The following is a 72089-nucleotide window of genomic DNA, read 5'->3' as shown; positions in this document are numbered from 1 at the left end:
CCACAGAGTTCTTTTTTGTTTGTCTTATTTCAAGTGAAATATTAGACAGCCAGTCCTCTCCTCTTGCATGAACCACAAGGGCTTTAACCAGGCACTCACAACCCATCTTCCAAATGGGGTTTTCCACAAGCTTGCCAGCTTGTCCTGTTCCAGACCCAGCTGCTTCTGCTGACTGTAGCACTACAAAACCGATCTCTTTCTGTATCTCTCTCTCTCTACCCCACCCCCCAGAGAGAAAAAGCCTGTTTTACTCTCTCTGCTTGCAAAGCCACATGACCTTCCTAGATCAGCAAGCTCCACTCCAGACAGTCTGCGGCTCCGACAAGTTCTTTCATCTGTTTCCTTTTTGTAAACAGCAATCGATTAGTGAAGTCTCTTGGACACTCTCTAAAGCCTCTGCAAAGGTTCTGGGGCCAATATGTCCAGCATTAGCAGATCTCCAGTATTTTAAATAAGATCTATTTTAAAGTGTTTGTATGTGACCTACACTAAAAAAACCTGTTCCAACATATCTCCCAAAAAACACATCTATATACCGTCACACTTAACAACTTTTACACATGATTCATCGAAAGCATACTTGCTGGATATATCACAACATGATATGGGAGGTGTTCTGCTCAAGCTCAGAAGGTACAGTAGATAGCGAATGCAGCTCAGAACATATCACAAACTTCCCTTGCCTCTATGAACTCCACCTACAACTCCTGCTGCCTAGGAAAGGCAGCCATCATACTGAAGGACCCACTGCAGAGATCAGGCTCCTGAATGAACCTCGTAACCATGTTCTCAGGTTGCCCTTGCTTGATACTGACTGATCTTCTTTTTCCTTGTAATCCTATGCTCTGTAAATGTATGATCTTTATGTGGCTGTATGAATATTAGAGATAACCTGTTAATCTGCTCGGAGAAGAACACTTCTCACTTAATAGGTATATTGTTACAAATAAAATTTAAGCTTAGTTTGTATGGTTAGTAAGTTTGAAGAAGACATCTAACTCAGGGAATTAAGTAATCTGAGATCACAACAGGATTTCAGTGACCTGGGAAAGCGGGTCAAGGAATGGCAGATGGAATTTAACTTGTAAAAATACAAAGTGTTGCACTTTGGTAGTTGCAACCTGGCCATGGCATATTGTAAAGAAGAGAAACAGGCACATCATTTCCTGAAAGTGATGTAGAAGACATTTTGGAATCTTTGCCCTCATTGCTCAGGGCAGTGAGTACAGGAGTTGCAACATCATACTATAATTGTGTGAGGCATGAGACCACATTTGGAGCCTTACCTGCATTTGTGATCTCCCAGCCACAGGATGGATATTATTCAACTAGCAAGAGTGCAGAAAAGACTTGCAAGCATGTTAGTAACACTAGCAGGCTTAAGTAATAAGGAAAGGTTGGACAGGATGGTATTTTACTCTCTGACATGCAGGAGGCCTAGGACTCATCTTATAGGTGTATATAAAATAATTAGGGTCATAGATAAGGTAAATGGTCACTGTCCTTTTCCCAGAGTAGGGAAATCTAAAATTAGAAGCCATAGATTTAAGGTGAGGGAAGAAAATTTTAAAAGGGATCTGGGGTTACCTTTACATCCACAGTATAGTGGGTATATGAAATGAGCTGTCAGTGGTTGAAACAGGTACAAGTTCAATACTTTAAAGACAAATTCAGACAAGGACATGGGTAGAAAAAGTTTATAACAGTGCTTCTCAATCTTTTTCTTTCCCCTCACATAGGAATAAGTAATCCCTTGTGCCATAGGTGCTCTGTGACTAGTAAGGGATTATTTAAGGTGGTATGTGAGAGGAGGGGAAAAAATGGTTGAGGACCACTGGGTTAAATGCAGGCAAGTGGGATAAGCAGAAGCGGACAACTTGGTCAGCATGGATGAGTTGGGCCGAAGGGCCCTTTTCTGAATGAAAAACCCCAATGAGTCTATGACTGAATATTTGCTGAATTTACACACATTGGAATCAAACCCCTCAATTGCCAGCAATTTTTCATAACCATCCAATAAGCTGAGTGAAATCTGTGAGTGCATCTATAATATTAAAAAGGTTGAAATTTCACTGAGTTGAGTGAATAGCAACCCTTCACCTAATCCCTCCAACTATCATGACTATTGGTTTTGGTCCCTGCCAGCACCCTGACACTCTCACATTTTTTATCATTTTCAATGCCCATGTTAAATTATCTTCAAAATTCTTTTTTTTTCCCCCTCTGTGGCTTAAGGAAAAAGTATTTAACAGGTTTGACAAATCTGCAGGGGGTTGCTACTGGTAAAGGAACTGTGACAGGGAATGCTTTCTCTGACCCAATCTGCTTACTTTGCAATAGCCCCAGAGTTTAGAAAGCATCCACTTAACTTAAGATTAATTCAATAAAGCTGAGATTGGTTCATTAGGAATTTTACTTACCAGCAATCCAATGAGTCAATTGCCTAAAACTTCAGTTCATGCATTAATGAATATTCGGATGGATCAACAGAGTTCAGTAAACAGGTTTATTAAAATGGATATGGATTTCAGACTTCAGAATTCAGATTTATTGTCAGAGTACATACATGACATCAAATACAACCCTAAGACTCTTTTTCCTGTGGGCGAGGCAGAATTACCATTAATTGGAAGTACAAAAGAAAATTGTTCTCAACGTACACATGTCAACAAAAACAAATGTAAACAGACCGTGCAATACAGATGATAAAGAAAATCAATAAACTGCACAAGTACGAGTCCTTAAGTGAGTCCCTGGTTGAGTTTGTTGTTGAGGAGTCTGATGGAGGAGGGGTAGCAGCTGTTCCCGAACCTGGTGGTGTGAGTCTTGTGGCACCTAGACCTCTTTCCTGATGGTAGCAGTGAGAATGCAGCTTGTGCTGGGTGATGTGGATCCTTGGTGATTGCTGCTGCTCTGTGACAGTAGTGTTTCCCTGTTGATGTTCTCGATGGTGGAGAGGGTTTCACCTGTGATGTTATGAGCTGTGTTTATTACCTTTTGGAAGGCTTTCTGCTTAAGGGTATTGGTGTCCCCATACCAAACCATGATGCAGCCAATCAGAACACTTTCCACCACACATATGTAGAAATTTGCAAGGGTTTCCGATGTCATACCAAACCTCTGGAAACTCCTGAGGAAGGAGAGGTGCTGACTTTCTTTCTCTACGATTTGAGCATGATGTTGCCAGCAATTTCTTGTGTGACTTCCACAAAATGGGGCAGTAGTTGGTACTGCAGTTAGCACTGTTGAAGACTTGGCTCAATCCCGACCTTTAGAGAGGCCCTGTCTGTGTCGAAGCTGCACTTCCTTCCTGTAACTATGTAGGTGTCTGAGTAAGACAGAGGGAAATAAGGAAAAAAAGGAAACAGGGCTTATGGGATTGTTGTGCTGGGACCCAGCACAGACCTGATGGGCAAAAATATCTCCTTCTCTAACATAACAATTAAGACTGCTCTCTCTCTCTCCAACATTTTACAGTCCTCCAAGCATTGCCTTCTTCATGCGCCGTGAAGTGCAGAAAGGGCATCCCTTGCATCAAAGCTTGATCTGGCCATTCACTGCCACAGAACTTCTCCCAGCCCTCTTAGACCTCACCATGCTGTTGGATCCGGTAGGGGATGTTGAGAGGGTAGATCTGGACCTGTGCAAACCCCTAATCACCTAAACTCCATTCACGCACATGCTGTTCCTATTTTTTTTTCACACTGTGAACCATATCAATCAAAATACATACAAACATTTCCCTCTTAACTATACACGGAAGCATTTTCTCCCCCTTTTTGCCACCTCCCTTCCCTCCTCCCTTCCCAACCCTTCCAAACCCATTAAACGTTCAACGTATACAATACAATAAACCCATTAAACAATGTCATCACACAATGAAAATAAACAAGAAGATTGTGTCATCTACTTTTACACACTGGGTCAAGTCATTTTGTCTTCTTCTCATTTTATCATTTTAGGGGGTGGAGGTCCGAGGCAAGTCCTCTCTGTTGTGTTCCATGTACGGATCCCAAATTTGTTCAAATAATGTGACTTTATTTTTTAAATTAAATGTTATTTTTTCCAATGGAATACATTTATTCATTTCCATGAACCATTGCTGTATTCTCAGGCTCTCTTCTGATTTCCAAGTTGACATTATACATTTTTTTGCTACAGCTAAGGCTATCATAATAAATCTTTTTTGCAGATCATCCAGTTTGAGGCCAAATTCTTTACTTCTTATATTACTTAGAAGAAAGATCTCTGGATTTTTTGATATGGTGCTTTTGGTGATTTTATTTAATACCTGATTTAGATCTTCCCAAAACTTTTTCACTTTCTCACATGCCCAAACTGCATGTACTGTTGTTCCCGTTTCCTTCTTACAGTGAAAACATCTATCTGATACTGTTGGATCTGATTTTTTTTTAACTTTTGGGGTGTGATATATAACCTGTGTATCCAATTATAGTGTACCATATGTAACCTTGTGTTTATTTCTGAGGAGTGGGGTATTGTCAAGGATCAGCCTGTACAGCCACTCCAGGACACACATATCAAACCCCAGAAGCTGACTGTTGGTGCCAGGATGTCACTGCAGTGACCTTCTGGGAGGAGCTCATCCATGACAGGCTAATTGCGGGCTTCCATTTGCACCACATATGGGAGTGGTTCCTGGAAAAGGGCATCCGGACCCTTCAGGAAAACGTGCAGATGGCCCGATCGCTGGAGGCAGCCCAAAAGAACGCAGAGATCTACTCAGCGGGCCACGTGGTCACCAGATGGGGAGAACAGATGATGCTATCTTGGGTCTTGGGGTTCCTGACTGCCACCACCGAGCACAATTGCAGCCAGGGCAGACTCATGAGGAAGTATTGCCTGGCCTGTAGCACGACCTGATAAAACTGTCGGAGGAAGGGGCACTATGTAAAGGTATGATGCTCTAAACCCCCTCATGCAAAGCCCGCATACAAACCGCGACCCGTGTCGCCATCTTGGGCTGACCCACTTCTGACGTCATTTCCGGTAGCCGTAAACAGAACATCGGACACATGGAGTAATGTCACAGCTGGCTTCTCTTCCGGACTCCACCACAGCGGTGGTCAGCTTCATGAGGTTCTGAGCGATCATCTTGGCAGCAGCAAGTGACTCAGACAGTGAGCTGATGGTGGCCTTCATCGTGCTGGACTAGACCAGGCCACACTAGCTGGGGCAATCAATGATGGACATTGAGGTAACTAACCACACCTCGGACTGCCTGTTTGACACAGGGGGCATAGAGATTTTCATACACCCAGGCAAGGCCCAACATTATTCCCTGATGGTGTCCCTGGTGAAGTGCAAGGTAGCACTAGCCCCTAAATTTATGTCCATGGAAATCCATGGGAGATGCACCATGACTCTAACAACGAGGGGCACAAAATATAAGAACTTCAAACTGCTGGTGATGCCCCACCTCTGCACACCCGCCATACTGGGGCTGGATTTCCAGTGCCAGTTTAAAGGTGCACTGATGCAGTTTGACAGACTCCATCCCCCCTCACGGTCAGTAATAACCAATTCCTGGAGGGCCCATTTGTCCTCTTGAATGTGCTCAATCACACACTTGAAACACCATGCAGGGCACCTGACCTGTGGCCATCCTCCGGATCCCTCCACTCTGCACCCACCACCCCCACCCCCCTCCCCCACCACCTCCGCTCAAGAACCTCACCCTGGACTGTAACCAAGTAACTGCCCCTGGAGGGCGCAAGTGGTGGTGGTGAAGTGAGGGGAGAATTACCGGATGGTCATTGATTACAGCCAGACCATCAATAGGTTCATTTATTAGATGCCTACCATCTTCCCTGCATAACTGACATGGTGAATGAGATCACCCAGTTCAGGGTCTTCTCCACCATAGACCTCAAATCAGCATACAGCCAAATTCCGATTCACCCAGAAGACTGCCTGTGCAAGACTTGAGGCAAATGGCTGTCTCATCCTGGTGGTCCCATTTGGCATCACAAACAGGGTGTCAGTGTTCCAAAGGGAGATGGATCGCATGGTGGATGACAATAAACTAAAAACTACCTATCTATATTTGAATAATGCCGCCATCTGCGACTGGAACCAGGAGGAACTCGACAAGAACCTGCAGAGGTTCCTGGCCACCGCCAAATCCCTCAACTTCATGTACAATAAGAAGAAGTGCGTGTTTAGCACCAAGCAGTTAGCTGTGGTACATGGTGGAGCACGGTGATATCACCCCTGACCCCGTGTGCATGCGCCCCCTTCTGGAACTTCCTCTGCCCCAGAACCCCAAGGCTTTAAAAGTGCCTTGGATTCTTCTCACACTATGCCCAGTGGATCCCTAATTATACAGACAAGGACAAACCGCTGGTGAAAACCGCCACCTTTTCCCCATCGGTGAAGGCTCATAAGGCTTTTGAGGGCATTAAAAATTAGATTGCAAAGGTGGTGATGCAAGCCATTGATGAATCTGTCCCATTCCAAGTGAAGAGCATTGCCTCTGACTTCGCCCTGGATGCCACACAGACGCAAGCAGGCAGGCCAAACCCTCCAAAGCCTTGAACTCAGGCATTCTGCCATTGAGAAGGAGGCACAGATTATAGGGGAGGCCGTGCATCAGACTGGCTGGCAGACAGTACACTCTGTTGATGGACCAGAGAGCAGTCGCTTTTATGTTTAATAATAAACAGCGGGGAAAATAAAAAAATGACAGGATCATGAGGTGGAGAATTGAGCTGTCCATCTATAATTATGAGATCAATGAGCCACTCGAAGCCCTGTCCAAGGGAACCTGCGCCAGGGCGCAAGTAGATCGCCTCCAAGCCATCCACAATGGCCTCTGCCACCCTGGGGTCACAGGGATCTACCATTTTGTGAGGGCCCGTAACCTCCCCTATTCAGTAGAGGAGGTCCGGGAGCTGACTTGTAATTGCTCAGTCTGCGCAGAATGCAGCCGCATTTTTACAGAGCAGAGAGAGCTCAATTCATCGCAGCCACTTGTCTCTTCGAAATTCTTAGTATGGACTTTAAGGGGCCCTTTCCGTCCATGAGTTGAAACGTCTACTTCCTGAATATAGTGAACGAGTACCCATGTTTTCCATTCCCCGTCCCCTGCACTGACATGACCACATCCATAGACATTACAGCCCTCTGCACCATCTTCCACCCTGTTCGGATACCCCAGTTATGCTCACAGTGACCAGGGATCCTCATTCATTCATGAGGACTTGGAGCAATACTTCTTTTCCAGGGCATAGCGATGAGTAGAACCAACAGCTACAACCCGTGCGGGAACTGGCAAGTGGAGAGAAAGAATGGTATGATCTGGAGGGTAGTTCTTTTGGCCCTCAAGTCAAAAGGGATGCCCGCCTCCCAGTGGCAAGAGGTCCTTCCTGAAATGTTGCTCGGCACCTTGTGCCTACTCTGCCCTAGGAGATCAATGTCGGGAACCATGCTGGCAGTCTGGTTGATGACCCCAGGGCTAGTGCATCTCTGTCAGCATGTTAAGACCCCAAGGTTACCCGCTGGTCAAGGAAATGCACCTCCTGCATGCTAACCCACTGTATGCTCTGGTACTAAACCCAGATAGACGGGATGAAACAACGTCCATCCAGGACCTGGCTTGAGCCAGAGCTCTGGCATGGGAGGTGCACTAAGTAGCCCCCATCAGCGACCAGTCAATCCCAGGGACCACCACAACAAGCCACAAAGTGAACCCACCACCATGGCCCTCAGGCTGCTGGCCCCTGCACCCCTACAAACAAGTCCCTCCCCCCCCCACCACAGAACTGGTACACACAGACACAGTTCAGCCTCTAACATCTAGCCCTGATGAATCCAACAACACAGTCAGTGCTCTGGCGAATGCAGTGCCGGATAAAACCACTGGATTGGCTGAACCTATGAACTGTTATGGAGAACACGACTAGTGATGGACATTGCCCCACTTCACCCACTGGATGTCATCCAAAAAAGAAGGGGTAAATGTGGTGGCACGCAGTACTGCAGACATGGCCTCGCTGCTCACTGTTCTGGGCAGCCTGGCCCGCCTTCCGTCCTTGTAGCTCCTCTCTGTAAGACCCCTAACAAAGGCTGAGAGCCCTAATCTCCTCCCTCCATACTTAACTTGGACGTGAGCCAGCAGCATGTAGCATGCCGAGGTTTTCTGATCAATAAAGCCTTTGGCGACTTGCTTCGTATCTGCGGGTGGTCATTAATCGGGCCACAGTAACCTTCTTCCCAAGAAAAAATATTGACTAGGGCGATGAGGATCCATCCTGTTGTTGGTTTCCTTCTAGAGGCAGTACTTTATATTACTTTTAACCTTTTAACCACTTCAACATTGCCAATAACCTCAGTTCTCAGATTCCCTCTTAAAATCTTTCCCCCTTCCACCTTAAGATGCTCGCCAAAACCTTCTCTGTTTACAGATGCGGGCTAATCTGCTGAATATTTCTGGCCTTTTTTGTTGTTAATTGCTGATATCCAACATGGTCCACAGAATTCTGTGTTTTTCTTCCAGCATTGATAGTTTTTTTGGCTTTTCCTTTTTACACTTGATCTTAGCCAAAAGGTCGAGAAGTGATAGCTTTTCCTTTTTGATCAAAATTTACTCATCAATTCTAACATATGTTCCTGCCCGTTTTGCTCCTCTCAGCTCAAAGTCTTTTGAAAAATACTTTGGTATGTTTCACAGTCTACACCATTAAAAACACGTTGCTGTAAGCGGCCGTGTAGTGTGGTGTCGTGAACTGTCACCGGCACAGTTCTGCGGGCCGTGGAACAACTATACAAACAGGTGAATACTCACCTAACGAAGCAGTACTGCATGCTGGAGAACGGCATGTTGTCCAACTGAGTATCCTGCCAGAAGGCGCGGGACACTCACAAGGATCAATTTAAATCTGCAGGTCCCGTGGATCGGAAGCACTCCAGTAGCAATGTCCCGCCTTGTCCCGTGGAGCCTGGGACATGCGGGGTATAAAAGAAGATTGTAAAATCTGAATGAAGTGTGTCTTGAGTTGACTAATCTGGCATGTGTATGTGTATTACTTTAGTAGCTCTACCGCAGTAGCTGCTACATTGGTGCCATTTGCAAAAATTTGGATGATCAATTAATAAAAAAACAAGGCTGTTATTCACTCCACCACAACCATTAGCTCAAATTAGAAATGCGTGGGATTGGGAAGATTGTCTTGATGTTTTGGGCATTAAAAAACTGCAAATGCTGGAAATCAAAAAGCACTGGAAATAATCTCAGGCAAGGAAGCATATTTGGAAAGAGTAAGAAAATGCACTAAAACCCCTTGTATCCGGAATTCAAGCAACTAGCAGCCTCAACCAATCAGTTAGAAGAAAATCAAAGAAAGTAAATTTTAAATAAATAACACTAAAATACAGTAAAATCTCATTTACCCAAAACTCAAGCAACCAGCAGCCTTAAGCAACTGGCAAAAAAAATTGCAGAAAATAATTAGGTTAAAAAGTACACAAGTTTAGAATGGCACCCATTAGCGGTCAGTTCATCTTTCACGCAATGTCCAATTTCAAAGAACCGGCAATCCCCGTTGGTGCTGGATACTGGGGTCTTTTACAAAATATGTATGTTTAAAATTGTTCTCTAAAGTAAGAGTGAAGATGGGAGCAGATATTCAGCCAGCAGAATTGCCTTGGTCGCGCTTTGCTCATAGCAGCTGTTTGAATAAAGTTGGGTGAAACAGCAATGGTGTCATCCAGGATGTAGAGCTGATTTATGCCACTCACCATTGGGGCGAATCTCTTAAAATATCTCCTTATCCCTGGTTAGTAAGAGTCGCCCCTGTCAGAGACTTTATCTGTAAACTTGGGGGAATATGAGGGTTAATTATCGATAATGTTATTGTTCTTTTTTTGGGCAGCTACATGGAGGGGAGGAACCTGCAGATGCAGCGACAGTTAAATGTTCTCAAAGAATGTGACTGAAAATAAATCAAAATTTTTTCATATTTATATATTCATGCAAGTGAAGTCGACTCAGTGTAAATATTGTAGTATTTTTGTCTTTTAAACTATTTATTTTTAATGCAGGTGTATTAGTTAGGCATTTTAAGATAAGTCTCAAGCAACCAGAATATACACTTATCCGACATCTACCAATCCCCAGAAGTGCAGAATACCAGGGGTTTTACTGTTAAAGTTTTAAGACAGAGACACTTCACCAGAACCTCGGAGTGAAATACAAAAGTCTGCAGATGCTGTGACAGCAGTAAAAAACTGAATGAACTCAGCAGGTCTCACAGCATCCATAGCCTTTTCCCTTGTAGTCTGTGCTCCTACATCTGACTTTCCTTCCCTCCTACCCCATCCCTTTTTATTCAGGTGCCTGCCTGACTTTTGCTCTTACCTTGACGAAGGGCTCGGGCCCGAAACATTAGTAATGAATCTTTACCTCCTTTGGATGATGAAGACCTGTTGAGTTCCTCCAGAATTTTTGTGCTTTTACATTCACCAGTACTTCTTGATGCCTTCTTAGGTTTTTTTTTTCTGGGAAAAGAAATAAGGAAATGTGCACAGAAAGCTTCCACAAACAGCAATGATATAGAAGTCCAAAGTAGCCCACTTTTGGTTGGAGAGGATCCATCAATCACATTGAGGGACTTGTTATTTCCACCCCATGGATTTTGTATCCAGGATTCAGTCTTTCCAATGAATTGCTAACTTAAGGCTAGTTGAGGTGTTGTTGAACACACATCAACTGAGTCATCGACGAGAGTCATCACCAAGTCAGCCCAGTTGCACAAAGTTAGAAAAGAATTGCAGACAGATCTTGATAGCGATGACATCTTCACTGGCCAGGGTGCATAAAGTCAGGCGTCAGTCATTCAAAATATTGCAACAGCCATTTATTGCAAAGTCAGTTTGTTTACATTTCTTTATTTGTTGACATGCGCACGTTGACAACAGTTTTTTTGCACTGAAAATAAGTGGTAATTCTACCTCACTCGCAGGAAGAAGAATCTCAGGATTGTATGTGAATAAATCAATAAATCTTCTTTTTCAATCTTTTTATTGATTTTAACATTTGCAAAATACATGGGTACATATAGTAATAATAATAATAATAAAGTAAATTAATATCAAACTACAAATATCAAATAACAATGAACAATGCTCTGGAAGAAGATGAAGGGCAATTGTCAGGAAAAGTAAATAATGTTGTTCTTAAAGATGAGGGAAAACAGGGATTAAAAAATGGGAAATCACTGAAATTCATATATTTTAATGCCAGGAGTATTGTAAAAAAGGTGGATGAGCTGAAGGTGTGGATTGATACTTGGAAGTATGATGTGGTAGCGATTAGTGAGACATGGTTGCAGGAGGGATGTGATTGGCAACTGAATATCCCTGGGTTTCGTTGTTTTAGGTGTGATAGAGTCGGAGGGGCAAGAGGAGGTGGGGTTGCATTGCTTGTCAGGGAAAATATTACAGCGGTGCCTAGGAAGGATAGATTAGAGGGCACATCCACGGAGGCTATTTGGGTGGAACTGAGGAGTAGGAAAGGAGAGGTTACACTTGTAGGGGTGTATTATAGACCACCCGGAGGGGACCGAGGCCTAGAGGAGCAAATCTGTAGGGAGATAGTAGATATTTGTGATAAGCACAGGGTTGTAATTATGGGAGATTTTAATTTTCCACATATAGATTGGGAAACACATTCTGTGAAAGGAATGGATGGGTTAGAGTTTGTGAAATGTGTGCAAGATAGTTTTTTACAACAATATGTAGAGGTGCCGACCAGAGAAGGAGCAGTGTTAGATCTACTGTTGGCAAATGGGATGGGTCAAGTGACGGAGGTTAGTGTTGGCGAGCACTTCGGGTCCAGTGATCATAATGCCATCAGCTTCAATGTCATTATGGAAAGAGAGAAATCAGGGCCAAGGATTGAGGTTTTTGATTGGGGAAAAGCTAGATTTGAGGAGATGCGAAAGGACTTGCAGGGTGTGCATTGGGACAATTTGTTTTATGGGCAGGATGTAGTAGAGAGATGGAAGTCTTTTAAAGATCAGATTTTGAGAGTGCAAAAGCTTTATGTTCCTGTTAGGTTAAAAGGAGGGGCAAAAGGTTTGAGAGAGCCGTGGTTTTCTAGGAATATTGGAAACTTGGTTCGAAGAAAAAGGGAGGCGTACATTAGATATAAGAGGCATGGAGTTAAGGAGATGTTTGAAAGATACATTGAATGTAAGAGGAATCTTAAGAGAGGAATTAGGAAAGCTAAAAGAAGGTACGAGAAAACTATGGCAAGCAGGGTGAAAACAAATCCAAAAGAGTTCTACAAATATGTTAATGGTAAGAGGAAAGCTAGAGACAAAATTGGTCCCTTAGAAAATCAGAGTGGAAAACTGTGTGTGGAACCTAGAGAAATGGGGGAGATATTGAACAGTTTCTTTTCTTCGGTATTCACTAAGGAGAAGGATATTGGGAGATGTGGGATAAAAAAAGCAAATTGGGTAAATATGGGGAATATAGAGATTACAAAAGGTGTAGTTTTAAGGCTTTTGAAGAATATAAAGGTGGATAAGTCTCCAGGACCAGACGGGATCTTCCCCAGGACATTGAGAGAAGTGAAGGAGGAAATAGCAGAGGCTCTGGCGGTAATTTTTCGAATGTCATTAGATATGGGGATAGTGCCGGAGGATTGGCGCATTGCGCATGTGGTTCCGTTATTTAAAAAGGGTTCAAGGAGGAAGCCTGGCAACTATCGGCCTGTAAGTTTGACGTCTGTGGTAGGTAAATTAATGGAGAAAATTCTTAGAGATAGTACTTATAAACATCTGGATAGACAGGGTCTGATCAGGAGTACTCAACATGGATTTGTGGGAGGAAGGTCATGTTTGACCAATCTGATTGAATTTTTTGAAGAGGTGACTAGGAATGTGGATGAGGGTAGCGCAGTGGATGTTGTCTATATGGACTTCAGTAAGGCCTTCGATAAGGTACCACATGGAAGGTTAGTTAGGAAGGTGCAGTCTTTAGGTATAAATTTTGAGATAGTCAAATGGATTGAACATTGGCTGAAAGGGAGAGGCCAGAGAGTGGTAGTGGATAATTGTCTGTCAGGTTGGAGGCCGGTGACCAGTGGTGTGCCTCAAGGATCTGTATTGGGCCCATTGTTGTTCGTTATATACATTAATGATCTAGATGATGGGGTGGTGAATTGGATTAGTAAATATGCAGACGATACTAAGATAGGTGGAATAGTGGATAATGAAGAAGGTTTTCTAGGATTGCAGAGGGATTTGGACTGCTTAGAAAAGTGGGCTGAAAAATGGCAGATGGAATTTAATGCTGATAAGTGTGAGGTGCTTCATTTTGGTAAGAAGAATCAGAATAGGACATATGTGGTAAATGGGAGAGCATTGAGGAATACAGAGGAGCAGAAAGATTTAGGAGTGACGGTACATCGTTCCCTGAAGGTAGAAACTCACGTGAATAGGGTGGTGAAGAAGGCTTTTAGTATGCTGGCCTTTATCAATCATTGCATGGAATATAGGAGTTGGGAGGTGATGTTGAGATTGTATAAGACGTTGGTGCGGCCTAATTTGGAGTTCTGTGTGCAGTTCTGGTCGCCTAATTATAGGAAGGATATAAACAGAGTGGAGAGAGTGCAGAGAAGGTTTACCAGAATGTTGCCTGGGTTTAAGCATCTGGAGTATGGGGAGAGATTGGACAGATTGGGTCTTTATTCTTTGGAGCGTAGAAGGTTGAGAGGGGATTTGATAGAAGTATTTAAGATTATGAAAGGGATAGACAGAGTGGATGTGGATAGACTATTTCCGTTAAGAGGAGGAAAGATTAAAACAAGAGGACATGAGTTAAGAATTAAGGGGCAGAGGTTTAGAGGTAACATGAGGGGGAACTTCTTTACTCAGAGAGTGGTAGCTGTGTGGAATGATCTTCCGGGAGAAATAGTGGCGGCGGAGTCAATTGTATTATTTAAGAAAAGGTTGGACAGGTATATGGATGAGAGGAAGATGGAGGGTTATGGGCATTGTGCAGGGAGGTGGGATTAGAAAGGGGTGTTTGGTTCGGTGCGGACTAGAAGGGCCTAATGGCCTGTTTCCGTGCTGTAATTGTTATTATATTATTATAACAATGCATATGAATAAAAAAGAGATTTTAAAAAATCAAAATCTGAAACTAAGAATCAAACCCCACCCTGTGAGGGTTTCCGGCCAAGTTGAGGAGTTCACAACTAATAATTATAACTATGGGGTCATTAGAAAAACAAAGAGAATTAATCCACAAGTTTTAAAAGTAATCGAGAAAAGGACCCCAAAGTTAAGATCCATTGCGGTAGTCGAACACCTAATTATTTTCAGAGACAGACATGTCATCACATCCGACCACAATTGAGTGGGACGGACAGCATCTTTCCATCAAGGCAACATTTCCCTTCTCGCAATGAGGGAAGCAAAAGCCACGACATGGGATTGTGAGGAAGTCAGTATTAAATCCATTGGCCCCACTCACTCCAAAAATGAAAGGGCTAGGAGTCAAGTTAATATTAAGAACTAACGATAAGGTGCAAAATAACCCTCACCAGAAATTAAAGAGGGAAGGACATAGCCAATAAATCTGAAATCTGGCTTGAGGAGTTGAATGACACACTCCTGCTTTGGTTTCATATGTCTTTATACATTAGCTGGGGAAGTAGGTGGCACCTGTGGAGACATGGGGTCATAGGTTCATGCAGCAGACTGGATGTATTCATACAGACTTTACTCCTTTGAGCAGAGAAAGCTGAGAGGTGACTTAATAGAGGTAGATAGAATTCTGAGGAGCTAAGATAGGGTGGACAACCAGAATCTTTTACCTGGGGTGACAATAGCAAATACCAGAGCATATCTATCTAAAGCAAGTGGAGTAAAGTTTTGAGGAGATATCAAAGGCAAATTTTTTTACAAAGAGATATAGGCAGGTACCTGGAATCCATTGCCAGGGGTGGAGGATGGCACAATAGGGACAATAAAAATACTCTTGAGATAGGCACATGGATGGAAGAAAAATAGAGGTTAAGGGCTTAAGATTTTGAAGGATTGGTTGTGGAGTAGGTTTATATTGGTCATCATGGGCTGAAGGGCCTGTACTATGCCATAATCTTCTATGTTCTAGTGCAAATAGCCCTTCATCCACACTTGACAAAGCCAACCAAATTGGCATTCTTGTCTGGTTCCATTAGCCTGTGTTGGATCCATTTCCTTCCATTCCTCTTCCTGATCCATATCTCTGCCCAAATACCTTTTGAATGTCAAAATTTTACCTGCTTCTATGGTTTCCTCTGGTTGCTCATTGCACATACAGACCACCATCTATGTGAAAGACTTGCTCCTCACACCCTCTTTAATCTTTCCCCTCTCTCCTTCGATCATCTACCCTGGGGGAAAAGACTGTAAGCATTCACTTCACCCATGTCTCTCTATCGTGTGGAGGGTCATGAGACCTCTCCAGCAGGAATCTGGTCAGAAGCCACCACATCTATCAACCAAGGTCAAGTCCACCCATACTGAGTGCTCACCTTGCCATTGTCCCCTTTAACAAAAATGCACACTTCTCCCCTGCCCTAGTTTGGGGCCTACATAAGCCAGCTCCACTGGCCAGTAGAGGATATAAAGCCAAATGCATGGAGCAACTGGGTCTCTTTTCCCTGAGGAATGAGCCCAAGCTCCATTTCAAGTTACAAACCAGAGATGACATTGGCTCCAGTGATAGGTCTGGGGCTTATTTTGGTGCACACTAACAAACTATTGTTGTAACATATCTCTTCTCCTCCAATGAACCACCATGCCATACCCACAGTTGGTCTAAGGGTGACAAGGACTGTTTGTTTTATCTGCACATTTAATGTGGGAACTGCAATTAGCAGTTATCTGTGCGTTTAACCGTAGGAACAGCAAGTAATAACGTTCTGCCTGATGTAGCAATTGGTTTAGTTGTGTTAGATGTACTTGTGTTGATTGTGGGGTGTGTGTGTGTGTGTGTGTGTGTATGTGTGTGTGTGTGTATGTGTGTGTGTGTGTGTGTGTGTGTGTGTGTGTGTGTGTGTGTGTGTGTGTGTGTGTGTGTGTGTGTGTGTGTGTGTGTGTGTGTGTGATATCCCTGTGGCAACTCGTGGACATATAAAGATCTCTTGTTATGATCAATTCGTGTCCAGACTCATTGCTTCTTGAATTCACTCAACGTGTTCCTCACATCACACTCTCTTGATTTAAAATACCTCCATAAAGTCTCCCTAGTGAAGAGCGTCTGAGGAGTTTCTCTTTCCTCCACTGTTGCTTCCTCTAGAGTCAACTCCCTATGGGAGCATGTGGGGTCTTATACTGAGGGAGATTTGGAGCCATCGTCAGCTAGTCTTGCTAAATCAGGCAAGGGGTGTGCAATTCTGAAGTAATCATGTTCTGTTTTCATTAATCTGCACGTCTCTGACTCCTTGCTGCGATGACTTGATCTGTGCCAGAAGCTGAGACAGTTGGGCTCCAGACTGACATTACCAAAACATAATGCACTTCCAAAGCTTGACAGGAATCACAGAGTGAGGTGCTCCATCTCTGAAATACAACCTTCGATTTTGCAGATGTAGCGTGCATCAACTTGAGACTTCTAGCACAGGCAGACAGCCACTTCATTAAAGCCAGCCACCATTTCTTATGATACTGATGTGTGCACATGAATGCTGGCCAACTGATGAGCTACTGTCTTGTCAGGCTGTTCTTGACAATGAGTTTTATGACTCTAGCTGTTACATAACCAAACACAAAGCCTTAATACAGCAGGAGGATTGCAGAGGCAGCTTGAAATATCTGAGCAGAGTTTGGACACAGGCAAGTACTTTGTCATTTATAAAAGAAATTGAGTTTATACATCTTCGACTTCAAAAGCAATTGCACCTTTGAAGCCAGAAATATTGATTCCATGCATGAAACTGACCAAAGGAAATTTGAGGCATTTGTCACATGTTTAACCAAAGTCACCAAGGATATCATTTTCCTTTTAAAGATCATTGTGTCTCTCAAAAAAAAACATCTCAGGGCATTTTGACTCAGGTGAATTACTCTGCAATGCTTTGGAGAAAAAAAAACCCGCAGAAAATTGTGCTGGAACAGCTTGGAAAATGCTCAACTCATTTCTTCATTTGGTCTTTAGCAACGAAAGCAGAGTAAAGATAAAAGGACATCTTGGAGTCACTCCTGAGTTCAATTTCGATCGTGTTATTGCTCCGCATGTTTGTGGATAAAACTCGTTGTCTTCACTCGACCTCTGACTACAGTAGAATCCCGGCTATCTGGCACCTATGGAGATCAGTGATGCCAGAAAAGGGAATTTTCCAGTTGACTGAGACACTCTCTTCCAATGCCTAACTAATACACCTGCATTAAGAATACCCAGTTTGAAAGACAGAAGTCAGAGCAAAATTTAAAGTGATTTGAAAAGAAAAATCTGTATTGTAGTCCTTAATTATGTAAAGTTCACTTTAATCAGCTATTTTCCCCTAACTTACAAAATGTAAATTTAAATTTCAACCCCGGTCGCTGGTGCCATTACAGTGTTGCACTAGCCATGACACTAATGACGCCGCCATCATAATTAACACTCACGCCCCTCAAAATTACAGAAAAAGGTGTACTAATGTCCTTAATACCAATAAAGACTCTTACTAGGCAGGGAATGGGAAACACTTTGGGAGCGTCGCCCTAGTGGTGAGCAGTATCGGCCGGCTCTTCATCCCCGGTACCACCATTTTATTCAAACGCAACTTTATTCAAACAGCTGCTGTGAGCAGGGCCCAACTAGGGAGCTCTGCTGGCTGAATGAATTCTTCCATCTTCACCAAGGGGTGGTGCGTTGCTTCAAAGAACATTTACGTTTACAATTTTAAACTTTTATTTACATTTGTGTTTACTCTTATTGATTTTAAATTTATTTATTTCCTCTGGGGTTTTTTTTGACAGTCGGTTGGGTTGCCGTTTGCTTGAATTCCGGATACCGGGGATTTTGTTATAATTTGGTTCTGTCACCTTATCATTGCTCACTTTGCCATTTACTGTCCTCTGCCTTCCACCTATTACTGGCCCGCCATATCCTTCTTTCTTCTCCTTCCAGCCCTCCCCGCCTCCACTCTCATGTGAGACCTGATACCGTGAACAGAGGAATCTGTTTCCCACTTGAAGGTAGTTCAGAGGCCAGGAAGAATAAGTGAACAAAAATTAATCGAAAGATACAAGGGGCTGTGAAGGATGGGGAGTAAATAAATAGAGAATAGTTTATGAAGTAGAACTCGCTACCTGGAGAGATAAAAGCAACAGAATCAATCAGGAACTCCAATAACGAATTAGATAGGATAGAGAGAAAGCAATTTGCAGACATTGTGAATGAGACAGATTGGAGAGCTCTATTAAAAGCCTGTTGAGACTCAGTGGGCAATATTTTCTGTATCGCACAGTTTGTTTGCACTTCATTCTTGTTTACATTTCTCTCTTTCGTATACACATCTTTTCTTGAGTACAGTTTGTGATTTTTTTGCACAATTGCAATTCTGCCTCTGGCTTGCAGGAAAAAGAGCCTTGGGGTTATATGTAATGTCATGTGCGTACTCTGACGATAAATCTGAACTTTGAACTTTGGGCATTACTCCCTCCTGTGCAACAATGATTATATTCTATGACTTACTCCATTTTGAATTCCAATAAAGAGTGATCAATATGAAAAGTTAACTGTTTTTCTCTCTGGTGTTGACAAACCAGGCGAGCATTTCCAGCATTTTCTGTTACATTTGAAATATTACATACCTGGTTTAAACTTTGAAATAAAATGAAATATAGGTAGAGCACTAGAATGCTACAGAACAGAAAACCTTTGGCCATTTGGCCCTTCTAGTCTGTGCTGACCATCACTTCGCTAGTCTCACTGACCTGCCCCAATTCCATAACCCTCCAGACCCCTCCCACCCATGTTTCGATCCAATCTATTCTTAAAACTCAAGATCGAGCCTGCATTCACCAAATCAGGGCAGCTCATTCCACACTCCCATCACTCTCTGAGTGGAGAACTTTCCTCTAATATTTCCCCTAAACCTTTCCCATTTCAGCTTAAAACTATGTCCTCTCATATTGATCTCCCCCAATCTAAGTGGAAAAAGACTACTCACATCCACTCTGTTTACAGCTCTCATAATCTTGTAAACCTCTATAAAATCTCCCCTCATTCTTCTTCACTCCAAGGAATAAAGTCCTAACCTGCTTAATCTTTCCCTGTAACTGAACTCCTGAAGACCCAGCAACATCCTAATAAATCTTCTCTGCACTCTTTCAAACTTATTGATATCTTTCCTGTAGTTAGGCGACCAGAACTTCACACAAAATTCCAAATTTGGCCTCATCAATGTCTTATATAACTTCAACATAACATCCCAACTCCTATACTCAATACTTTGATTTATAAAGGCAAAAATGACAAAAGCTTTCTTTACAACCCTGTCCACTTGTAACACCACCTTCACTGTGTATGTCCCACCTTGGTTTGTCCTTCACCTCACACTTGTCTGCATTAAACTCCATCTATCATTTTTTGGCCCATTCTCCCAATTGGTCCAGATCCCTCTGCAAGCTTTGAAAATATTCTTTACTTTCCGCAATGCCTCCTATCTTTGTGTAACCAGTAAACTTGCTGATCTAATTTAGTTCATTATCATCCAGATCATTGATATATACAACCAATAACACAGATCTCTTAGGCACATGACTAGTCACAGGCTTCCAGTCCGAGAAGCAACCATCCACCACCACTCTCTATTTTCTCCCACACAGCCAATCACCAATCCAGTTTGCAACCTTTCCATGAATACCTGATGTTATAACCTTCTGAACTAACCTCCCATGTGGGATGTTGTCAAAAGCTTCACTAAAGTCCATGAAGGCAACATCTATAGCCTTTACTTCCTCTCTTCTTCTTTGGCTTGGCTTCACGGACGAAGATTTATGGAGGGGATAAAAGTCCACGTCAGCTGCAGGCTCAATTGTGGCTGACAAGTCCGATGCGGGACAGGCAGACACGGTTGCAGCGGTTGCAGGGGAAAATTGGTTGGTTGGGGTTGGGTGTTGGGTTTTTCCTCCTTTGTCTTTTGTCAGTGAGGTGGGCTCTGCGGTCTTCTTCAAAGGAGGTTGCTGCCCGCCGAACTGTGAGGTGCCAAGATGCATGGTTTGAGGCAATATCAGCCCACTGGCGGTGGTCAATGTGGCAGGCACCAAGAGCTTTCTTTAGGCAGTCCTTGTACCTCTTCTTTGGTACCTCTTGGTAAACTCCTCAAAAGACACTATAAGATTCATTAAACATGACCTACCATGCACAAAACCATCTTTAATCAACCCATGACTGTCCAAATACCTATATATTCTATATCTCAGAACTCATTCCAACAATTTACCTACTACTGACATCAGAGTCACTGGCCTATAATTACCTGGTTCATGTTTGGAGCCTTTTTTAAACAGTGGGACACATAGGTACATGTAGATCCACAGAACCTATCAATTTATATTCATCTACCAACATTGATGACTTCAAGGTTTAAGCTAAAACAGCTGTAATTATGAAATATTAACTGAAAATGGTGGTAATGCTCATCGAGTCAGTCAGCATTTGTTGAGAGCTTAAGAAAATAAGAGAAATCAACTTCTCAAACCCGACCTATCATATCTCATCTGACCTGAGCCTCATCTTGCTTTCTGGGCCAATTCCCCATGATTCTCAATCCCTGATCTTCCAAAAAATATATCTTGATCCTCTTTAAATGCCTGCAGTAATCATGTCTCCAGAACCCTCTGGGCCAGACCTTTCCAGATATTAAACCAGCTTCTGCAAGAGGAAATTTTCATGTCGCTCTGCTTTGAACGGTCTATGTAATTGTGTCCCTTGTTCAAGATTCTCCCACCACTGAATGCATCTCAACATCTACCCTTTCATGCCTCTTCCATACCTTAAATCTTCCACCACTTCTTATTCTTCTAAACACCAAACATATGTATCTAATTTCTTTAGCTGCTCATGGCACGAAATTGGCTTGTCCGAGGAATTAACCTTGATCGTCAACATCAAATCAAGTTTATTGTACAACTTCGACCTGAGAAAATCACGTTCTCTGGTTCTCGGTGCAAACTACGCAGACATACAACCAGGCACAACACACATACAGGCAAACAATACATATCCAGGACAAGTATTCGCATATACCTATAACTAAATATTTTTATGTAAATATCAGAGAATTGGATGGTTAATGTGAGCAGTTCCCTGAGTGCTCTCAATGCCCATGGGAAGAAGCTGTTTCTCAATCTGGTGGAGCTGGCTCTGATAATTCTGTATCTCTTTCCCGACGGGAGCATCTGAAAGATTCTGTGCATGGGTGGAATGATTTTGCACACCCTCTTCTGATAAAGATCCCAGTAGATCACACTGCTGGGGTGGGGGGGGGGGAAAGGAGACCTCAGCTATCTTCTTCACCACTCATGTCTTGTGGATTGACCTCCAATCCATTTCTCTGCAGCAACTCTACAACATTGTGATGCAGCTGGCCAGGACATACCTGAGAGAGCTCCTGTAGAAGGTTGACATGATGGTGGACAGTTCATTCTTCTTATGATATGCAGTGGCTGTAGTGCCTTCCTGACAAATGAGGAGATATTGTATGTCCATGATAGGTCATTCGTTAAGTGACCTCCAAGGAACTTGGTGTTCTCCACTTTTTCCACTACAGAGTTATTGATGTATAGTGGAGGGTGGTCATTCCTGGTCCTCCTGAAGTCCACAATTATCTTCATTGTGTCCATGTTGAGACAAAGGCTGTTATTTTCGCACCATACCATGAAATCTTCCACCTCTTCTCTGTAGTGTGACTCTTCGTTGTTACTAATGAGGCCGACGACTGTGGTGTCATCTGCAAACTTTACACTGTTGGAGCTGGAAATGGCACTGCAGTCATGGGTCAATAGGATGAACAGGAGCGGGCTGAGCACACAGCCCTGCAGTGCATTACTGCTCAATGTGACAGTGTTCAACGTTCTACTCCTGATCTGGAAGGACTGTCTTCTTTCTGTTGGGAAGTCAAGAATCCAGTTACTGAGAGGGATGTGGAGTCCCAATGAAGACAGCTTCTCCACCAGCCACTGGACAAATGATTGTATTAAATGTTGTGAGCACTGCTAGGCAAAGAATTCAGAGACAAAGTTTGCATAATGTACAACAGGCTTTAATCAGCTTAAATCTGGACACACACAAGGTCTTTGTATCTTCCTGGCTCCATGTGCCCGACTGACTTGAGTCTTTATACGGGCCGGTGATTAACACCAGCCAGGTGGGGCAGCCTCCCAGGTACAGTAGTTTCCCCCTGCAGTAGGCTGGTAGAAGTGTGGCCAGTGTAATGGTTGTATCACCACAAATGTTGATGAACAGCAGCTTGGCATATGAGGTGCCATTCTTAAGGTGGGTCAGGACAGAGTGAAGGGACAAGGCTATAGCTATGAAATGCTGCTTCAGGGAGGCTGCCACCTACGGTGTCTCCGGGATGTGTGCTTTGATAAGTTCCATCACCGGACACTCAAAGCATTTCATTATGGTGGAGGTTAGTGCCACTGTAAGCCTGTTACTGTCACCCTCTTGGGTACAGGATGATGGTGGCTGTCTTGAATCCTGCGGGAATGATGGGCTGCTGCAGTGAGGTGTTGAGGCTGTTCTTGAAGAACTCCATCAATTGGTCTATACAGTCCTTCAGTACCCAAGCAAATATGTTGTCTGGTCCCATTGCCTTGTGCGGGTTCACCTTGGATAGGGTCTCCACACATCAGATATGACTATGCAGGGGGGACATGGAGATTTTTTGCCATCAACTCATTTTTCTAATCAAACAGTGCATAGAAGATGTTTAGTCTGTCTGGAAGGGAGGTCTCATCTTTAACTCACAAAGTTGACTTGTGATCTGTAATAACCTTGATCCCTTGCCACATCCATCTCATGTCTCTGGTGTCACAAAGCTGTCTATGGATTCTTTGTATGGACCTTCGCTTTGCCTTCTGGATTACATGGGAGAGTTCAGCCTTGATTGATCTTAATGCCATCCGATCCCCTATCCTGAAGGCAGTATCACGAGCTCTGAGAAGAGTCTGGACCTCCACATCCAACCGTGGTTTCTGGTTAGCCCTGGTTGTGAAGCATTTGATCTTGGTGATACTTGGTGATGCAGCCAGTCACTGAGCCCGTGTACTCCTCTATGTTTACATGACCATTGTACGTGGCAGCCTCCCTGAAATAGGTCCAGTCCATGGTCTCAAAGAGTTCTTGCAGCGAAGCTGTGGACGCCTCCCCCAACCCCAGCCATGTCCTAATCTCCCTGCGAACTGGCCTAGTTTATTTTGGCAGCGATCTGCAAGCAGGGGTTAGCAGGATGGATAAGTGATCCAAGTAACCAAGGTGGGGCCAAGGAGCAGCCTTGTACACACCCGATGCAAGGAGTGCTTTCCTCTGGTGGCGAAGGTAACGTTGAAACCGTGATAAGACCATTTTCAGGTTTGCGTGATGTAAGTCATCAGTAATGATCATGGCACCATCAGGGTGGGATGCCAGGGCTTTTCAGATGGCACCGTAATGCACCCTCATTAACTGAAGATGGAACATAGACTGGGGCCATCAGCGTGACTGAGAGTTCCCTGGGCAGGTCTGAGATGAGATGTTAATTCCATATCATCCTCCTGACCTGGCATTCATGGTTTAATTCTGAATTATAGTTGTGCTTGTATTTAATTATGTAAATATTTAAATTAAATTGTATTTAATTATGTAAATATCAATTATGTAAATTATATAAATATGAGCTTCAAGTAATCGGGGATGTCACCGTGCTTATAAATGTATACTTTTAAATATTCCATGAAGGGAGCTTCTTGTTGCTAAAGTGAGAATAAGTATCTTTGAAGTTTCTTTGTGCTATAATTGTTCTAGAAAACAGCAGGATTTCAGCAACGTTTGTGATTTATCACAGAAAACATTACAATTGGTGATGAAGAAATAATTTTAAAAATCAACATCTTGTTCTTAACAGCATTATTCTTGGATTCTGCAATAACTCTGTGGGTGAAAATAAAAGCAGCCAAAAAAAACCCCACACAATCTGGAGCCTCAATCTCCTGACTGCAGGCTAAATGAGTCGCTTTTACTTGTCTCCATGGGTCTCATTTTGAGCTGCAAAGGCAATACTACATCATCCAAGTCCCAGCCATCCAAATTCAATCCAATCTCTCACTGACCCAGGTTCAATCCTGATCTCCCATTGATCCAGGCTAGATCTTGATCTCCCAGTGACCCAGGTTCAATCCCAATCTCCCAGTGGCCCGGGTTCAATCCTGACCTCCCAGTAACCAGGTTCAATCCCGATCTCCCAGTGACCTGGGTTCAATCCTGACCTCCCAGTAACCAGGTTCAATCCCAATCTCCCAGTGACCCGGGTTCAATCCTGTCCTCCCAGTAACCAGGTTCAATCCCAATCTCCCATGGACTCGGGTTCAGTCCTGATCTCCCAGCAACCCAGGTTTGATCCTAATCTCCCAGTGACCCGGGTTCAGTCCCAATCTCCCAGTAATTCAGGTTTGATCCTGATCTCCCAGTAACCCAGGTTCAATCCTGACCTCCCAGTAACCAGGTTCAATCCCAATCTCCCATGGACTCGGGTTCAGTCCTGATCTCCCAGCAACCCAGGTTTGATCCTAATCTCCCAGTGACCCAGGTTCAATCCTGATCTCCCATTGATCCAGGTTCGATCCTAATATCCCAGTGACCCGGGTTCAATCCCAATCTCCCAGTGATTCAGGTTTGATCCTGATCTCCCAGTGACCCAGGTTCAGTCCCGATTTCCCAGCGTCCCAGGTTCCTTCTGTCCTCCATTGCCAGCTGCATGGAATTTTATTCTCTCTGTGATTATGCATACTTTCTCCAGGTGCTCTGGTTTTCTCCCTGAAGAAAAGTAGGTCGAGAGGTTCACTGGCCACTATAAATTTTCCCTGGTATGAGGGAAGGTGGCTGAGACCGTGCTAATTTGTGGGGTGAATGGAATAAAATGAGTGCATGATGGGTGCTTGACAGTCAGGACAGACTCCGTGGGCTGAAGGGCCTGCTTCCACACTTGTCACTCTAAATCTTCACGAAGTTGTTTTTGCTTTTGCTTTGCATGATGATGGAAGTATTGGTATTTAAAGCTGAGCCAACTGCACTTGAAGTAAGCCGTGCAAAGAATGAACACACTACAAGTGAAAATGCATAGAGGCTTGAGAAGTGTGGCATCCTATTGATCAGAAAGAAAAGAAAATATTAGGAACAGGAGTAGACGATCCGGCCAGTCGAGCCTACTCCACCATTCAATGTGTTCATGGCTGATCTAATGATAGGCTTACCTCCACCTACTGACCATACCCTTTAATTCCCCTACTACGTAAAAATCTATCCAACCTTGTCTTAAATATATTAGCAAGGATTGAGGATTGGTTAACCAATGGAAGGCAGAGAGTTAGGATACAGGGGTCTTTTCCTGCTTGGAAACTGATGAACGGGTGTGCTGCAGGAGTCGGTTCTGGGCCTGCCCCAGTCCACGAGAAACATAAATGATCCCGAAGACGGGACAGAGTGTCGTGTAATGAAGTTTGCTGATGAGACTAAATTGAGTGGAGAAGCAAATTGTGCATTCCTCACTTTTGGAGGGCATCCCAGTAGTGAGGACTGTGCAGACTTGTCCTCGGGCAGCTGGGAGTATGAAACAAATTGTGTGAATCCTGCACTTCCAGTCTGGAGACATTATTCTAGAGTTAGAAGACATTCTACTGAGGGGCATGGTTAGCCCGACGCTATTACAGAGCCAGTGCTCGGGACCAGGGTTCAAATCCTACCTGTAGTAAGGAGTTAAGGAGTTTGTATGTTCTCTCCGTATCTGTGTGGGTTTCCTCCAGATGCTCCAGTTTCCTCCCACCCTTCAAAACATGCCGGGGGTAGGGGGGGGGGTGGTAAGTCAATGGGTGTAATTGGGTGGCATGGGCTCATGACTGAAAGGGCAGCATTGCAGGAATTGTCTAGAGTGGTGAGGGATCACAACAAATTGGCTCAGTGAGGTCCGCAACAAGAAGTCACACAAAGCTAAAGGCACCTCTAGAAAGCAACATATAACTTGTTTGCAAAGGTAGTCCAGAGTGATCGAGTCCTACAGCACAGAAAAGGCCCTTCTGCCCAACTCCTCCATGCTGATCAAGTTGGCATATCTTTCTGAACTCTATATATCTGTCTAAACAACTTTTTGAATGTCATAAAAGGTTGGAAAAATGCATCAGCCCATCACTATGTGACAGAGAGCTATAAATTCAGCATTGTCGTTGACTATTACCGAATTCAACTACTCATCAAGGTGGTCTAATGTTGGAGAGTTTTTGGATCAAAACCCACAGACACATTTGTGGGTGGCCCACGAATCAAAAAGATTCAGCCAAAGTTGTTAGGCATAAGTCGGCTTACATTTGAATGGACATGTCAGATTATGACGTGGAAACTAAGATTCCCAAGCAACCCCTTCTTGTGGGAAGTGAATATGAAACAGTGGTATACATTCAAAAAACACCTCCCAAAGCTTTGATCTAGAAACAAGGGCAATATCATGAAACTTCCTGCAGTCCTTGCTATAGATGCATCATCAATCAGTTCCCACACAGGTCACAAAGGACCAGCAACAATCAGGGCAGCAATCAGGTGAGTATTGTCCTCCAGAACACCAATAGAAATGGGAGAGAGTTCACGTGAGTGATCACAAGGAGGGATTTGGGAAATTAAGCTACTGCCACAAATGGCACACAATTTTTATTTCACGCTCAAGAGATGAACACAAAAACTGTGGAAGCTGGAATCTTGAGCAAGCAATGGCAAAAAAAAAATGAGGGTGGGAGAAGATGCTGAGGAGGGGCTCAGAAGTGGATAGAGAGTGGGAGAGGTGGAGAGACAGGGAGGAAGACCACCAGAGAGGAGGAAGGGTTCGAGAGAAAGTGAGTTGGAAATGTAGAGATGGGCACCGTGGAAGCAGATGGGAGGTGCGGGGAAACTGGACAAAAAATCGATGTTCATGCTGGTCGGTTTAAGGTTGTCCAGGAGCAATAAGATGAGTTGTTCCTCAAGTTTACGTGTAGCATAAATCTGACAATGATGAGGCTGAGGACAGACATGTCTATGTGGAAATGGTGAGGAGAATTAAAATAGTTAGCAACTGAGAGTTCTAGCTTCGACGTGCACTTGGCAAAGGGCTCACCCAATCAATGTTTACTCTGTTTCCATCCCTCCTTTACCTTTTCTTTCTAACCTCACCCCCTTTCCAATGGTTTCAACCCATCTCTCAACCTCACCCACTTGCTGTGAAAAGCCTTATTGCCTCTTGACCTGCTCCTCCCCACCTCTTTGCTTCTTTTCCTTGATATCCCCCCCTTCCTATTTTCTCAGTATATGTGATGATAAACAATTCAATTCAAAATTCAATTCAATGCTCGGATTGTTGATTCTTCTCCCTTTAATTTTCCAGCAATCTTCGACATGAAGAAAATCATAACTTGGTCTCTGCACCAGTGGGTTTCAGAAGCTAAAAAAAAAGCATCTTTCCTGCAGGAGGGTACTTGCAACAATTGGATTTGTATACGGGCATACGTTTTGATCCCTGTCTGTTGGACGTGTTATATGAGCTCGAGGCTCGTGTGAACCACAGATTGGCAATGTGTAATTGTAAATGGCTAGCTGGTTGACATGACTAAAGAAGGCATCTGGCTCAATGGTAATGTGCAAGAATGGAGTCCCCCACTTGTCTCTCTGCATTGACAACAGGCTGGTGATTGAACTGCTGCAACAGTTTGACCCAAGGATTTATTGACAAAAGACCAGAATTCTTTATCCTCTGCCTGCATGGGAGGTAGAAGGAACATTTAAGAAATGGAACCATAGAAGATTACAGCATGAATGTGGCCCTTCAGCCCTTCTATTCTGTGTTGAACTGTTTTTCTGCCTAGTCCCACTAACCTGCCACTCGGCCTTACCCCTTCATACCCTTCCAGTCCATGTACTTAACCATATATTTTCTGAAATGTCAAACTTGAATCTGCATTTACCACTTCCATTGGCAGGTTGTTATATACTCCCATCTTGCTCTTTGTGAATAAGTCCCCTAAATGTTCTCTTTAAACTTTTTCCATTTCACCCTTAACTCATGTCCTCTAGTTTTTAATCTTGCCTTACTTCAGTGTAAAAAAAAACTATAGTGTAGCGGCCACTAGGGTAGAGCTACTAAAGAGCTACAAACACAGGCCAGAGTAGTCAACTCAAGACTGGTTTATTGAAGCTTTACAAGCGGCTTTTATTCCCTACCTGTCCCAGGCTCCACAGGATAAGGTGGGAACTTGTTAAGGGATGGCTGCTGGTCCAGCTGCACTGATGGTGGCAGTTCGCATTACTGCGCTGAGCAGCTGTATACCTTCAGTGCAGTGCACAGACTTACCTAAGGGCTGGCATGCTAACAGTACTGAGTGCCGAGGGATGGCACGTTGATCAGCTGGGTCCCCTGCCGAAAGGCATGGGACGTTAACAAGTCTCAATTTAAACCGCAGCCGTCCCTTAACAAGGTCTCACCTTGTCCCGTGGAACCCGGGACAGGCAGGGAATAAAAGCCACTTGTAAATCTTCAATAAACCAGTCTTGAGTTGACTACTCTGGCCTGTGTTTGTATCTCTTTAGTAGCTCTACCGTAGCTGCCGCTACACTAGTAGTTTTCTTTTAACATGTAGACATGCAGCATGGTTACAGGGCCTCCCACCCCTGAAACCGAGATGCCCAAATACCCCAAACAGCCTACAACTCCCGTATGATCGTTAAAGGAGGGAGAAAACCAGAGAACTCAGAGGAAACCCATGCAGATACCAGGAGAGCATACAAACTCCTTACAGACAGCATCGAACCCGGGTCGTCAGCATTGTAATAGCTTTGCGCTAACCATCAGGTGAAAAATGCTCCCCCCAAATATACCCATCATAATTTTGTATACCTCTGCCAAATCTCCCCTCATTGTTCTGTGCTCTAGGGAATTAAGTCCTAACCTGTTTAACCTTTCCCTCTAACTCAGATCTGACAATGAGTCCAGGAACAGTCGAGGTCGATGAAGCAATGGCCCTTCTGTTGGGAAATGGGATATTAAAGATGGGGACTTGAATACCATTGACATGACAGCCCTGGTGGTGCATCGGTAGCAGAGAAACCAGTCAGAAATTTTTAATGCAGATGTTACATCTGTTCTCTGTCCCTCTCTATTGCGGGCTCTATTGTTGGCTAGATGGGAAGATGCTGTGCAATGGAGGGGTAATTAACATGAGGAGAGATAAGGCAGTAGGTCCTGTGATAATGTAGTCGGCTGATTTCTATGCATTATCAAAACTGCTATTCTGTGCTGTTCCCATTGTGATTACGGATGACTGTGTTAAAATTCTATCAATTTCAATTCAATGTCCTTACAGTGGGAATGGATGAAAAGCTTCCAATCTAGTGCTTATCTAACAACCTCAAGCAAGACGGTGCCTGGGCAGATGAAATGTTAACTTTGAAATTAAAATGTTAGTTTCTATGGTATCTCTGCCAGCTTGTGATATAGTTATGAGAGCAGATTCCCCCCCAGCTCTAATATCTCTGCAAAATCCTCTGAGTTCATTGGAAGGATAAACACATCCACATCAGTCTCCTCTCCCAGGTCAGCACTAAGGCTCTAGTTTCCATCGGTTAGCTGCCCTGGGTTGATTTCAGGAAGGGGCTGAGGATCTGCAGTGGTGGGGGGGGGGGGGGGGGAGACCGAGGGGTAGGGAAAGGGGAAGTGTGAGGCAGTAATTCTGCTGGTTGCCTCACTTGTGCTGCCAGTAAACTGGTGTTTTCAAATCACTGAGATTGAAATTCTCACTTCACATTCATTTTATGCATTGCCGTCCTGTCATCTATACCCAAGGAGGTTCAATGCTGGCACAAAAGTGCTGGGGAGAATCAAGACCCCAACCCCTCCTCCAAAATGAGATGAATTTGCACCATGCCACCCAGAAATGAGCACAAAATGCTTGACAATGCGTTAAATCAATCTTCGATGGCATGTCAGTTACCTTCAGAACAGTGCGAAGATTCGTAGCAGTTTGTTACTTCTTCAAAATGTCCCAATGTGCCTTACGATCGCTGTAGCACACACCTGAAATACAATTACTGTTCTACAGAAGAACATGCAACACGTTCTCAAAAATAACCGATGACTGGAAATAAAATAATGATTTTAATGTATTTCGGATGATTAATATGAACAGATATCTAGTCCTTACATGAGGAAATGTTGAAGGATAGATATCTCACTCACTGGATCATGGGGAACAGGGAGGAGGAGACCTCAAGTCTCTTTTGCATTTGGATTCCCAATCATTTTTGGCTCTCCCATGTGTTGACTGTGACTTCCTGACTTTTTCTGAATGCTGATACTGGAAAGCCAGATTTGTCCATTCCTTCCACCAACATTGGCCCTGCATGGAATTAATTTGAGCTTTTTCCACTTTCCAACCAAAGCACTCACATCTTTTGGTTTATTTCACATTTACAATATTTTTAGAACAAGGCACTCATTAATGCTCTACCCGGTGGGCTAATCTCAGACGTTAGATCACAAGGAATCCAAGGTGAGATAGCAGAATAGATAGAAATTTGTTTTAATGGAAGTAGAAGGTGCTGGTGGAAGGTTATTCTTTTAAAACTGAATGCCTATAATTAGTAGTGTACCACAAGATTCAGATCTGGGCCAACTGCTGTTTGCCATCCATATCAAGGGGGATTGTAGCAGGGCATTACAGATGGAGAGAAATGGGAAGAAACAAAATGGAAGAAATTGTGATATTGCATATCTGGTATAAGTGGTCTCCCCCCCCCCCCCCACCCCCCACCACTGCAGATCCTCAGCCCCTTCCTGAAATCAACCCAGGGCAGCTAACTGATGGAAACTAGAGCCTTAGTATCTGGTATTGTATATAATGAAGGTGGCAGAAGGACCTTAATCAGTTAGGCATGTGGGAACTGTTGAAAGAATTTAAGAGAGGGCTTTTTTACGAGCCCAGAGGACTCCAAACCCCAGCAGCAATAGAAATTCACCAAGACAATGGTTACTTAAATAAAAATTGCTTTGAATTTTCTTTCAACATAATAACAAGATCAATCTTAAACCTATTACGATTAATTTAATCTAACAACCCCCTTCTAATTCTAAGTGCACATGTATCTAATGTGTACATGTTCAGGAAAGTTCTCTGTTTCACAGTCCAATCTCACTTCTCATTTGTCCAAATTCACCAGTATCAGGCAATTCTTATACTATGCACAGAATTTAACAATTATGAATCTTTACCAGGCTTTGGTGCTTAAAGGTAAATGGTTTCTGCTCAGGAACATTCTTTTTGGTTTCAGAGAGAAATTTATTGCTCGTTGGACACACACAAACTGATTTCCTCCAATCAGTCACTTCAGTGTCTTGCTGAAGAAACTTGCTCCATCATGGGTTATTCAAACCTCTTCTTCAGCAGGTCACCACAGAGCTGCTCTTTTTTCCCTTATTTCACTCCAGCCAGCCATTTCCTCATGTAAGGACTACAAGGGTTTTCAACAGGCTGAACTCAGAACTCACAACCCATCTTCAAAATAGGGTTTTTCAACAAGCTGCCAACTGGCCATTTTGTAGCATCAGCTGCTACTGTAGAACTCACTTCTCTCTCTCTCTCTCTCTCTCTCTCTCTCTCTCAAGAATCCTGTTTGATTTTTTTCCCTCTCTCTGCTTGTAAACACCAAAAACCTCTCCCAAGGCTCAAAACCCAATCTTTGGAAGATCTTATCAGTATCTCTGAGCCTGGAATTTATTGCCCGTACACAATAGATCAGCATTCTTCATGGCTTCTGCAAAGCCAACCAGAGCCTCAGCATCTAGCTTCAGCAAAGCTCTTGCATTTTAAATGTCTTTTGTGAAGTGTTACTCTGTGAAGTGACCTATACACTAAACCCCCACAATGTATCTCTTTTAAAGACATATTTATCCATAATGAAAGTGAGTGTTACATAATGTCAGTAGGACCAACCCACAGTTAATGGTAGGGATCAGAGGAGTATTGTAGAGCTGAAGGATCTTGGAGTAGAGGGTCATATTGCCGGGAAAATTATGTCTCAGGTGAATAGGGTGGTCTAAAAGACTTCAGGCACATTGGACTTCATCAGTCACAGTATTGAGAAGAAAAGTTGGGAGGTCATATTGCAGTTGTATTAAACATTGATGAGGTGCAATTAGAGAAAGACCAATTTTGAGGAAATGAGAAAGCATCTTGAATGCAGGGACTGTGGGATTTGGATAAGTAGTTTTTGAGAAAGGATGTCCGAGGTAAGTGAAAAACTTTCCAAGGTGAAAGTTAAAGAGTACAGAGTTTGTAAGTTCCTATGAGGATTAAAGGCAATGTCATCAGGCATAGGGAAGCTTGGTTTTCGAGGGATCTTGGTTATCTAGTTCAGAAGTATAGAGAGGTGCATAGCCAACATGGAGCAAATGAGTTACTTGAGGAATATTAAAAAAAGCAAAAAAAACTTCAAGAAAGAAATCAGGAAGGCTAAAAAAAAGACATGAGATTGCTTTGGCAGGCAATGCCAAGGAAAATCCTAAGGATTTCTACAAATATATTAAGAACAAAAGGAGAGAAAATTGGTCCCATCGATGTTCAGAGTGTTCATGAATGGAGCCAAAAGAGATGGGGGAGATTCTAAATGGTCTTTTTTTTCAACAGTATTCACTCAGGAATATTGATGAGAGTTGAGGGAAGTAAGAAAAACAAGTAGTAAGGTCATGGAACCTATACAGATTAAAGAGGAGGAAGTGCTTGCTGTCTTAAAGCAAATAAGGGTGAATAAATCCCCAGGGCCTGACAAGATATTTCATCAGACTAGTGGGCTAGTGCAGAAATTTTAAGGGCTTTGGCAGAAATATTTAACATGTCCTTAGCCAGAGATGTGGTATCGGAGGATTGGAAGGCAGCTCACATTTCTCCGTTGTTTAAAAGAGGCTCCAAAGGTAACCCTGGAACTGATAGGTCAGTGAGCCTAATGTCGATATTAGGTAAATTATTGGAAGGTATTCTAAGTGATCAGATATACAGGTATTTAGATAGCCAGGGACTGATTATGGATAATCAACATGGCTTTGTGTGTGGTAGGTCATGTTTAATCAATCTCATATTGGTTTTTGAGGAGGTTACCAGGAAGGTTGATGAAGGAAAGACTATGGACTTTAGGACTTTAGTAAGTCTTTTGACAAGGTCAAACATGGCAGTGAAGGTTCAGATGCTAGGTATTCATGTTGAAGTAGTGAACCGGATTCAACAGTGGCTATACAGGAGAAGTCAGAGAGTAGTGGTGGATGATTGTTTCTCAGACTGGTGGCCTGTGACTAACTAGTGTTATGCCTCAGGGATCAGTGCTGGGAATATTGCTGTTTAACATTCTTGTGTGTGGAGGAAACTTGGCCAGCCTGCCTCTCTGGAGTGTGTATTGAGGGCAGGCGTGTCCTCCTTGACTGAAACTTATTTGGTAGTCACATCACCTGTCAATCTAGGTTGGAATCTGGCTACCCATTAGTGCACACCTTGCCATTGGCTAATTTAATTTACCTATAGTCATTATTGGCTTGAAGCACAGATTAACATTATATATAACACCAACACACAGCACATTCCTTCTCTCTGCCTTGTTGCATCTACATGAAGGACATCTACAACACTCAATGCAGGCAAAATGCAATAAACATTGTGAAGGAGTCCACATACCCCTCATGTAAACCATCTGGTAGGAGGTACTGCAGCACTAGGGCCCTTACGTCCAGATTGGGCAATAGTTTTTTTCCCCCAAGCCATCAATCTCTTGAATTCCCAGAACATATATGGATAGTGTTCTGTGGACTTTTCCTGTACACATCTTAATATTTTAATTTTTCAATGTGTATAAATTCTATTCTAACATATTTATGTAAATATGGCCCATGATCCTGGAGAAACACATCTTTACCATGTGAGCATGGTATGAATGAAAAATAATGGTGACTTGACTTGACTTGGTCACCAGGTCACAACTGTGGACATCATTGGAAGTGTTGCAGGTAAGGTGTGCACTACACAATACTTGCAGAGTGCCGCATCCTGGTTGGTTAAGGAACCAGGTGTGTGTAAGAGACCCTGTTTGTACTGTGTGTACTCAAGTGAGTGAGCGTGTCGTCTATAGGTTCACTGCTGTCGGAGTCCAACCTGGGTCTGAGGTGAATGTCTATATCGGTGCTTAAGTAAAATAGTAATTGAGTACCGTTTAACATTTCCCCCCCCGTTTGTCTCCCATGTGCTAATTAAATTGACATGTGATTTCAACACTTGCTTCCAGGCTCATCTCTCTGTGAACCACTGAACCTGATACTCTTCCCAACACAATTGGTGGTGCGAGTTTCAGCTGGACATACATGGAGGCTTAACCATGTGGGAGTGGAAGATCGTACTAACGATGTGAGAGATCATATTAGCAAGTGTGTGTGTGTGTGTGTGTGTGTGTGTGTGTGTGTGTGTGTGTGTGTGTGTGTGTGTGTGTGTGTGTGTGTGTGTGTGTGTGTGTGTGTGTGTGGCCTCCTGTCAGGTGCATGTATGATTTTGTACCTGTTCACCAACAGGGTCAGCAGGAGGCAACCCACAGATAGGGAAGGGACTGTGGGGTCGGATTATAAAATCCTCGGGTGGACCAATGACCATCAAGGGACCTGCAGTTTGGTGGTGTGGCTGAATGGCCCAACATGAAGGAGGACTGCTCACCTGATGTTTCAGAGTACTGGAACTGCAGGGGGGAACTATCAGTGTTTGAAGACATCATCTAAAAAGGAAGCAAAATCCTTATCATAAAGAGTCTAAGAAAAGAGATGCTAAAACAGATACATGGAGGACATCTCGGAATCGAAAAGTGTAAGAAAAGAGCACGAGAGGTGATGTACTGGCTGAGAATCAACAATGATATTACAAATGAAGTGTCAAACTATACAATATACCAGAAATATCCAGCAAGCAACCCAGCAGAATCACTAAAGCCACACCCAGCATCATACAGAACTTACCAGAAGGTAGGTGCTGACCTATTTGAATGTCAAGTGTAGGATTATATTGTAGTCACAGACTATTACTCTCTGGATCCAGAGGTATGTAGACTGAACACCACCACTGCAGATGTTGTAATAATAGGTATGAAAGCCATATTCTCTGGACATGGCGTGGCAAGCGAGATCTTCACAGACAGTGGACCCCAGTTTTGCAATTTAAAGTTCCGACGGTTTGCCAAAGAACGGGACTTTGTACATATCACGTCAAGTCCTCATTTTTCACAATCCAATGATCTAGTGGAAAAACTGGTACAGACAATGAAAAGATCGATGAACAAGGCAAAAGACAGTGGAACAGACTTCTACCAGAGCATGCTAGTATGCCGCATAACACCGCTCGAGTGTGGTAGGTCACCAGCAAAATTCCTTATAGGACGTAGGCTAAGATCAAACCTATCCATTCAGGAGAACCTCCTAAAAACAAAAGAGGGGGAGAAGGTGATGAAATTCAAAGAACAACAGAAAGAAAAGCAAAAGTATTACTTTGACAGAGGAACAAAGTAAGGCTATACCTGTGACCAAGTAAGGCTAAAAGACAAAACAAACTTATAAACTCAGAAGGGAACTGTCCTTAGTGAAGTCCAACCAAGATCATACATCATTCAAACAGATGAAGGTGCTGTTCTGTGAAGAAATCATCAAGATCTTCAAATGGAACCAGCCACAGTAGATGGAAAGACGGACACTGTTGAACAACCTGAATGCACATCTGAGAAGACATCATCTGAGGCAGCAACTCAGATTCAAGGACAATCAATCAGGAGATGATCAAGACACGTGAATCCTCCTAAGAGACTCATTGAGCAAATTTAAAGACTCCTGTTATAGAATGAGGTAGTGCTCTCTTATTCGCTCTTCAAGTTTTAGAGTATGTAAATGTGAACAAACAAAACAAGTTTAAAAAATGTTAACAATGTTGATAAAAGTTCTTTGTGTTAAAATTAAAACTGCAGAGTTATAACATGTTAGTTAAAAGTAAGCTACTTTTGTTTTAAGAAAGGGAAATGCAATGACAGTGATTGTGGTTGGAAAGCAACTAGCAATGTCTTATTATTTGATTAGACGTGGCTGCCACCAGGGGCTGACACACAGTATGCAGAGCTGTAATGGAGTTTTTCAGCCTCATGCCCTGCCTCATGGTGCTGTTTACAACAACTTTAAAGTTAAGAGCCTTTTCCATCATCCATGTGTTGTCTGAAGAACTCACACATACGAATACAAGATGAAACAGTAGGGGAAATAAGTTATATGGGAAAAATCAGGTGGAAGAAGATGACCCTATCATCAGATCAGCCATAATCACATTGAATGGTGGAGCATGCTCGATGGGCCGGATGGCCTACTGCTCCTATTTCTTATGTTCTTATGCCAAACATGCAATTCAGCAGTAGTGTAGAGGGCAGTGTGACTGAAGATTACAGGTTATGTGTGAAAAGTTCTGGGAATAGATCCAATTAGAATTGGCTGGCCCTGTTGTAAGATGATTTTAAAGGTTTCCTATGCAAACCAAGGGGGAACAGGTGACTATGGACCCAAGGCAGCAAGTGTCAAATACTGTTAATGAAAATAATGAGAATAGATCAGTGGTTTTCAAACAGCCCCCCTAACTCACATTTCACTTCATTCAATCCCTATGCCATAAGTGCTCTGGGATTGCTTAAGGTGGTATGTGAGTGGGAAAAAGAAGGTTTGAAAACCACTGTTTCAATCATACCTAATTGACTCGTTATATGCGCAGTTTCATCTTCTTTTTCTTTCTTTGGCTTGGCTTCGCGGAAGAAGTTTTATGGAGGGGGTAAAAAGTCCACGTCAGCTGCAGACTCGTTTGTGGCTGACAAGTCCGATGCGGGACAGGCAGACACGATTGCAGCGGTTGCAGGGGAAAATTGGTTGGTTGGGGATGGGTGTTGGATTTTTCCTCCTTTGCCTTTTGTCAGTGAGGTAGGCTCTGCGGTCTTCTTCAAAGGAGGTTGCTGCCCGCCAAACTATGAGGCGCCAAGATGCACGGTTTGAGGCGATATCAGCCCACTGGCGGTGGTCAATGTGGCAGGCACCAAGAGATTTCCTTAGGCAGTCCTTGTACCTTTTCTTTGGTGCACCTCTGTCACGGTGGCCAGTGGAGAGCTCGCCATATAACACGATCTTGGGAAGGCGATGGTCCTCCATTCTGGAGACGTGATCCATCCAGTGCAGCTGGATCTTCAGCAGCGTGGACTCGATGCTGTCGACCTCTGCCATCTCGAGTACTTCGACGTTAGGGATGTAAGCGCTCCAATGGATGTTGAGGATGGAGCGGAGACAACGCTGGTGGAAGCGTTCTAGGAGCCGTAGGTGGTGCCGGTAGAGGACCCATGATTCGGAGCCGAACAGGAGTGTGGGTATGACAACGGCTCTGTATACGCTTATCTTTGTGAGGTTTTTCAGTTGGTTGTTTTTCCAGACTCTTCTGTGTAGTCTTCCAAAGGCGCTATTTGCCTTGGCGAGTCTGTTGTCTATCTCATTGTCGATCCTTGCATCTGATGAAATGGTGCAGCCGAGATAGGTAAACTGGTTGACCGTTTTGAGTTTTGTGTGCCCGATGGAGATGTGGGGGGGCTGGTAGTCATGGTGGGGAGCTGGCTGATGGAGGACCTCAGTTTTCTTCAGGCTGACTTCCAGGCCAAACATTTTGGCAGTTTCCGCAAAGCAGGACGTCAAGCGCTGAAGAGCTGGCTCTGAATGGGCAACTAAAGCGGCATCGTCTGCAAAGAGTAGTTCACGGACAAGTTTCTCTTGTGTCTTGGTGTGAGCTTGCAGGCGCCTCAGATTGAAGAGACTGCCATCCGTGCGGTACCGGATGTAAACAGCGACTTCATTGTTGGGGTCTTTCATGGCTTGGTTCAGCATCATGCTGAAGAAGATTGAAAAGAGGGTTGGTGCCAGAACACAGCCTTGCTTCACGCCATTGTTAATGGAGAAGGGTTCAGAGAGCTCATTGCTGTATCTGACCCGACCTTGTTGGTTTTCGTGCAGTTGGATAATCATGTTGAGGAACTTTGGGGTTTCATAACTTCAAAGGAAATGGGCCAATTGAATAGATGCTTGATAGCATAAACATGATGCACTATCTGTTCTGTGTTATCCTCCAGTTCTAGACTCCCCTTTATGGAAAATCATCTCCCTCCATTCAGACTTTCATTCCTTCCCCCCCCCTCCATGAAAGACCTAATGAGGTTACCCCTCGTTCTCCAAAACCCCAGTCTGCCCAACCTTTCCTCACTCGACTCTTCCCCCATGGCAAAGTGAAATGTCAAATCCTGTGGCTGTGATCGAATGTGACTCTGGCAGGGCAGGTTCCCTGAGCACAGCCCGTATGCGTAACGAATGCAGAGTACTGATGGCAACAGAAGTGAGTGGCAATGAGGGCTTACAAACATGCCGCATGATTCAAATCGCTCATCAAATTTATAATACAATAGCCTGGGCTGATTAATATTTCTCTGGTATTTAACATTTACAATAATGTATTAGCAAATTGCCCCCTCAGCTAGATAAATTGCTTCTCAATGTTATCTGGTTCTTTTAAAGACTTTGTGAGAAAGGGAGGAATAAAACACAAACACGGGCTTCCAAAGAATTTTTTTTTCTATATTAATATTGGCAAATAGTGGAAATTTGAATTAGCTTAGGTTACTGTAGCGTATGTTTGACTGGTTTCACTACCACACACTTCTGTTCCCATCGGTGCTTTAAGAGACTGAAAATGCACTCCATGCCATTCAGGGGTTGAAAGAGAAAAGTAGGTCAAGACCTTTGCATGTGACCTTTTTCAGAGAACTCTCCTCCCTGACATTTCCCTGCGAAGGGAATGCATGTGGGGTAAGATCTTGGGGCATGAGATGTGTACACAGCCCACTCTCCTACAAGGGACATTAAATATCCACATCACTTTGCTATGGTATACAATGGAGTGAACTATGTAAGTCTGCAGACACTGTGATTGTAGTAAAAACACACAGAAATGTTGGAGGAGCTCAACACTTCTTGCAGTGTCCGGAGGAGTCAAGGATATATTACCGACGTTTTGGGCCTGAGCCCTTTTTCAAGGTAAAAGCAAAGAACAAAATGGCCTCTGAATAAAGACTGGAGAGAGAAATGGGGCGGAGTTCAGACCAACAATCAAAAGCCAAAGGGTTGAGAGGGAGTAGGTGGTACTGCTCTCTCTGTGACACCCTTGATCTGCTCTTACCTCCCCGTTAATTGTTCCCTTGGCACCTACACCCATGACCATCGGAGATGGTCCACTGATGGCAACATGTCCTCCCTAACCACCAACAACCCCAAACAGTCCTTCGAAGTGAAACAACACTTGTGAATCTGCAGGGATTATTATCTCGTGCTCCCATTGCGGTCTTCTCTACATCAGAGAAACTGCGCAGACTGGAAGATCACCTTGTTGAACACCTCAGCTCTGCTCGCTGTAATGGCCACATATTTCATTTCCCCGCCCCACTCCCTTGCTGACATGTCTATCCAGGGGGTCATGCACTGCCAGACTGAGACCACCTGGAAAATGAAGGAACAACATCTCATTTTCCTCCTGCACGCCCTCCAACCGTCGACTTCTCAGATGTCCGTAAACACACCAGCACCCCACCTTCTATTCCCCCCTCTGTCTTTGCCCCAGCTCTTACATAGAACTTACAGGATTTTTCTGTCTTGAAGTGTTTCCCTCCAGGAATGGCTGTTCACGACCAAAACTCCAAATATCCCTCTCTGTCTGCAGGTTTAGACAGCATAGAGGACATGCAGTAATTAAGGAGGTGGACTTGCCACGCCACTGTGGCAATGTCAACTTTGATGCATGATGTACGTGGGATATACGGCACCACTGCGGTGACATCAAGTGAGACGTGATTCATACACATCAGAAATATCCTACAAACAGAGCAAAATGGACGGAGATCCCAAGGTGCTTATAATGCCCTCAGCAATTATGTTTACTGCTATTTAAATGCAGGTTAATTGCAGGAATCCTGGGCAAGCATGGCGTCGGCAAGTGCAACGACAATGGGCGCCTCCTGTTGGAGCTCTGCGCAGAACAGCGGCTTGTCATTACAAACACCCTTTTTCAGCAGAGGGACAGCCTTAAGACCACCTGGATGCATCCCCGATCCAAACACTGGCACCTCCTGGACTACATCCTGGTGCGAGAAAGTGACAAACAAGATGTGCTCCACACCAGGGTCATGCCTAGCGCGGAATGCCACACTGACCACCGGCTGGTTCGCTGCAAGCTCAACCTTCACTTCAAGCCAAAGCCCAGGAACAATAAAGCCCCCAGAAAGAGGTTCAATGTTGGAAAACTGCAGTCAGACGAAGCGAGAGGAAACTTCCAGGCAAACCTCAAAGCAAAGCTCGACGTTGCAACCCGCCTCACGGACCCGTCCCCTGAAACCCTCTGGGATCAGTTGAAGGCTACCATACTGCAATCCACTGAAGAGGTACTGGGCTTCTCCTCCAGGAAAAACAAGGACTGGTTTGACGAAAACAGCCAGGAAATCCAGGAGCTGCTGGCAAAGAAGCGAGCTGCCCACCAGGCTCACCTTACAAAGCCGTCCTGTCCAGAGAAGAAACAAGCCTTCCGTCGCGCATGCAGCCATCTTCAGCGCAAACTCCGGGAGATCCAAAATGAGTGGTGGACTAGCCTCGCCAAACGAACACAGCTCAGCGCGGACATTGGCGACTTCAGGGGTTTCTACGAGGCTCTAAAGGCTGTGTACGGCCCCTCACCCCAAGTCCAAAGCCCGCTGCGCAGCTCAGACGGCAAAGTCCTCCTCAGCGACAAGATCTCCATCCTCAACCGATGGTCAGAACACTTCCAATCTCTTTTCAGTACCAACCGCTCAGTCCAAGATTCCGCCCTGCTCCAGCTCCCTCAACAGCCCCTAAGGCTAGAGCTGGATGAGGTTCCCACCCTGGATGAGACATATAAGGCAATCGAACAACTGAAAAGTGGCAAAGCAGCAGGTATGGATGGAATCCCCCCAGAAGTCTGGAAGGCTGGCGGCAAAACTCTGCATGCCAAACTGCATGAGTTTTTCAAGCTTTGTTGGGACCAAGGTAAACTGCCTCAGGATCTTCGTGATGCCACCATCATCACCCTGTACAAAAACAAAGGCGAGAAATCAGACTGCTCAAACTACAGGGGAATCACGTTGCTCTCCATTGCAGGCAAAATCTTCGCTAGGATTCTACTAAATAGAATAATACCTAGTGTCGCTGAGAATATTCTCCCAGAATCACAGTGCGGCTTTCGCGCAAACAGAGGAACCACTGACATGGTCTTTGCCCTCAGACAGCTCCAAGAAAAGTGCAGAGAACAAAACAAAGGACTCTACATCACCTTTGTTGACCTCACCAAAGCCTTCGACACCGTGAGCAGGAAAGGGCTTTGGCAAATACTAGAGCGCATCGGATGTCCCCCAAAGTTCCTCAACATGATTATCCAACTGCACGAAAACCAACAAGGTCGAGTCAGATACAGCAATGAGCTCTCTGAACCCTTCTCCATTAACAATGGCGTGAAGCAAGGCTGTGTTCTCGCACCAACCCTCTTTTCAATCTTCTTCAGCATGATGCTGAACCAAGCCATGAAAGACCCCAACAATGAAGACGCTGTTTACATCCGGTACCGCACGGATGGCAGTCTCTTCAATCTGAGGCGCCTGCAAGCTCACACCAAGACACAAGAGAAACTTGTCCGTGAACTACTCTTTGCAGATGATGCCGCTTTAGTTGCCCATTCAGAGCCAGCTCTTCAGCGCTTGACGTCCTGCTTTGCGGAAACTGCCAAAATGTTTGGCCTGGAAGTCAGCCTGAAGAAAACTGAGGTCCTCCATCAGCCAGCTCCCCACCATGACTACCAGCCCCCCCACATCTCCATCGGGCACACAAAACTCAAAACGGTCAACCAGTTTACCTATCTCGGCTGCACCATTTCATCAGATGCAAGGATCGACAATGAGATAGACAACAGACTCGCCAAGGCAAATAGCGCCTTTGGAAGACTACACAGAAGAGTCTGGAAAAACAACCAACTGAAAAACCTCACAAAGATAAGCGTATACAGAGCCGTTGTCATACCCACACTCCTGTTCGGCTCCGAATCATGGGTCCTCTACCGGCACCACCTACGGCTCCTAGAACGCTTCCACCAGCATTGTCTCCGCTCCATCCTCAACATCCATTGGAGCGCTCACACCCCTAACGTCGAGGTACTCGAGATGGCAGAGGTCGACAGCATCGAGTCCACGCTGCTGAAGATCCAGCTGCGCTGGATGGGTCACGTCTCCAGAATGGAGGACCATCGCCTTCCCAAGATCGTATTATATGGCGAGCTCTCCACTGGCCACCGTGACAGAGGTGCACCAAAGAAAAGGTACAAGGACTGCCTAAAGAAATCTCTTGGTGCCTGCCACATTGACCACCGCCAGTGGGCTGATAACGCCTCAAACCGTGCATCTTGGCGCCTCACAGTTTGGCGGGCAGCAGCCTCCTTTGAAGAAGACCGCAGAGCCCACCTCACTGACAAAAGGCAAAGGAGGAAAAACCCAACACCCAACCCCAACCAACCAATTTTCCCTTGCAACCGCTGCAATCGTGTCTGCCTGTCCCGCATCGGACTGGTCAGCCACAAACGAGCCTGCAGCTGACGTGGACTTTTTTTACCCCCTCCATAAATCTTCGTCCGCGAAGCCAAGCCAAAGAAAAGAAAGAAGAATTTCATACATTTCATGCATGACTTCATGATGCACAGATGGACCCAGAATCCGTGCGAGCAACAACTTTGGGTGATATGAAATGCAATGCAGGAGAATTTGAGGAGAAGCAGGCAACAGTTTGGAGAAGAAACCTGCGAGGACCTTAAACGCCACCAACAGAGACGTTTCCTTCTTGTGAGTCAATTTGCACTGATGTCAGATCGAAAAATGTGGAAGAGAGAAAGACCACGGACCCATGTCTGGTCTAATGCCCTGAACAATTTTGATGATAATGAGTGGAGGGCTCACTTCTGTATGTCTTGGGACACTTTTGACTTTGAATTGAGCCATATCTGAGGTGCAAACGCGTGACAAACTTGGGAACCTCGGCATAGACTAGCCATTGCTTTGTGGTGGTGTGCTACCCCATGAGAATATTGATCCATCAGCTGTATTTTTGATATCTGTGTGTTGGTACACCAAGTATCTGGAGCATTGAGGAGGGCCGCATTTAAACATTTTGTTGAACTGCCAAGTGGCACAAAACCCGAGGAGACAATGGGTGGATTTGCAGAACGTGGGTATCCAATGTGTGCTGGTCCCATTGATATTACATATATCCCCATCGGAGCTCCCCACGATGACCCAGTTGCCTAGGAAAGGATGGCACTTTATTGTTTTGCAGTTGGTTGCAGATCATAACTACTGGTAAGAATCATGTCCTGAGATTGCACTTTGAAAATATTAATAAAAATATTATGATTGTGACAGAATTGTATTATTATTCATCTTTAGTTATAAAATATATATTTCTTAGTAAAGGAATTGTGGGCTGACAGGGACCCTTACACACAGAAACCATTTTGAAAGTCAAATTGTTGGTTGAAGCTGTGTAAACAGCCATAAAACCAGAAATGTTTGTCCATTGAAATGTTGACGACAATTGTGTTTGATAAGGAAATGCACCTGTGTACACAAAGACAACTTTTATTCAGTGTCCAGTAGACAGAGAGGAGTCATTTTTCTTTCGAATTATAATTTTGAAGTAGTTTGAAGAAACTTCAATGATGACATGTGATAAAGACATTTCCAAATGAAACAAAATCTTTAATATTGCACCAAGAAACATCTGAGGTCAGAAATGCAGTGGCATTCTGTGAGGAATGAACTGCTTGAGTTCTCTTTGTCAAGGGAGGATTTTGACTCCAGCAGCAGGAGGGGCAAGAGTGAGGAAAGGTCCACTTGAATATGCTGGAGGCAAAGTTTTATTTTACCCCAATATAAGTACTGATTTATTGAAAAAAAGAAGAGAATTTAACCCAGTTCAGAAGATTCTTTGGGAAAAAGGGATATAGATTTGTGCTGTTCCACTCATCACCTTTGCAGATTTTCTTGCCTGGAGACGAAAACAAGTTTTTCTCAAGCTTTACTCAAGCAGAAGAATTCCTGAGAAATCTTCTAATTATCCAGAAGGAATGAAGAATTAGAAGCATAATTGTTACTGATATGTCTTGATGGATTAACATCATTTGGAAATATATAATGAGAAGTTAGTTTGAAACACTATCTACTATCTACTTGTTTTTTTTTCCCCCTTTTGTTGCTTCTTGATAAACAGGAACATTTAAAATGTTTTTTGAATTTTTTTCTTTCCTTTTTCGTATATATTAAATGTTTAAGATTAAAATACCAGGGGAGTTGGGGGAGGAGATGGGACTCTTAACTTTTACTGTATCATGTTGGATAGGCATATGGATGAGAGGGGATTGGAGGGTTATGGGCAGAGTGCAGGTAGGTGGGACTAGAGGAGACCACCAGGAGCAGAAACTGTTCAGTGGCATCTCCTCTCCTTAAAGTGGTACGTGCCATACCTGCCGTACCCTAGATATGCCCCTGGATGCAGGATTTTAAAATAAAGCACCATTGGTTCCTTTAACAGGCTGCTTGAAGACTGTTCGGAGCCATTGAGCTCTTCTGAGCAGCACTGCCTTGACATGAGAGTACATGGAAGGTTCAATTTATTTCAACACTCATGAAACTTTTTATGAGCTCCTCTACTGTCAATTCAAGATTTTATTAAGCTCTTATGGATATTCAGCTTTGCATTTTGCGTAAATCATGAATTGTTGAGGGCGTCAGGCGCGCTTTATCTGGCCTATTACATTGACAGCCCACTACCACTTCCATCGAAAGCTGCTGGACTAGGAGGGCCAGTCCCTCCGAACTCCCTTCCCGATACACTTCAGCCTGCACTGGAAGGGACATCTGGTCTCTGCTTCTGCTTCTGAACTCACCTCTGGATCCAGGTGATGCTCTGTTACATGCAGAGCTGAGTGAATGGATACAGTCAGAAAGCGACCTATCAGCTTTATGCCATCCCTTTGCTGTCGTGCTCCATGCCCGACACATTTGATCTTGTTTCCAATGCCATCCAAAAATAAGGGAAAGTAAGTTCTGATATTTTTCACTTAACTTTAATTGATAATAAGGTTGTAGCTAATTTACAAACATTAATGTGATTTATATGCTTATTTTTTGGTATTTATATTATGTATGTTTTTTTTCATAATCATCTCTAAAATGTTAATTTTTGAAACTCTTTTTAACTGTTTCTGTCTAAATAGCACTTAAGGAGTAATAGAAGATCCTTTCTATCCAGCGCACAATATCTTCAACCCACAACCATCAAGAAGAAGGTACAGGAGGATCCGAATCCGGACTGCCAGACTGGAAAATGGCATAATCTCGCAGGCGGTAAGGTTGGTGAGGAGTACCCTGTTACTCTATAAACCATCCCAAATATTTATATATATATTTGTTTTGATTACTTATGTGGTCTTTATGTACTGTAATGTATGTTTCTGCATGTGCACCAGGAGCTGGAAAGATGCTTTTTTGTCACATAATGATAAATTTGAACTGTTCATCAGGGTCATTTGGAAAAGGCCTGTCACACTCCGTCTGTCAGCTGCTCATCAAGGTGGGCTCTGTGGGCAGAGACTCTGTTTCCACCACTGCAGACAGTCAGTTCCACCTCATTCAAGTTTTGGCTGCAACGTTGAGCCATACACCTGCAGAAAATAAGTGTCCTCACAAGGTTAGAGTTGGTTGGTTGATGCCTGGCATGGGGTGCAGGTGAAGTCCAACATTATCGGTCACTTTCATGTGCAGGTTTAACCATTTGTATTGTGCAACCTTCCTGCTGTTAGTCCTCCTGACCACAGGAGGTCAGGGTTTGTTGGATTAAGATGCATAAATTGTACTGTGAGGACCTGCTTCTTTCCAATCACTAATGCAATGTATATTGAAGTTGGGTTTTGGGTTAAATCACCATTCCCAGGCGAATAGATCACAACTCAGTTCAGTCTGGCAACAGGAGTGGATACTTCCATCTCACCCGAGAGCAGATTCAGCCCTTAATTCCATGGAACAGCAAGCCACCTGAGCACTTTTACACTGAAGGAAGCATTCACCCTTGGAACAGAAAGCCCAGTGATACTGAGACAGTAATCAACTGTCATCTTTTCAGTTCAAGTATTAAACCTATTCTTGAAGGGTGTAATATACACAATTTAAAAAAAAAACATTCATACAAGAGATGCTACACAGACTGAGCCTGAATTCAATTGCCCTTGAGAAGATTGTGGACCACTGCCTCAGAACATAAAACTTCACAAGCACAGTACAGGCCCTTCAGCCCATGATGTTGTGCCGAAATATAACGAAACACTCCTACCTCATAACCATCTATTTTTCTTTCATCCATGCGCCTGTCTAAGAGTCTCTTATTCCTATTGTTACAGTTTCCACCACCACCCCTGGCATTGCATTCCAGGCACCTTAAAAAAACCTTAAATTTTCAAAATATCACAGGGAGAACGTGCAAACTCCAGACAGACAGTGTGGGATTTGAACCCCGGTCCCCGATCGCTGGCGCTATAAAGGCGATGCACTAATTGCTTCATCAACTGTGTCGCCCTTAATCTTAACCCTTATTTCTCTCTTAACCCTTCCTCCCTTCACTTTGTACAGATGTCCTCTGGTGTTTGCTACTCCTGCCCTGGGAGAAAGGTGCTAACTATCTACCTTATCCATGCCTCTCAGAATCTTAGAGGCATAGAGAAGGTAGAGACCTCTATTAAGTCACCTCTCATCTGTCTTCACTCCAAAGAGAAAAGCCTCAGGACTGCCAACCTTGCCTCATAAGACGTATTTCCAATCTAGCCAACATCCTGGTAGATCTCTTCAGCCCCCTCTCCATAGCTTCCACATCATTCCTACGATGATGTGACCAGAACTGAACACAATACACTAAGGGTGCTCTCACCAGAGATTTATTGAGCTGCAACATCACCTTACGACTCCTGATCTCAATTCCCCAACTAATGAAGCCCAGCATACTATAGACCTTGTTAACTATCCTATTAACTCGTGCAGCAAATTTGAGATATATATGGATTTGGACCCCAAGGTTCCTCTGTTCTTCCACACTGTTACATATCTGACCATTTACCATGTACTCTGCCTTCAAGTTTGATCTTCCAAAATGGAGCACATCACATTTATCTGGATTGAACTCTATCTGGCACTTTTCCACCCAAATCTGCATCCTGTCTAAATTCTATTATAACCTACGACAATCTTCAACACAATCCACAACACCTCCAGCCTTCTTATCAGCCACATACTAACTGACCCATCCCTTTACTTCTTCGTCCTATTTGAGCCAGCACAGTCCTTGAATTGTGGCTGTTCTCACAATGCCAACAGGGAGAGAGGAATCGTGAATGGTCGTGGATGGGGGGGCTGGGGGGGGGGGACTATCAAATGGCTGCTGTGTCCTGTATGGAGATGAGCTACTCAAGTGTCGTTGAAACCGCACTCATCCCAGCAAGTGGAGAGTGTTCCCTCACGTTCCCGACTTGAGTGTTGCAGATGGTGGACAAGCTTTGGTGAATTTGGGCATGTGTTATTCAGTACAATCCTCTGACCCACTCATAGCCACTCTGGGTGAATGGCTCCTCCAGTTCAGTTTCTGATCAATAGCAATGCCCAGGAGGTTGATTCAGTGATGGGAATGTGACTGAAGGTCAGGGGATGATAGCTGGATTTTCTGTTGATCAAGTGTTACAGGCCTGGATATTGTCCACATGTTAATAATCTTCTGACGTCAGAAGAACCCAAACGGAGTTTCTGTGAACAGGCTGTTTCTGAGTCAGTGCTACTTGATAGCACGATCAATAATGCCTGACTCTTCCCTTACATTATCCTTACATACACAGGCCATTATAAGACTCACATGAGCTTTAAATGGTAGGGTTGTGTCTGCCACTGGTCCACTCTTCCATACAGTCCCTTCACAATGGTAGTCTAGAGTCAATAATGGAGGAAGGGTGATAGAATGAGGTGGCAGGATTGTATGGAGGGATCGACCAGTGAGGCTGTTTGGGTGGAATTGAGGGGTGGAGGAGGCAAGAGGGTGCTAATAGGGGTGTATTACAGACCACCAAATGGGCCAAGGGAATTAGAGGAACAAATTTGTAGGGAGATAACATATATGTGTGAAAATCATAGGGTAGTGATCATGGGAGATTTTAACTTCCCACACATTGATTGGGATACCCATACAGTTAGAGGGCTAGATGGGCTGGAGTTCGTTAAATGTGTTCAGGATTGTTTTCTAAATCAATTAGTAGAAGAACCGACTAGGGATGGTGTAATACTGGATCTCCTGTTAGGGAACGAGCTAGGTCAGGTAGCGGACATTAATGTTGGAGAACCAATTGGGTCTAGTGACCATAATTCTGTTAGTTTTAGGGTAATTTTAAGGAAGAGCAAGGAGAGGCCTAAAGTTGAGGTTCTAGATTGGAAAAGAGCAAATTTCGTAGGAATAAGAAGGGATTTGGGGAGTATTGAGTGGGACAGGATATTTTCAGGTAAGGATGAAATTTTGAGGGTACAGAGTAGTTATGTCCCAGTCTGGATCAAAGGAAAGGCTGGAAGTCATAGGGAGGCTTGGTTTTCGAGGAATATTGGAAATTTGGTTAGGAGAAAAAGGGAGGTGTGCAAGAGGTATAAAGAGCAGGGAACTGAGAAGTTGAAGGAGGACTACAAGGAGTGTAGAAGGAATCTTAAGAAAGAAATTAGAAAGGCCAAAAAAAGGCATGAAGAGGCTTTGGCTGACAGAGTAGAAATAAATCCAAAAGGTTTCTATAAGTACATTAAAAGTAAAAGATTAATGAGAGATAAAATTGGACCCCTTGTAGATAGCGAGGGTAGGCTGAGTGAGAAGTCTGAGGAAATGGGGGAAATTTTGAATGATTTCTTTGCCTCGGTATTCACTAAGGAAAAAAATGTTGAACCAGTTGAAGTAAAGAAAAATAGTGGGGAGGTCATGAAGCATATAAGGATAACCGAGGAGGTAGTGATGGCTGTGTTAAAAAGGATAAAGGTGGATAAATCTCCCGGACCGGACAAAATATTCCCTAGGACACTCAGGGAGGCTAGTGGACAGTTAGTGGGGCCATTAACAGAGATATTTAGGATGTCACTGGCCACGGGGGTGGTACCAAAGGATTGGAGGGTGGCGCATGTGGTTCCTCTGTTTAAAAAAGGGTCCAAATGCAAACCTGGGAATTATAGGCCTGTAAGACTGACGTCTGTGGTGGGCAAGTTGATGGAAAGTGTTCTGAGGGATGCTATTTACAAATTTTTGGAAGTACAAGGATTGATAGGGAGTAATCAGCATGGTTTGGTCATGCTTGACAAACTTGATTGAGTTCTTCGAGGGGGTTACAAAAAAGATTGATGAAGGGAAAGCTGTGGATGTTGTCTATTTGGACTTTAGTAAAGCTTTTGACAAAGTTCCCCACAGGAGGTTAGGAAAAAAGGTGGAGGCATTAGGTATAAATAAGGAGGTAGTGAAATGGATTCAGCAGTGGTTGGATGGAAGGTGTCAGAGAGTAGTGGTAGAAAATTGTTTGTCCAATTGGAGGCCAGTGACTAGTGGAGTTTCTCAAGGTTCGGTCCTGGGTCCACTATTATTTGTTATATATATTAACGATCTGGATGTAGGGGTAGAGAATTGGATAAGCAAGTTTGCGGATGATACAAAGATTGGTGGTGTTGTGGACAGTGAGGTAGATTACCATAGATTAAAAGGTGATTTAGGAAGGCTGGAGGTGTGGGCTGAGAAATGGCTGATGGAATTTAATACAGATAAATGTGAGGTGCTGCATTTTGGAAAGGCAAATTTAAATAGATCATATACATTGAATGGTAGACAATTGAGGAGTGCAGAGCAACAAAGGGATTTAGGAGTTATGGTAAATAGTACCCTCAAGGCTGATACTCAGGTAGATGGTGTGGTGAAGAAGGCATTTGGAATGTTGGCCTTCATAAGTCAGAGTATTGAATTCAAGAGTAGGGAGGTTATGATGAAATTGTACAAGGCATTGGTGAGGCCAAATTTGGAGTACTGTGTACAGTTTTGGTCACCAAATTATAGGAAAGATATAATCAAAATAGAGAGAGTGCAGAGAAGGTTCTCGAGAATGTTGACAGGATTTCAGGGTTTGAGTTACAGGGAAAGGTTGTGCAGACTGGGGCTTTTTTCTCTGGAGCGTCGAAGATTGAGAGGGGACTTGATAGAGGTGTTTAAGATTTTAAAAGGGACAGACAGAGTAAATGTGGATAGGCTTTTTCAATTAAGAAAGGGGGAGATTCAAACTAGAGGACATGGTTTAAGATTGAAGGGGGAAAATTATAAGGGGAACATGAGGGGAAATTTCTTTACGCAGAGGGTGGTGGGGATGTGGAATGAGCTTCCGGCAGACGTGGTCGAGGCGGGATCATTGGTTACATTTAAGGAAAGACTGGATCGTTACATGGATAGGAGAGGATTGGAGGGGTATGGACCGGGTGCTGGTCAGTGGGACTAGGAGGGTGGGAATTTGCTACGGCATGGACTAGTAGGGCCGATCTGGCCTGTTCTGTGCTGTATGTGGTTATATGACACCAGAGGACCATCTGAACAGATGAGGGGAGGAATATTTAGGAGCAGAGTTAAATTTTTTATATAGAGCACATTGGGTGCCTGGAATTGCCTGGTGGTGTGGTGGAGGCAGATACAATAGAGACATTAAAAGACTCTCAGGAACAAGGATGTAAGAAAAATAGAGGCGACATGTATGAGGTAGGGAAGGTTTGGTTTGTTGAGTAGGTCTCCGCAGCATAGTGGACGGATGGGTCTGAGCTGCACTGTAATGTTTTATGTTCCATAGTCTCTTCAGCAAAATGGCAAGGTTCCAACACAGAGGCAACTTGCTGGTGTTGAACATGTAGCATCTCTGGTTCTTGGTGGATGGATGATTAGGGGCTGGATGGGCACGCTTTCTGCTATCCTGAAACATGGTGTGTCCTTCCGTGCTCCATGCCCCAGCGCTCTACCAGGTCATCGGTCTGCTCCAGAGGCAAAATGTCCGAAGCCAGAGAAGTGCATGGGCAGCCTCATGTGGGGAGGTTTAGGTCAGAGAACTTGGGTGTGGGCTTCTGCTGGAGGTGGCAGTAAAGTATCAATGTGTGCGCAGGGCTGCTCAGAACCGTGGATGTTTCCATTTGTGCGGACTAGGTGATAAAGGCCTGCTGATTTCTCAGAGGGGTGGAATGTGTTTACAGAGGGAGATCAAAGGTGACATTCTTTTGCCAGACACCAGTGTAGGGCTCTGATATTATAATCAAATCTATATTGTGAGACTTATCTCTGTAAGAATGAACTCCTCAGAATCCAAGCATGGTACCCATTTTAACAAGGTGCTTGCTCCATTGACTATTTTAACACTCTACTCCACCTCACTGCTTTGAGAGACTGGAAAGCTGACAACTAGAATATATCCATGAGATTGTTGAGCCTAGTACCTGGGGTTTTGCATCACAATAACACTGCGGTTGTCTGAAAGATTGAAAACTGTTCACACACTTTATGATCCCCTTAAGAGAAGTCACCTGAATTCACCACCAGAAATGAGGCCAGGATAGAAGGAACTGGCCCAACTAAAGCCACAAAGGGGAGGTCTTCAACTTCGCAAGGCACCCCACACAAACTGAAGATGTCAGGAGGTGTTTTGCAGTGAATGAATTACTTCTAAGGTGTAGGCGGTGTTGTGCGGTTGGAAGCGTGGCAGCTAAATTGCACCAGATCATTTGGCCCGCATTTGAAACAAACTCCTGAAGCAGACCAAGGTGGGCTGATACTGCCGCACCACTCGTAAGTGCCCTTGACCAGGACAGAATTCAGAATATATACATATTCTCAGATTATGGTTGGTCAGCTGCTCTCTGAGAAAAGAGAGAAGCACACAAAAACTAGGTACAGTAGACATACACAAATCAGGATGCCAGAAATCTGGACCACTCATTCCTGCTTAAATATGAATTTTAAAAGTACAGCCCAAGAATTCAGAAACTCCGCAAATCCAAACTGGCCAATCCACGATCCGTCTGGATTTTTGGACTTCAAGTGTAAATCCCTCAGGGGGGGGGTCGGGTGCCACCAAAGATCCAGAGAGGGAAATCCAGAGAGAAAGAAAGTGTCGACAATAGACTCTTGTGGCCTTCTGATGTCTCAAAGCATTAATGAAGTACAAAGCAAACAAGTTCAAGCTTAGGCTTATTGTCACATGTACCAAGATGAAGTGAGAAAGTTTGTTTTGCAAGCGGACCAGCCAGACGTTGTCCCTTACTTGCTGCGTTATGTATACAGAGTTGCAGAGGGAGATTGTGGGGTGGTTGGGGAGGGGGTAGGGGAGTTGGTGAGAAATATTGCCCATGTTACTGTCACTAGGGTTGAGTGGAAAGGGAAGTTTGCCAGAAGAAAGGACCAGAGGTGAGACTGGGTCCTGTAGGTGATAAGGTAGACCATGAAGGAGTGAATGGAAATGTCGACAATTCCTTCTACCCACCAACTGGTGCTCAACCTGCTACGTTTCTCCAGCCGTTTACTGGTGGATCCAGATTCCATCCATCTGCAGTGTGTTGCCATGTGAAGTTTGACTGGAATATTATCATTGTGGGAATGGGTCAGCTGTGCTCCATCCCACCTGATTACCGTTCCATGTATTTCCCATGGTCGTATCACCCTTCTGTGATCTCAGTGGGACAAATTAAGCTCCAGATTTTGAAGCCTCAAGCCATCTAGAGTGGTAGCATTATCTGCAACTAGCAGCTAGACCTTCAGTGTGGGAACTGCTCCCCCCAACCCTGCAATAAACAGCAGGAAGTCAAACCATCTCATCAACCCCTCCATCCTCTACACTGGCATCATCTCCACTTCCCACCGCCTTGGAAGAACAGACAACATATTAATGATCCCTCCTGATCATGAGGAAGAAGATCACACAACAACAGAATCAAATTCAGTTTCTTCCCTGCTGTAATCAGACTCCTGAATGAACCTCACACTTGTAATATAATGTTGTGTGTGCTGTATTCTAACTCTTCTCTCCCTCTCTCTCTGCACACTGTATGTGTTTTTAAATGCTGTACTATGTATGAGTTGACTCGCTGGACGACTCAGAAAATGAACATTCTCACTGTAACTCAGTGCAGGCAGCAATAAAGTGGGACTTGAATTTGAGGTGTCGTCCTGGCCATGCTGGCCCATACATAGAGCAGCGCTGGCTGGTGTGAAGCCCAGTGATCGTATGAAATGTATCCAGCCCTTCTTCACTGGATACATTTCATTTGGACAGCACAGTTAATGTAGCGGTTAGTGCAACACTGTTAAAGCACCAACTATTGAGACCCGGATTTGAATCCCGCACTGTCAGTAAAAAGTCTGTACATTTTCCCCTATGTCTGCGTGGGTTTCCTCCAGATGCTCTGGTTTCTTCCCACCATTCAAAATGTACCTGGGATTGTAAATCAATTGGGTGTAATTGGGAAATACGGGCTGAAAAGGCCTGTGACCAGGCTGTATGTCTAAATTTTTAACAAAACTGTGCTCCACCATTTGGCCCAATGCAAAGTGCAACAGTGTGGTGGGAGGTCCCCCGCCCATTGCCGACCACTCCAACATGCAGGAACAGAAGTCAGAGACAGGCTGGTCTGCGAACAGCACTGAGCACCCTCTTTCTCAGACGCACTGACTGGGCGACTCAGGCTATTGTCTCCAGACGACCATAGCTGGGAGAGGGAAGGAGAGACAGACTGTGACCTCAGCATCTGCTTCCGAAGTTGACAGAAGTCTTTCCACCCAGCTCTCCATTTGACCCAGGGTGGGACCAGCCCGGCATGCTCCACAATGAAAACGTAAACAGTCACCTCGTGCACACAAGGAAACAGGTGCTTGGCATAGGAAAGGGGCCCAGAGGTTCACTCAAAACCACCTTGCAGCAGCTTCCAGCATGAATCAGCATTGCAGATTTTAACGTTACATTTCTCTCAAAACAAGCAGCAAACTTTTCCCGGCCTCCATGTCAACAATGACCAAAAAAAACAAATCAACCTCAGTTGAAAAAAATGTTCATCCTTTATAAAAACAGGAATCGAGGCTTAATGGAATTCTTGCAGCATTCCTGCTCTTGGGGTCAGTGCAGTATAAATGGTGGGTTCGTCCTATAAGGAGAGAACAGACAGACTGGGGCCATGCTTTCTAAAGTTTAGAATGATGAGATGATCTCATTGAAGCATGAAATAGGGATTTTGCTGGCGTAGATGTGTCTAGAATCCAGACCCACCGTGTGAAAATAAGGGGTCTCCAATCATGTGTACAAAAGTTTAGTTCGGCCACATTTTGAGCATTACCTGCAGTTCTGGATGTTGTGTTGCAGGAAAGATGTTTTAGTTTTGGAGAGGGAGCAGAAGAGGTTCACCAGGACATTGGCCGGATTAGAGAGTGGTAGTTGGAGTATATTTCCAAGGATAGAAATGTCTAAGGTTTAAGGTGAGAGGGGAAGATTTTAAAGGAGATTTGTGAGACAATTTTGCATACACACAGAATGGTAGGTGCCTGGAATGCACTGTTAAGAAAGGTGGTAGAGGTACATACCATGAAATTTAAGAAGCATTTAGACAGGCTCACAAACCTGCGGGGAACAGGCCATTGGCAGGCAAATGGGATTATACTGGCATCATGGTCAGTGCACAAATGGTGGGCCATATCTGTTCTGTGTTCGAAGTGAGGTCAAGTCAAGTTTATAATCATCTAAATTTAGACATGCAGTGCAGTCACGGGCCATTTCAGCCCACAAGTCCATGCCACCCAATTTACAATGAATTAACCCATAACCCTCGGTTCGTTTCGAACGGTGACACGGGGAGAACATGCAAACTCCTTACAGACAGTGCGGGATTTGAACACTGATCACTGGTGTCATAAAAGCATTGCGCTAACCACTATGCCAGCCATGTTCCCTCTGATGGCAAAGTACAGCAATCTCTGGTTCTCAGTGCAAAGCATGCAGACACACAACCAGATATAACACACATACAGACAAACAAGTATTCATATATACACACATACATATACAAATAAATAAATAAATATTGTTTCGTGAATATGAGAGTCTTGGCTGGTTAGTGTGAGCAGCTCCTTTGGTCATTCCGCATTCTCACTGCCTGTGAGAAGAACCTGTTCCTCAGCCTGGTGGTGCTGGCTCGGATCCTCCTGTATCTCTTTCCCGATGGGAGCAGCTGAAAGATGCTGTGTCCAGGATGGAAGGGGTCCTCAATAATTTTGCCTGCTCTCTTCAGACAACAAATCCAGTAGATCACATTGATAGGCAGGGAGATTCCAATGATCCTCTCTACCACTCTTATGGTCCTATGGATTGACCTCCGATCCATTTGTCTGCAGCAAAGCTATCACACTGTGATATAGCCGGCCAGGACACTCTCGATAAAGTTCCTGTAGAACAACACACAAAGAGTAGTAAATCTTTACAATTGTCTACTCAAGAGGATTAACACATTGAAGACAATGCTTGATGGACCTTGGGATACGAAGGGAATCAAGAGATACACGCAGGAGAGAAACACCAAGGTACACGATCAGCCAATATCTTGCTGAATGATACAAGGAGTCAAGTGGCCTACTTCTGCTTCCATTCCTTACATTCATCAAGGCCTTGGGCGTCATTCCTTCCATTGTCTCTTCTGCCTCCGTAGACTCTGAGCCAGGTGTCAGTAATTGGCCGAACCCAGGGGCGTTTTAACACTCACATCCTTCAGAAACAGGAAAGGCATCCAGGCACAGGGTAAAATCAGAGAATGTAGCCACTGATTGAATCACAGGTATCTGGGCACTGGGCAGGAGCCAATCCAATGGCATGTTTTCCCAGAATGTATCACATGACCTCCAAACTGCCCTGCTTCCCCAATTGCCCATCCCCATGATTGTAGTGTCATAGAGGAATACAGCAGGTCTGTCGGTCCTCCCACTTGATGCTAACCCTCAAGCACTAATTTATACCAACTCTACATTGGTCCCGTTTTTATTTATTCTCCTCACATTGTCACCAACTACTCCCGGATTCTACCCACTCACCCTTCATCTTTGCACTCTGGGAATTAATCTATCAACCCACAAATATTTGGGATGTGAGAGGAAACTGGAATACCCAGAGGAAGCCCACAGAGTCAAGAGGAAATTGTGTGAACTCCCCTGCAGACAGCAGCGGCAGGTGGGTTTGAACCCAGGTTTGAACTCCAGCACTAGGAGGCAGCAGCTCTCCTCCCCGTGTCACATCCTGTCACTGTGTCACATCCTGTGCAAGAACTGGGCTAATCAAGTTTCAACTTTGGCTCGTGGACTAACAGCTTTGTTCCTTGTCTCCGGCAAGGCCAGAGTCCCCGGGTTAAAAATGCACGATTTACCAAAAACACGAACCTATGAACCAACAAGCCGGCTGGAAGTAGAATGCTGTCAACTTCCAGTTTGAGCGTGATTATGTCAGCATGCTGTACGATACCCTTTTTTGACTCACATTTTTAAAGTTTTATTGTTGCTATTTAAACCTCTTCATAATACTTTGCAAGATTCTAGTTTAACATATTTGAAATACGGGCACTGAGGGGTGGCATTGAGAGTTAAGTGGCTGTGTTGAAAGTTATTGGTGTCCCTGCTGTGATCGGGCTCACTCCACTATCCCGCAGCACGCTGCCTTTCATTGATGGGAATCTGGTTTTTATATCGCTGCTCTGATGCAGCAGGCCAGCCAGTATCCAAACCACTGAACAATACCAGTTTGGATGGAGAGGAACCCTTGGGTTAGATTTAGGATTAGGGGAAGACCTGCGAGTTTCCAAACCCCTGAACAATACCAGTTTGTTTGGAGAGGAACCCTTGGGTTAGGGTTGGGGTTAGGGGCAGACCAGCGAGTTTCCAAACCACAGAACAATGCCAGTTTGTATGGAGAGGAACCCTTATGTTAGGTTTAGGGTTAGGGGCAAACCAGCGAGTTTCCAAACCACTGAACAATGCCAGTTTGTATGGAGAGCAACCCTTATGTTAGGTTTAGGGTTAGGGGCAAACCAGCGAGTTTCCAAACCACTGAACAAAACAGTTTGTTTGGAGAGGAACCCTTGGGTTAGGGTTGGGGTTAGGGGCAGACCAGCGAGTTTCCAAACCACAGAACAATGGCAGTTTGTATGGAGAGGAAACCTTGGGTTAGGTTTAGGGTTAGGGGCAGATCAGTGAGTTTCGATACCACTGAACCATGCCAGTTTGTATGGTGAGGCACGCTTTGGTTAGGTTTAGGGTTAGGGGGTAGACCAGCGAGTTTCCAAACCACTGAACAATGCCAGTTTGTATGGAGAGGAACCCTTGTGTTAGGTTTAGGGTTAGGGGCAGACCTGTATGTTTCCAACCCATTGAATAATGCCATTTTGTATGGAGAGGAACCTTTGGGTTATGTTTAGGGTTAGGGGCAGACCTGTGTGTTTCCAACCCACTGAACAATGCCATTTTGTATGGAGAGGAACCTTTGAGTTAGGTTTAGGGTTAGGGGAAGACCAGCGAGTTTCCAAACCTCTGAACAATGTCAATTTGTATAGAGAGTTACCCTTGGGTTAGGTTTAGGTGTAGGGCAGACCAGAGAGTTTCCAAACCTCTGAACCTTGCCAGTTTGTATGGAGAGGAACCCTTGGGTTAGGGTTGGGGTTAGGATCAGGCCAGCGAGTTTCCCAACTGCTGAATAATGCATTGGGATATCATACTCCCAGCAGGAGCAGGGGCCTTGGGCTTCCAGCAGGAGTAGGGCAATTATGTTTTACAATTATTTTGTCTCCAAAAATTCAGTAGATCCCTCTCCCCCCCACCCCAGGACTGCCTGTAATGAATTGACAGAAGCACTTAAAAGGGCTAAGAAGAAACCTTCTTTCTTTTTCAACTGTGTTTATCAGCCCCCTTTCGTCCACCTGGGGTTTTTAAACCCCTTAGATAGTCCCATCAACCCCCAGGGGTCGATATCAACCACTTTGGAGACTCCTATCTTACATCATCCAATTATGTATATATTATTATGTTTAAGAAGTTGTAGTGCATTTGGATGTGTTCCTTACGTGTTTAACATGCATTGAAAGGTAAAATGTATACTATTTATGCTACATACTAAGGTAAATATTTGACTAACTAATGCTAAATAAGGACCGTATGTACTTGTTCTGATTTAAATACAAATTCGAATTTAAGACAGAGCTATGTAATTGAACTCGTACTTAACCCAGGGACTGCCTGTAATGAATCGACAGAGGCACCTAAAGAAGGGGTAAAGAAGGAACATTCTTTCTTTTCCCACTGTTTTACTCTACCTCTGGGATCTTCTTCTGTACCAAATGGCAGGCAAGCTCCCACATTACAGCAGTGGTTACAGTAGTGTTCCCCTGCCCACTGTCCCACCCGACGACCACAAACAAGTTTAAATCACTTGTAGGACAGTGCCCAAGATGGCAACCTTCATGCTTAACAGCCCAGGCCATGAAGCTTGAAGGCTCTGGATGAGCAGCAGACCGGCATGGTGCAAGAGAGCAGGGAAACAACACTCCCTGCCTCCCCGACAACCCCCTCCCCTTCACCCCCACCAAGAGGGAGAGACCTCAGAGAGGATCCTAGAAGGTAGAGGTCCACAGTACTGGAGCAATGTCAGACTAAATGGCCGAAGATCTCACATTTTTATGTATACTCTACATAAAGATTATGTGTGTATGTGTGTACACTGTGGTCTAGAGAAATGCTGTTTCATCTGGCTGTTTGTCTATGTACAGTCAGATGAACTTAAACTTGAACCCAACCATGGGCTGCTGGAGACAAGCTAGTGGGAACCAGGTTATTGCGACTGGGATTCATGAGGGTCCTGAAGGGCCTTGGGAGCTCACAGCTCTCTAATCACTTCGGGGGTACAGAACTAGGGGCTGAGGAGGGTGATTGAGACCATTAGAGGTCAGGTTCACCGCTGAAACAGACAGGAGGCTGTGCAGCTACGGTCGTTACAGGAGCAGAGTAGGTGGTAGTATCGGAGGAGGTGACAGGATCCATGGATACACAGTGCCACTGAAGGAAGTCGCTTTTGATTCTGTTTCTCATCACAGCTAGGGCACTGGACTAGTGGTGTCTTATGTGCCTTTACAGGCAAACAAGGGAATATGAGTTTTCTGAACTTTGTGTACCTGACAAGAGAAAAGACTTTAAAGATGAACTTCCAACATAGACGTACTGTATTGCTCTTGGGACATGATAAAGTTATGAGCTGGGAGTGGGAGATCATTTTGTTGAGCACCTTCTGTCCACTGCAATAGCAGAGATCTGCCAGAGACTAACTATTTCAATACCGCGCCCCACTCTCACACCGACATGTTTGTCCATGGCCTCATGCAATGCCACACTGAGGCCTCTCTCTCTCTCTCTCTCTCTCTCTCTCTCTCTCTCTCTCTCTCTCTCTCTCTCTCCTTTCCTCCAGCACCCCACTTCCTTCCCTCTCCATTCAAAGAGCTACGCCCCCCCCCATATCATTTCGGCCTTTTTCTCCTGCCCTCCCACCCATATCCATCCTGTGCTCCTTCCCCTCCTCCTTCTGCCCTCCTCCCCCACCTATTCAATCAGATGCCTGCCTGCTTATTGCTCACACCTTGACAACGGGCTCAGGCCCAAAATGTTGGTGATACATTTATGCTTCCTGTGGACGATGTGTGACTTGTTGAGTTTTTCTGGCAATTTTGTGTATTAAACTGCAATCATGCCATCTTCATAGTTTCTTGTTTAACTTATTAAGGATATGAAGGAAAGTTTATATCAAGGGTGGCCAAACTTACTTAACGCAAGAGCCACATATGATAAACTTCAGATGTTGGAGAGCAGCAAGGCATGAAAAAACATTACATGCACATTTTGTTACAAAAACTACTTAAATATTAAGAAATACATGTATGTAATAATATTTATTCATGTAGGTACAGTATATACCTCAAAACATCATTTTCCTCTTAAAATCAGGGGTTGTCCTATGGAAAGAGTTTAAAATTCTTACCTTGATTATGAAGTCGAAACACCGCTGCCATCTTCCTGTCAGATCAGCAGGCAGCTGCAACTGGGTGGTAAGTCTACGGTGAGAGTGTCAGGAGCTCAGATTGGCAGGTGGCCATGGCAAAGATCTGTGGTCAGGGCATCAGGAGCTCAGATGGGTGGGCTACTGGGGCAAGGATCTGCAGTTGGGGCATCAGAAGCTCAGATGGGAAGGTGGCTGGGGCGAAGGTCTGTGGTTGGGGCGAAGGTCTGTGGTTGGGGCATCAGAAGCTCGGATGGGTGGGCTACTGAGGCGTCAGGAGCTCGGATGGGTGGGCTACTGGGGCGTCAGGAGCTCAGAAAGGTTGGCAGTCAGGGCATCAGGAACTGGGATGGATGGGCGGTAGCGGTGTCAGGAAGTCGGATGTGCGGGAAGCCGGTGTTGGGAGGGGTGGGGTCAGGAGCTCGGATGAGTTGGCAGCCAAGGTGAGGATCCACGGCTGGGGCTTCAGGATGGGCAGGTGGTCTAAATTACATTTAAGCCCCTTTCACACTTGCAAATGGTCCCAGGAATTAATGACCAATCCACCTTTAAAGTGTCTAGTGTGAAAGGAAAATATTCTCAACACCAGCAACAGATAACGTCATCCCCGTCAGGGATTGACGGGCTTGACCCCTAGTACAATCCCCAGCATCTGTAGATGTCAGCATTGCAATCAGGCAAGTGTAGAACGGGCAATAGCATTGTGGGATTGAGATTACCCAAGATTACCGTGAGTGAAAGAACATGAAGTAAGAAAATATTAAAATGCCGTCGGAAAGGTGCAGCAGGAGAGAGAGAGAGAGAACGGAAATAAATAGCAATAAATAGCAATAGCGGACAATTTTTATGCAGCGTGGGAAAGCTGGTAGCACTATAGAGCACAATTTATAAAGATTGTGGGAAAAAGAGATGGGGGACTTGCTTTTCCAGAATGCTGTGGAGCAGAGAAACCCCTCCATGAGAGCTCCGTGCATGCAGTCATGTACACAGCCCTTTATCTGCAGCACGAAATTCTGGGAAGGCAGGTCACCCATTGCTTTTTTCCATGGCATTTACAAATTGTACACTACCAACTTCAGCCATCTATTAAATTTAAATACCTCATCAATGATAAGGTTGATATATCTAAAACTGGGTCCTCCTATTAAAATAATTTGAAGCATTTGCTAAATTAATAAATGTTTCCTGAATAAATTTCTCATCATCAATACTTGATGCATAAATACTCATAAGGGTTCATACTTCTGAATATATCTGACAATGTACAACAATGTATCTACCTGCAGGAACTATTATCACATTTTGTACTTTAACTGGGAGATTCCTGTGTTTCAAAATTGCGACTCCTCTAGCCTGATAGTAAAATGAAGAAGCTAAGACTTGACCCACCCAGTCCCTTTTTAATTCTTTATGTTCTTTATCAACTAAATGGGTCTCTTGTAAAAATGGTATGTCAATTTTCATTTTCTTAATATACAGTAATATTCTCTTCCTTTTCACTCTCCCGTTAATTCCATAAAAGATTAAAACTCATAAACTATAGTATATTATTCATTTTTTCAAGAATTCTTTTTAAAATCCAATTACTCTTCATTCACTTCTCGCTGCATATCTCCCTTAACAACTAAACCAACTTGAAATCTCCAAAGTGACAAATAAATCTTCCAGCTGTCCCCATGAAAGAAATATGAAAAAAAATTATCATATTAAGAATATAATTGTTGTGATACATTGCAATATTAGTAATTTCCCCCTTCTAGTGTTGTTTAAATAATGCACATCTCTATCCTCCATTATTATACAGGCTGTAACTCCTGCTACAGATGTACATGGTATACGTAATCTAACAGAGGTCAGGTCCCCATCACCCTGACCCCCCCCTGGGATCTTAATAATTTCATTTTCAGAAATTTTATCTAAGTATAAATATGTTTTTAAATGAAGAAAGTTATAACCCAAATAAATCATCTTCAGTATTCATTCAGCTGGTCTAATATTTGGCAGTTCTTTCACAAATTCTTGTGCTTGGGTCCATCCAATGAAGAAGTTATTCCATCCGCCAGGCAACATGATCTTCAATGCAGCAGGATTTCATAATACAGACTTGTATCCTTTCTGCCACAGGGATTTTATTATATAGCCTTATAACCATATAACAATTACAGTACGGAAACTGGCCATTATGGGCCCCCTAGTCCACACCGATTTAAATGAGCTCCATTAGTCACACCTCTCCATAACCCACCAGTCCCCTCACATCCATGTACCCATCCAACCCTCTCTTAAATGACAAAATTGACCCACCACCTCTTACAGAAGGTCATTCCACTCAGCCACCACTCTCTGAATGAAGAATCTTCCTCTCATGATACTTCAAAATTTCTGCCCCCTAACCCTTAACTTATGACCACTCATTCCAATCTCTCCTACCCTCAAAGGCCTATTCACATCTACTCTGGCTAACCCCCTCATAATTTTATATATCTCTATCAAATCCCCCCTCAACTTTCTACGCTTCTACTCAATCTTTCTCCATATTCTAGATACTGAAAACCAGACAACATTTTAGTAAATCTCTGCACCCTCTCTACCTTATTGATATCCTTCCTATAATTTCGGGTCCAGGACTGCACACAATATTACAAACTTGGCCTCACCAATGCCTTGAACAGTCGCAACATCACCTCCCAGCTCCTATATTTTATGCTTTGATTTATAAAGGCCAGCATACCAAAAGCCTTCTTCACCACCCTACCTACATGAGAATCCATTTATTATCGGATTAAATTCCCTTCTCCATTTCAATAGGGCAGCATTTATATCTGGATATAAAACAAAACACTTTACACCCATCAATCTCCAGCGACGCACCTCTGCTCCTTGCTTTCTCAGCTGCCAATTTTAATATCCACTCTCTATCTCAATATCTGAGACACTTAATCAAAACAGAACAAGTCCTTTGACCTGGTGTCAGTTTTTGGAACTGGGGCTCTATGAGCTCTTTCAATTTCAATAATTGATGTAAATTTATTCTACCCCAGAACCTCAGGTATGCAATCTTGAAAATATTTTGCAGTATCTGGACCCTCCATGCCTTCTGGAAGACCAACTATCTTGAGATTATTTCTTCGACTAAAAACTTCTAAAGTGTCCAGTTTTTTCCATTACTTTCTTCCTGGCAACCGACCATCCATCTGAATTAAGTTCCATTTTTGCCACTTTATCCTTCACATCTTACATTTCATCTTCTACAATTTTCACCCTGTCATCCAGATCTTTCGCAACAGTCTTCATATTTTTAACAATCTTATAGATATTCTTAGTTTTCTTATCCAATTTTATTATTGTGCTTAGCAGGTCTGCACTAGTTATATCTTTTTTAGCTTCCTTAATCTTCTTACCTTTAGCTGCTTTTAAAGTCTTTTCCATTAATAATCGAGATTGTAGTTCTATTTCTTCATCTTTATCACTTCCCCTGTCTGTGGTTTCCCCTCTTCCTCTTCTGAATCAGACTGTAACAGTAATGATTCTACTAGGCCCTGCTTTTCACGTCGAAGGTGATTCCTTGTGCATGGGCCCACAGGATCCCAAAACCCAGCAGCAACAGATATTCATCAAGGCAAATGGTTACTTAAACAAAAGTTACTTTTAATTTTCTTTAAACATAAAGACAGGATCAAACTTTAACTTCTTACTTTTAATTTAACTTAACCTAACTTTAACTCCCTTCTAATTCTAAGTGCATGTGCAAGTTCAGAAAAGTTCTTTGATTCAAAGTCCAATCTCACTTCTCACTCCTCCAAGTTCACTGGTTGCAGGCAATTCTTATTCTGTGAATGGAATTTAATGTCGATGAATCTTCACCAGGCTTTGGTGCTTGAAAGCTAAATGGTTACTGGTCAGGAAGGTTCTTGTCAGTTTTCAGAAAGAGATTTGTTGCTCGTTGGATGCACACAGTTGATTCCTTCTGATCAGCCACTTCAGTGTCTTGCCGAAGAAGCTTGCCCCATCAGGGTTTTCCAGATTTTTTTTTCTTTCTTTCTTTCAGGTCACCACAGAGTTGCTTTTCTGTTTCCATGATCTCAAGTGAAACATTATTCAGCCAGCCATCTCCTCTTGTATTGATCAGAAGGGCTTTGAACAGGCTGAACTCAGAACTCACAACCCATCTTCAAAATGGGGTTTCAAACAAACTGCCAGCTTGCCATGCTGTAGAAACCATTTCTCTCTCTCTCTCTTTCTCTCTCTCTCTCTCTCTCGCTCTCTCTCGCTCTCTCTCTCTCTCTCTCTCTCTCTCTCTATTACAGAAAGCTTGTTTTATCCCCTCTCTCTTTCTGCTTGCAAAACCACATGATGTACTTAGAACAGCAAACTGCATTCAGACAGATTGCAGGACCAGATCCAGTCTTATCTTCTGAGTCCATTCATCTGTTGCTTTCCAAAACAATAATCCATTACTCCACAGCATGTCCAATTAACACTTACTTGTGAAGTCCTTCAGCAAAACAATTTCCATTGTCTTTACCAAGGCACTGGGAGGCTGAACTATCTGTCTTGAGCAGAGCTCTGGCATTTTAAATGAGATCTGTGTTGTGAAGTGTTGTGTATGTTTGTGAGCTAACTAAGAACCCACAATCTATCTTCTAAAAAGATATCTATGCATAATATAAAATATAACATAATCTGTCACAATTGTGTTTCTTCATCAGGATGGTTGCCAATGCCCAGCTCCAATGGAGGATATACATCTTCAGCTGCGTGAGTACGTACTTTTGGGTCAGATCACAATCCAACCCAATGCTTCCATTAATCTTTAGGTCTCTTCTCCTGCATTTATTAAATTGGTCACTGGGTTTCAGATGCTTCCTTTGCAGGTTGATTTCTTTATGGTGGCATTGTGGAAGTGTTTATAAGTGCTTTCTTTAAATGTTAGGTTTTAAAACATTTCTTAACCAGGCCATTTTAGGTAAATTCCCAGAGGATCAGGATTCTGTGGCCATCCCCGTCTGCATCAAGTCACTGAAGGACTTAAATTTAATGGATGCTGGAGAAAAATTCATTCAAGAGAAAAGAATTACTCCTTTTATTCTAATAGACATGACTCTTATACAAGGATAGATTTGTTTTTACTATCTGCTCAAATAAAGGGTAGGATTATTAAAAAAATATAAAGCTAGAATATTATCAGATCTCTCTCAATTAACATTGGTACTTACAATGGTAGATAAAGAGAAACTGGTTTATAGATAGGATTTTAATTCTTTACTGTTGAAAAGGACAGATTTTTGTGATATAATTAGAAGACAAGTTCAACATTTTTGTGAAATTGAACACCTAATAAATTTACTATATGTGATGTTTAAAGGCATATTTAAGAGGACAAATTATTAGTTATACTTCTAAATTGAAAAAGGATTATACAAGAGAAGTAGAACAATTGGAAAATGAGATAACTAAATTAGCAAATGATCTCCAACAAAGGTATTCTGAAGAGAAAAAGAGGAAACATATTAATAAAAATTGGAGTATCATAAAATACAAACTTATAAACAAAAAAATTATAAAAAGAACTAAATAGAAATATTACGATTTGGGTGAAAGGGTACATAAGGTACTTTCTTGGCAATCGAAGGCAGAACAGATTTCAAGAACAATTAAGGAAGTGGAAATGGAGACAAATATTGTTAGTTATAAACCTCAAGAAATCAACAAAACTTTGAAATGATTTTATGCCAAATTATATTAGATTTAACTGATCAAGCAGAGATAAATGCTCCCCTTAACCTAAGAGAAGTGAAGGAAACGTTAAGTTCTTTACAAAGCAATAAACCTGGAGAAGATGGATTTCCACCTGAATTTTATAGAGGGTTCAAAGATTTACTGATACCTTTGTTTATGGATGTTTTAAATAAGGCCTTGCAAATCCATATTCTCCCTGAATCATTCTCAACAGCCATAATAAGTGGGGGTGGAGTGTGATGGTGTAAGGGAAGGAGGTGGAATGAATACTCTCCCAGGGAATAAAATTAAATCCTGAAAATAATAACTTTTTAAATAATCTACATTCATTAAAAATCCCCAGAATGTGCTAGGCAATGCTGTTAGAGGAAAGAAGACATCAAAATCTAAGTTAACTGTGAGTAAAGAAATGAAAAAAATGGAGAATGTGCAGAATGTGCCTGGGGCTCTTGTTTGGTGGCCTCCAGAAATGACATGAGCGATGATGGCTTTCCTGAAGCTACCAATAGCATCATCCCTCTGGGGAACCAGAGAAGATTGCGCTGGAGCTGTCCCAATCCCTCCAGAGGAATTACAAAATGTGGTGTGCATGCACAAAGGCTTACCCCCATGCATGCTTGAAACATAACAACAAGCTTCTGAATGGACCCTCAACAGCGCCACTTCTAGCGTGGTTAGAACTGAGGAACTGAGGAACTATGACTTGGAACAGAGCTGTCAGAAGCACCTGATTTATTTTTTGACAAGTAGTGATGTAGAAGTAAAGGGAAACCAAGAAGAAACAGATGAAGAGCATGATGAAGGTCAAGGTTCAACTATAAAGGTTCTTTCCTCGTTAATGATGGATCACTTTCAGATTTTAAGAGAAGATATGCAGAGTACTGCAAAAACATGTGAGAAGCCACCATGTCTCCTCTGTTGCTTTAAAGACAATAGTCCATTTATTCCACAACATCAGTCCAATTAACACCTATTTGTGAAGTCTCCGCAGGCATTTTTCAAAGTTTCTGTAAAGTTACTGAGGACATGAAATTTCCAGTATTTCAAATAAGAACTTTTTTAACATGTTTGTATGTAACCTACTCTAACCTTTCCCAATTTATCTCCCCAAAAATTTTCTGTATACTCTATCACAATATGTCTTGTTTATTGTCAAATTTATTCTGAAATATGGACAAATAAAATGATGAAGACTTAATACAGAATACAGGAGTCGCATGAAATAATATTAATAAGAGGTGATTTTTATTATTGTCTTGATCCTACATTGGATAAATCAATTAAATTAGTAGCAAAAACTAAACTGGTGAATATTACATTGAGTTTGATGAAGGAATTAAATTTAATAGATATTTGGGATAGGTGAATCCTAGGGAGAGAGACTATTCTTTTAATTCCCATAGACATGATTCTTATTCAAGAATAGATTTTTTTTCTGATATCAGCACAGTTGCAGGATAGAATTAATTTTGTGGAATATAAATCTAGAATATTATCAGATCATTCTCCACTTTTAATGTTACATTCAATGCCTGAGAAACAAGGTTCACCATATAGGTGGAGTTTAATACTATGTTTAATACTAAAACAAGCCTTTGACACTGTGAGCAGGAAAGTGCAGAGAACAAAACAAAGGACTCTACATCACCTTTGTTGACCTCACCAAAGCCTTCGACACCGTGAGCAGGAAAGGGCTTTGGCAAATACTAGAGTGCATCGGATGTCCCCCAAAGTTCCTCAACATGATTATCCAACTGCACGAAAACCAACAAGGTCGGGTCAGATACAGCAATTAGCTCTCTGAACCCTTCTCCATTAACAATGGCGTGAAGCAAGGCTGTGTTCTCGCACCAACCCTCTTTTCAATCTTCTTCAGCATGATGCTGAACCAAGCCATGAAAGACCCCAACAATGAAGACGCTGTTTACATCCGGTACCGCACGGATGGCAGTCTCTTCAATCTGAGGCGCCTGCAAGCTCACACCAAGACACAAGAGAAACTTGTCCGTGAACTACTCTTTGCAGATGATGCCGCTTTAGTTGCCCATTCAGAGCCAGCTCTTCAGCGCTTGACGTCCTGCTTTGCGGAAACTGCCAAAATGTTTGGCCTGGAAGTCAGCCTGAAGAAAACTGAGGTCCTCCATCAGCCAGCTCCCCACCATGACTACCAGCCCCCCCACATCTCCATCGGGCACACAAAACTCAAAACGGTCAACCAGTTTACCTATCTCGGCTGCACCATTTCATCAGATGCAAGGATCGACAATGAGATAGACAACAGACTCGCCAAGGCAAATAGCGCCTTTGGAAGACTACACAAAAGAGTCTGGAAAAACAACCAACTGAAAAACCTCACAAAGATAAGCGTATACAGAGCCGTTGTCATACCCACACTCCTGTTCGGCTCCGAATCATGGGTCCTCTACCGGCACCACCTACGGCTCCTAGAACGCTTCCACCAGCGTTGTCTCCGCTCCATCCTCAACATCCATTGGAGCGCTCACACCCCTAACGTCGAGGTACTCGAGATGGCAGAGGTCGACAGCATCGAGTCCACGCTGCTGAAGATCCAGCTGCGCTGGATGGGTCACGTCTCCAGAATGGAGGACCATCGCCTTCCCAAGATCGTATTATATGGCGAGCTCTCCACTGGCCACCGTGACAGAGGTGCACCAAAGAAAAGGTACAAGGACTGCCTAAAGAAATCTCTTGGTGCCTGCCACATTGACCACCGCCAGTGGGCTGATAACGCCTCAAACCGTGCATCTTGGCGCCTCACAGTTTGGCGGGCAGCAGCCTCCTTTGAAGAAGACCGCAGAGCCCACCTCACTGACAAAAGGCAAAGGAGGAAAAACCCAACACCCAACCCCAACCAACCAATTTTCCCTTGCAACCGCTGCAATCGTGTCTGCCTGTCCCACATCGGACTGGTCAGCCACAAACGAGCCTGCAGCTGACGTGGACTTTTTACCCCCTCCATAAATCTTCGTCCGCGAAGCCAAGCCAAAGAAGAAGAATACTAAAACAAGCCTTTGACACTGTGAGCAGGAAAGGGCTTTGGCAAATGCTAGAGTGCCTCGGATGCCCCCCCAAGTTCCTCAACATGGTTATCCAACTGCTCGAAAACCATCAAGGTCGGGTCAGATACAGCAATGAGTTCTCCGAACCCCTCTCCATTGACAATGGTGTGAAGCAAGGCTGCATCCTTGCACCAACCCTCTTTACTATCTTCTTCAGAATGATGCTGAAACAAGCCAATAAAGACCTCAACAATGAAGACAATATTTACATCCGGTACCGCACGGATGGCAGTCTCTTCAATCTGAGGCGCCTGCAAGCTCACACCAAGACACAAGAGCAACTTGTCCGTGAACTACTCTTTGCAGACGATGCCGCTTTAGTTGCCCATTCAGAGCCAGCTCTCCAGCGCATGACGTCCTGTTTTGCGGAAACTGCCAAAATGTTTGGCCTGGAAGGTCAGCCTGAAGAAAACTGAGGTCCTCCATCAGCCAGCTCCCCACCATGACCACCAGCCCCCCCACATCTCCATCGGGCACACTGAACTTAAAACAGTCAACCAGTTTACCTACCTCGGCTGCACCATTTCATCTGATGCAAGGATCGACAAAGAGATAGACAACAGACTTGCCAAGGCAAATAGCGCCTTTGGAAGACTACACAAAAGAGTCTGGAAAAACAACCACCTGAAGAAACACACAAAGATCAGCGTTTACAGAGCCGTTGTCATACCCACACTCCTGTTCGGCTCCGAATCATGGGTCCTCTACCGGCATCACCTACGGCTCCTAGAACGCTTCCACCAGCGTTGTCTCCGCTCCATCCTCAACATTCATTAGACTGACTTCATCACCAACATCGAAGTACTCGAGCTGGCAGAGTCCGCAAGCATCGAATCCATGCTGCTGAAGACCCAACTGCACTGGGTGGGTCATGTCTCCAGAATGGAGGACCATCGCCTTCCCAAGATCGTGTTATATGGCGAGTTCTCCACTGGCGACCGAGACAGAGGTGCACCAAAGAAGAGGTACAGGACTGCCTAAAGAAATCTCTTGGTGCCTGCCACATTGACCCCCGCCAGTGGGCTGATATCACCTCCAACCGTGCATCTTGGCGCTTCACAGTTCGTTGGGCAGCAACCTCCTTTGAAGAAGACCACAGAGCCCACCTCACTGACAAAAGACAAAGGAGGAAAAACCCAACACCCAACCCCAACCAACCAATTTTCCCTTGCAACCGCTGCAACCATGCCTGCCTGTCCCTCATCGGACTTGTCAGTCACCAACGAGCCTGCAGCAGACGTGGACATACCCCTCCATAAATCTTCATCCGCGAAGCCAAGCCAAAGAATACTATGTTGTTTAAAAGAGTGGATTTTTGTGATTTTATAAGATATAAAATACAATTTTTTTCTTAATACATATTCTACATCAGTAGATAATAAATTTATTATATGGGAAGCACTTAAGGCCTTCTTAAGGGGACAAATAATGTTTTTCAGCCAAAGTTATAAAAAAATTATATGAAAGAGACAAATCAGTTGGATCAAGATATAGGAGAGTTGGAAGAAGAGTTGTAAAAGAAACCTTCTGAAGAAAAGTAGACAATTAATTAATAAAAAAAACTTCAATATAATACTATTCAAGCATATAAAACTGAAAAAATATTTAAAAAAACAAAGCAGAAATATTGTGAATTAGTAGAAAGGGCACACAAAGTTCTAGCCTGCCAATTGAAAGCAGAACAGGTACCTAGAACATTAATTCAGTCAAAAAACATTCTGAGATTATTATGTATAACCCACAAGAAATAAATGATTATTTTAAGGAATTTCATTCTGAATTATATCAATCATAATCAGTTCAAGATGAAGATAAGATTAATACATTTTTATCCCAAGTAGAGTTTCTTAGTTTGAATGTACAGAAGCAAAAATAATTTAATTCCCCTTTTACAGCAAAGGAGGTAATTAAGGTAATGAATTCATCACAAACTAGTAAGTCACCAGGGGAAGATTGGTTTCCTGTAGAGATTTATAAAAAAAATTGATCCCTCCATTTATGGAGGTGTTAAATCAAGGATTGAAAGTACATTCTCAGCCAGATTCATTTTCAACAGCAATTATTACTGTAATATTCAATGAAGGAAAATGATGCATTGAAACCAGTATCGTAGAGACCAATTTCATTACTGAATGTTGATTATAAGATATAAGCCAAAGTGTTAGCAAATAGATTGGAAAAATACTTACTAAAGTTGATACATATGGATCAAACTAGATTTGTTAAAAATAGGAAATCTGCAGATAATGTGACAGAATTAATTTAATCAATATACTTCAAAAGAGGGGAGATTTGAGTATTGCAGAGGCTTTAGTTACAGAAAAAAAACATCTGATAGATTAGAATCAGATTTTTCAAAGTTTTGGTGAAATTTGGGTTAAAGTCAATATTTATTGATTGGGTTAAAATAATATGTAAGAACCCTGACTAATGGTCAAATCTCAACAATTTTTCGATTGATTAAATCAAGTAGACAAGATTGTCCACTGGTCCTGGCTCTATTTATTTTAGCAATTGAACCCTTAGCTGAACTAATAAGACAGGATCCAAAGATAGTATGTATTAAGGTGAATCAGGTAGAACATAAAATAAATTTGTTTTCAGATGGTGTTTTGATTTAATTAACACATCCATTAAATTCTTTACAACAACATAAATTTAGATTAAATGAAGATGGAGAAGTACCTGC

The 72089-nt window shown here is 43.5% G+C and overlaps 1 protein-coding gene across 1 annotated transcript; it reads left to right on the top strand.

Moving 5' to 3' along the window:
- Window positions 1–26735: 26735 nt before the first annotated feature.
- On the top strand, window positions 26736–65404 carry LOC138762350 (uncharacterized). Its single transcript, XM_069936119.1, has 6 exons — window positions 26736–26799; window positions 27617–27703; window positions 34546–34664; window positions 45669–45798; window positions 60530–60630; window positions 65291–65404. Exons 1-6 carry the CDS (start codon window positions 26736–26738, stop codon window positions 65396–65398), a joined length of 609 nt encoding a protein of 202 aa, XP_069792220.1. The 3' UTR covers window positions 65399–65404.
- The last annotated feature ends 6685 nt before the right edge of the window (window positions 65405–72089 follow it).

This window comes from Narcine bancroftii, chromosome 4 (assembly GCF_036971445.1).
Source record: "Narcine bancroftii isolate sNarBan1 chromosome 4, sNarBan1.hap1, whole genome shotgun sequence".
Taxonomy (NCBI): domain Eukaryota; kingdom Metazoa; phylum Chordata; class Chondrichthyes; order Torpediniformes; family Narcinidae; genus Narcine; species Narcine bancroftii.
The sequence above is the reverse complement of the archived record's forward strand: the minus strand, read 5'-3'. Positions and strand labels throughout refer to the sequence as shown.

Coding starts and splice junctions, on each gene's coding strand:
- LOC138762350 (XM_069936119.1), top strand. CDS start 26,736: ATGCATCATCAATCAGTTCCCACACAGGTCACAAAGGACCAGCAACAA. Junction 27,704..34,545: donor AGCATCTTTCCTGCAGGAGG/GTACTTGCAACA, acceptor ACTTGCTTCCAG/GCTCATCTCTCTGTGAACCA. Junction 60,631..65,290: donor CAGGCAGCTGCAACTGGGTG/GTAAGTCTACGG, acceptor TTTCTTCATCAG/GATGGTTGCCAATGCCCAGC.